Here is a 72,089-nt window from a genome sequence, read left to right as displayed (position 1 = left end):
CTAAAAATATTACCTAAAAAGAGCGCCTCCAATGATGTTTTGTTAAGGACTAGAGGACCTTGGCAAGCATTAAAAAATAAATATGCCCTCAGCAGACCTCATTGATATGATTTTTATCTGAGAGAGGGTTTTCAGCTAAATTTCATGGCATTAATCATTTATGAAAAAAAAAAGGCTTTTTTTTTTTATTTTTCAGAGACTAGTGCGAACAAGGAAACGAATGAAGTAGCACCTATGTTCACACAACGTTTTTTTTTTTGCTTTTTTTTGTTTTTTTTTTGCAGAAACTCTGCAGCGTGGCAATGTCGCTGAGCAGCCCCTTGCTGCGGGCATTACAGATACCATCCCGAGGGAATAATTAACGATTCATTTGTTGCTATAAAAAGGCCATTCTTAAAAATTACCTTCTCCACTGAAGGTGCATGACACCTAGAAGAAAGAACACACTGTCTCTCGTGTCAAGCGCGGCACTAGGGAATACATTTTTTCCCTTGGCTTCTGACATTTCTGGTCTCCTTTGCTATGAATCACTCTCAAATTCTCGAAATCGCAGCCTTCATTACATTGTTACGACACAAGGAGCCGCAGACGCGCGAGTAAGCATAGGATCGTGCAGACGTACAGTGACGTGCAGGCCGGCCCAAAAAGAAGCCTTCTTTTTAATCTTGGAACACTGTCCAGCCCGCGGGCGCTCCTCACGCGCCAACAACTCATTTGTCGTCGTTTGGCCCAGCGCGGAAGCCGCAGTGTGGCAAAAGCAAGCACCGTCTTGATGCGAAAAGAGTTGTGCATAAATGAAAAGAGAAACAAAAAACAATAACTACATTGTCACGACACAAAGAAGCCCTACACAGTCTTGGCTACGTATGAAACGGAGAAATAGGTGTCAAACATCGCATCGGTGACGCTCAGTCAGGCGAAAAGTAAGGCTTCAACTATACTGAGTGCACCATTTCGCGCTGCTGTCACCGATGACCTACCGTCACAGTTCTGTCAGGAGCCATTCCGTAGTCGACGTTGTCAATTTGACAGATGACATTTTACTGCCCGAAATAGCAACGTATGAGTTTCTCACACCGGCCATTGCGGCGCACGGAGGTCCACAACTACACCTGGTAGCCCGATTTTTAGTGCACATCGCTGTGCCCAAGGTTGTAACATCGGGCACCGGCAGCCTATTGATATTTTATGCACAAGCGAGCTAGCTGACGTGCTTGCTCCGCTTGCTCCTAGAATTTCCAAGTGTCTAATGTGATCTCCTCATCCCGTATGGAAGCATGACGTATAATATTGTTACGGGGTAGTTCAGCTTGTAGCAGAGGGCGGACACGAAGACAAGGCTTTCAAACAGACCTTTTCTGCAGGCACCAGCCGACGCTGTTGAACGTCGTTGTTGTTGTTGTTGTTGTTCTCCTCTAATGTGATGGCACATACCCACATAGGGGGATCGGCCAAGAATTGGGGTGCAGAGATATTAGATTTTGAGATGTATAACTACATCGGAAAAAAAAAAAATAATAATAATAAATGCTAGGGAATAGAAAAGGAAATGTAGATATGATAAACCAAAATATATAATAGTAAATACTAACGCACGCAGTAAGAGAATAGTAAGATTTATATGTACAGAATAAAACTTCAAAGCATATTAGTCAGGTAGACGTTTTGTTTCTATTAAGAAGTTTTGAATGGCGTTGAAAACATACCTGTGGCTGTACCCAAGCATGGTGGCACCGAACGATAATAAAATTTGGCTGCTCAAATTAAGACCCAGCTGTTGTAACGGCTTCTCTAAGTACCGTTTTCTCATCATGGTAAAACGGCGGCAAAATATCAAGAAATGGTCTATTGTTTCCGGTTCCCCGCAGAATGCGCAGACAGGAGAAAGCGCCAAACCAGACCTGTGCATATAGAAATTTAGGGGCGGAATACGACAGCGTAGCCTTGTTAGAGAGACCTCAGTCTGCCTTGATTGACATGATTTCCTATTCCACGAATACTTGAGGTGCAGGTAGTCATCCGAGGATAAAATAGATCCAGACTGCGTGCTTAATAAGGCACGCCGCCGAAATCTTGCTGCTGTTATGTACGCTGTTGCCGGGAGGATGGGCAATACAGGGCCGTTCAGAGAATCTTTGGCTAGTCTGTCTGCAATCTCATTGGCTGTCACATTGCTGTGTCCTGGTACCCACACTATATGTATGAGCCTCAAATGTGAGGGGAGCAATGAAAGAAAGGTTTTTAAAATTTGCGAATCCATATTCGAAGAAAGCGACAAGCACAAAGAATAAGAGTCTGTAATTACAGCCACTGTTGAGTATGTTGTGTCTAGTTTGCGCAGAGCAAGCACCACCGCCAGCAACTCCGCCTGGAAAATTGGAGTAAAATCCGGAAGACGGACTGAAAAAGCCCAGTCTAAAAGCGGACAGTATATTCCAACGCCGGCTTTTTCATTAAATTGAGAAGCATCCGTTGCTATTGTTATGCTAACTGGAAGACTTTGTAAATGATCTTCTAATAATCCATTTAAAATGTGAGGTGCTAAGTGTTTCGCATTATTTGGGAAAATGTCATCAAAGATAATTTGAACCGACGATGCACTTACTTTTGTTGGAGAGATGTTAGAAAGGACTACGTGCAAAGGTTGTAACAGATTTTGCACTAGAATTACCTGCGGGGTATGAAACCGAGGCCATACGACTCCAAAAAAGGAGTCTGGCTCGCAACAAAAAATTGATATGGAGCGGTGGAATTGTGATTCATATATTTTCAGATACGTCTGGACAGTCAAGAATTGTAATCTAGTTATTAACGGTGGTATTCGGGCTTCAAGGTATAGTACATTATTAGCCACGAATTTGGGGAGCCCAAGGCATAATCTAAGCGCTTCCCGCTCTAAAAGAACAAGCGGACGAATTTTGTAAGCAGGTGAACCAGAAAATAACACAGATCCAAATTCTATAATTGGGCGGACATACATAACATAAATCATTAATAGTGCGTCTCGCCGCATCCCAGACCTTGGACTGCTTAACCTGCGCAACATACCCACAGCACGTGCCCCCTTCGCTGCAACATGTTCAATGTGATCCCTCCATGCCAGATGGTCATCGTAAATCACCCCTAGATATTTCAAAGACTTAACTTGAGGAATCATTTCCTGCTTAAATGTTAGAGCAAGAGTTACCGGATCCTGAATTTGGAAAACAAGGAACGCGCACTTTTTAACATTTAATTTAAATTTTAAGTCATCTAACCAATTTTGAAGGAAGCTTAGGTACGATTGCAGGCGCCTGTTGAGGGATTGAATGTCAGGTGCAGCCGTAAAGAATGCGATGTCATCCGCATAGACATACGTGCGGATCTCCTGATGAGTGGGAATTGAACTCATTAAAATGTTAAAGAGCACGGGCGAGAGAACTGCCCCTTGAGGGACACCTCTGGTTTGTTGATATTTGCTAGAATGAACTCCATTCAATGAACAGTAAAATTGTCTGTTTTGTAGGAATGTAGATATCCAATCAATTAAGTATTGTGGAAAGCATAGCGATTCTAATCTGTGCAATAAAATTCGGGGCTCTACACTATCATAAGCCTTCTCTATATCTAGAGTCACCAATGCAGCATGCATTTTTTTGCGCCGCGCAAGAAGAATTCGACTCTCAAGGTCGGTATGTGCATTCCATATTGAAAATTTTGCTCGAAATCCGATTTGACAGGGACTAAGAATATGTTTTTGTTCGACAAACTCGGTAACACGTTTGAGTACGACCCTTTCAATTAATTTTACCAAGTTTGATGTTAAAGATATTGGTCTGATATTTTCCAAAGTATAGCCACCGCCATTGTGTTTCCGTAAAGGAATCACTTTGGCTAGTTTCCAGTCACCAGGTATCCAAGAATGAATAATTGAATAATTTACCAATTCTAACAAGGAATTTGGAGACACTTCAAAGAGGATTTTTAACATTTTTGACGTTACTCCGTCAGGGCCAGGCGCAGCAGTTGGCAACGTCATTATAATCGAAGAAAGCTGAGAAAAAGTAATTTTAGGAACATCCTTAACCGTATATACTGGGCCTACTAACGTAGGGTATTTGGGAAGTGTTGACAAAAAACGCTTTTCTAAACCTTTAGCGATGTTTTCTACTGTTCTAAGAGCTTCTTGAGGAGTCGAAACACATGAGGGTAAATTTTCTGAGACAGGAATCTTTTTCCGCGATTTTAAAAACCTGAAAAGTGCACGTCTGTTATTAGATTGTGAAAGGTAATTGAAATACTCATTATCATAATTATCTTTCGCTTGTGCGACTGTGCGTTTAAATGCAGCTGCAAAAAATTTATAATCATGCCAATTTTTGGGGCACTGGTTGTGAAGGAGCTTCTTCCATGCAGCCTTTCTTCTTCTATAATCGCGCGAACAATCTGCATTCCACCATTTTGGTGATGCATTGCCTTTAGATGTACGTACTAAAAATTCACACTTCTTACGACAGGATGCAATAGCCTGGCATAATGTTTGCGATTTTAACTCTTCCGTAGACTCAACCACAGACTCAAGAGACGAAATCAAAAATGAGTGAAACTGGTTATAATTTACGTATGATCTCAACTGAGATGTCGGCAGAGTTAAGCGGCAGTTAACCTCAAAAACAATAGGTATATGGTCGCTAGAGGTGCCACCATCAATTGTCGACCAATTTAGTATAGAAACACTAGTGTTTGAAAAAGTTAAATCTATCACAGATTGACTGTGAGCACGTACAAAAGTTGGTAAGCCAGAATTCATGCAGTGAAGGTTATTGTCTGAAAGCCAATCCCACAGACGCTTGCCGCAGGGATCCGTCTTGTAACCCCACGATACATGGTGCGAATTAAAATCTCCAGCCAAAATAACCGAATTTTGACAATTAACTAGTAGGTGGTCTAGAGATCTGGTGTCGTGAACACCATGAGGGAAATAAATATTCGCTAATGTAAACGGACTGAACCCTGGAATTTCAAAATCTAGAGCCAATAATTCTGAATCTAAACTAGAATATTGAAAGGAAATCTTAGCCCTATGACAAAATTTTGAAGAAACTAGAATTAGCAACCCACCACCTCTTGACTGGCGATCTTGTCGAAATGATAGATAATTTTGTAAGTGAAAATGTTTTTCAGTTGTAAGCCAAGTTTCTTGTAAAACAATTATTTCTGGATTATGTTTTAAAGAAAGATAAACTAAATCTGTAGTAGCTGAAAGAAGAGATCTACAATTCCACTGAAGAACTTTTAACTTTCCTATGTTTATGTAATCCGGGCAGCAGCAACAGCCTGCCCCAAAATGTTTTCCTTTGGTTTAGATCCTAGCTGTTGCTTTTTTGATTTTGCTTGTGGGCGAGGTGATGACGGGTTTGACAACGGGGATCCACTGCGTTTTAGAATTCGCGTATCTGTCTCATCCATATCTGCATCGTGAGCCTCGTCCGACTTGTTGGAATTAAGCATAGGTAATGCGGAAAGAGACTCATTTTGCGAACAAGACATTGCAGCTAATGAGTGCTGCACTGATAGTGAATGTCCAGGTGCCGTAGAAGAAACCATAGCAGGTTGCACAGTCTGAGTATTATTAGCTGCTAGAACATTGGATATGCATTCTGTGACTATTGTCACAATCCTATCCACCATTTTGGTCATGGTTGCTTCCATAGCAGTTATTATGGTTTTAGACATCGTGGAATCTAATGGAGCTCCTGAACGGGCCGACACACCTGCATACCCATGAGCTCTGTCTTTAATTTCCTGAATTGCCTCACGCCTCGAGCAACGTTTACGGTCAATAATCTCCAGAATTTTCATTTCATGCGCTCTAGAGGGACATTCCAAAGAATTTGCTGAGTGAAGTTCGCCGCAAAGACAACATTTGAGAATTTGATCTGAGCATAAGTGTGTTTTATGTGCTTCACCGCATTTGCAACACCGCAAAGTGGATTTGCAACCGCCTGCAGTATGGCCATAACGCCAACAGTTGTTGCACTGCAGAGGCTTTGATGGTAGGTGATCAACTCTGAATATTAAAGGCCACGCTTTAATCTCCGATGGACAGACTGTGCCTGCAAATGTAGCAATAACCGATTCTGTCGGCACACGAACATTATTTAGCTCCCGGCTACAGCGATAGACCGCAACAACGCCTGCCGCGGAAAGAAGGTCAAGGGTTTCTTGTGGACTTAATGAGGAATCTACACCTCGGACTAAACCTCTTGTGCAAGCCAGGTGTGAAGGGATAAAACTGCTTACCTGATGAGAGGCGAAAGAGGAGCATTTTAGCAGGTCCTTTATGCATGATAGTTCTTGCGAACGGCAAAGAATCCCGCCGCGACCAAATTGGCGCACCTCGGCTATTCCTTCGTAGAAGGAAGTGATTTCCTGCAGGGCAGCTCGAACAGCTCCTGGGTTGTTCATTTTAATGGTGCCCCCATCCTTAGGTACGAGTGCCACAGGGATGTTACGGACACCGGAGCTCTGAAAAGCTTCCAAGGGCAGATCATCGGTCAGGAGGGAAGCCGACCAAGGGGAGCGCCCTTGGCCGGGGGACTGCGTCGACATTACCTTAAATTGACAATGTCACCGCGTGCGGTAGTCAACAGAGAACAAAAGAAGCACAGGAGAAAGACAAAACCGGGACTAGCAACCCAATACTTAGCCGATCGTCAAGGAGCAAAGGGCGTCCGACGCTGGCAGGTGTACCAGCTTCGCGAGCTGTTGTTCTGCCGTTTTCTCCCTCAGTTTTTCTCTCTCAAACTCACGAGAGTCTTCTTCTTCTTTCCTTATGCGTATGCACCGCATAATGTGACACTACCCGACACTACCTCCCTCATCGTAGAAGCTCTTCGGCCTCGCAATGGATAATGCACTGTCTCTGGTGGTGCAGTGGAATTGTCGAGGCTTTGCGAATAAGGCCTCTGAAGTGAACATCCATCTTCGCGACAAAAAGCTAAAGGCGTGGGCCTTCTTACTTCAAGAGCATAACTCACTTCCTCGCCTTTCAGGATTCTGCGCTTACCATTCACCTTCCATTCCTGATCGCCGTTGCACCACCTGTTCCCACAGCCCAAGTAAATCTGCAATTTATATTCACACTTCAGTTCCCCACACACCGATCGACCTTTCACGCTGGTGTAACACACGCCAAGAGGTGGTAGCACTCCTAGTTAAGCCTGTACGCACGCCACTTATACTAGTTTCCTTTTATGGCCGTCCTGTTTCCGCATCTCCTAATCTTGGATGGGTTCGTTTTCTGCGTTCTACCTACTCGGGTATCTCTATTCTAGTCGGTGGGGACTTCAATGGCGCACACACCTCGTGGGGTTACCCATCGGATTCTCCCAGGGGTGCACACATTCAGGGAAGCTTTTCATATAATTCTTTTCACCTTTTAAACCACCCGCATACATCTACCCGTCCACGAGGTGGGCCTTATTCACCTGATTTGACTTGGTGGTTAGGCCCTGGTAGCCCTCGTTGGGCTGTTGAACCAGATACCTGGGGTAGTGATCACAGTCCTATCTTTATCTCTCTCACTCCTTCGCGGATACGTAAAATACGCCGTAGCGTACGAATAACATCTTGGGACTCTGTACGCGCAGACAATCGCTTATCTGATTTCACCCCATCATCAGCATTGTCTACTCTCTCTGCTGTTCTTGCGTCCCACACGATTACCACCACTGTAAATGAAGACGAGCCAAACCCGGACATCCACCTCCTGAATCTTTGGGCTCTGCGTCGCCAGGCAGATCATTATGCTGCTCGTAACCCCGATGACCCATCGGCTATCCCCGCTCTTCACCGGGCTACCGCGCGTGCGAGGCGGTATGAAAAGCGTCTAGGAAGGCAACGTTGGGCTTCATGGTGTGAGCGCCTGTCCTCCAAGCAGAGTAATCGACAACTTTGGAGAGTGTTTCACGCCATGGAGCGCTCTTCTCAAGTTTCTGATTACACAGAGAACATTCGCCTTGCTATGAATGTAGATGAGGACACATTTGCAAAACAGGCGGCCATGCAGACAGTTTTTTCCCCACTATGATTCCACCTCAACTTCTCCACCTTGCTTACCGGTTACCGAACCCCCCGATGCGATTACTTCTGACCTAACCATGGCAGAGCTGCTGGCCTCCATTGAACACTTCAAATCTAACTCTGCTCCCGGCCACGACGGCATACCTAACTCCTTATTCCGCAACTTGGAAGGGACTGCTTTGCAGGCCCTGCTTGATGCATTCAATGACGTGTGGCATTCTGGTGTCATGCCGGACGAGTGGAAGCATTCTATTGTTGTTCCAATACCGAAGTCAGGTCATCCTCCAGTATCTCTCTCGGCCCTTCGTCCAATTTCCCTGACGCCAACAATCTGCAAGCTTTACGAAAACATTCTCGCCACTCGCTTATCGTGGTGGTTGGAATCCCATGATTGTTATCCAGAATCCCAAATTGGCTTCCGCCCGCAAATAGGAACGGAGGACGGTCTTGCTACTTTGGCTGCTGACGTGCTTCACCACTCTCCGCACAGTCATCTTGTTAGAACTGTGATCGCTACAGATATAACAAAGGCATATGATAACATCCTTCACTCAGCCATTCTTGCCTCCCTGCAAACTCTTGGTCTTCCTCACAGGTTTCTCCTCGCCATTCACGCCTTTCTAACAAATAGAACATTCAGTGTGCGTGTCCATGGAAAGCCCTTTGGTCACTTCCCCTCAAACAGAGGAGTGCCCCAGGGCTCCGTTCTCGCCCCTACTTTATTTAATGTGGCCTTCATTCCACTTATTCGAGCCCTAGAGGCCATACCTTCTATACGGGTGATTGCGTATGCCGATGATATAACCTTATGGTGCTGTCACCCAGATACGTCTGTCCATCAGGCGGCCCTCCAGCATGCGCTGGATGTATTGACATTTCGCCTCCCTCCTTTGGGCCTAACTCTTTCGCATACAAAATCCTGTTTCATTCGAATTGGAAATAAAGCTGGCTTACGGAAAGCTCCCAATATAAATTTTATGATAGATAATACCCCAATTCCTCAGGTACAAACCGTTCGCACTCTTGGTCTTCTTCTACATTCCTCTGGGACTGGCACACCGTGGCTGACAGCCATCCGTAAGACCGCTCACGCTACTTTAGGTCTCATTCGTCGCATAGCTATGCGCTCTGGCGGCGCGCGTGCTCACACGGCCCGCCAGCTTGTTCGCTCTGTCCTCCAGCCACGTATAATATACCAGGCACAGTTTCAACGTCTCACCCGCAGACAGTGGGACTCCCTTGAGGCCATCAATCGTGAGGCTATGCGTGCAATAACGTACCTCCCCCGCCTAACACCCATACCAGTACTTCAGGAGTATGCCCAGCTAAATACGCTCACTGAACTCGTTGATCAGCGGATGGCAAACAGAGCTCGCAAACAGTCTTTACAACTACATCATTTAAAGACACTACCTCCATGGTCGTACTGCCAGCTCACGGACAATCGCCCCACTGCTTCCCCGTCGGTATCATCCGCACATCTGCCTGAAGGGTGCATCTTATATACCGATGCACCACATACTGCAGAGCGAGCAGTTACTGCCGTGTATAGTCCCTCTCATCCGCATCTCAACACTCACGTGACATATACCGCGGATACGTGCACCCCTCTGGCACTGGAACTCCAAGCAATTTACAATGCTATACATTCCCTCCCACCAGTTCCTACATTCAATGCCGTTCATCTTTACACAGACTCTCTCACTGCCCTTAAACAGCTTAAGGCCGTTCGATGCACATTCCAAATAACACAGTCCATACATTCGCTATGTTCAAAGTACCCATGTCCTATTCGCATACACTGGATGCGCGGCCATGCTCGCGATCCACATAACATACAAGCAGATGCTATGACGCATATAAACACATCAGACGATCCACCACCTTCCCCTCTTCCCCCAGATCCGTTCCTGTCCCACGTTTCCGATTCGCAAGTTCTGCGCCAGCGAACACGCGCTCTCATTCCTCCGTGTTCGCACCCTCTCCCCCGTAGTCTTACTCGGCAGGAGGAGGTGACAGTGCGCCGGATCCGGGCAGGGGCGGCTCTGACCCCATCTGTTCGACATCGATGGCGGGAAAAAGACCTACCAGTGACTGGCAAGTGCCCTCACTGTGACACTCCACCTGACGTCTGCGATGTGCGCCACTTGTTGTGGACGTGTCCATCAACAACGCACATCAGGCAACGGATAATCATGAAGGTGGGCCTGCGGTGGAATCGCGATAGTGATTATGAGAAATGGACAATGGACAATCGCTATACTGCTAACCTTCTCGAATTCATAAGCACAACTGGACTGCACTCCTTCTTTTAACTTTCTATCTCCTGCATCCCATTCCCCCTTTCTCAACTTATGCCTTGTGGCAAACTCTTCGAAAAAAAAAGAAAAGCACCGTCCCGGTGCGTACCAGCCAGGGTCCATGTAGTACGGCTTTAGGCATGCAACATGGACCGTCTCTGTGCATGGTGTAGAGGCATGGCGGTCGGGATGCAAGAGCGCAATTTCGTATGTCACTGGTGTCACTTGTAAAATACGGTAGGGTCCTGTATAACGGGGCAAACGTTTTTCCGAGAGGCCAACGCGGCGAGCTGGAGTCCAAAGCAGACGAGAGAGCCGCAAGAATACTCGGTGTTGCGATGACAGGAATCATAGCGACGTTTCTGGGAGTGCTGGGAGGCTGCGAGTCGGTTGCCAGCAACAACGAGGGCCTCATCAGCTCGGTCTATGGCGTCTCGAGCATATGAGCTGGCAGTGGTGACAGACGGGAGCAAGCTGTCAAAAGGAAGCACAGGTTCACGGCCGTATAGAAGATAGAAGGGGGAGCAGCAGGTAGTGTCGTGACGCGACGAATTGTAAGCGAATGTCACAAATGGCAGCGTTATGTCCCAGTCACGGTGGTCATCAGAAACGTACATAGACAACATGTCAGTCAGTGTCCGGTTAAGGCGTTCGGTAAGCCCGTTCGTCTGTGGATGGTAGGCAGTCGTGAAAGAATGACGAACGTTGCACAGCCGTAGGATCTCGTCGATTATACGAGCCAGAAAGCAACGGCCACGGTCGGTGAGCAGTTGGCGGGGATCTCCATGGACGAGTATAACGTCGTTGAGGAGGAAAGCAGTGACATCAGTTGCACAACTGGTTGGTATTGCTCGTGTGATCGCGTAGCGTATGGTGTAATCAGCGGTCACCGCAATCCATTTGTTCCCCGATGCGGACAGTGGAAAAGGTCCTAGAAGATCCAGACCCACTCGAGAAAATGGGTCTATGGGGATTCGATTGGCTGCAGAAGTCCAGCTGGTAAAACTGATGGCTTTTTCCGGCGTTGACAGCGGTCACAAGCAGCTACGTAGCGACGGACTGCGCGATATAGGCCTGGCCAAAAGAACCGACGGCGCACACTGTCGTATGTGCGAGAGACGCCTAGATGACCCGCTGTAGGAACGTCGTGAAGCTGTTCAAGGACGGCTGAGCGTAGGTGCTAAGGGACTACTAGTAGAAGGTCGGGGCCATCAGGTCGCATATTGTGCCGGTATAAGGTGCCGTCGTGGAGCACAAACAAACGAAGGGAAGGGTCATGGCGATCGGCGCTGAGGCGATTGATAATTTCGCGAAGCTGAGGGTCCTGGCGTTGCTCACGGCGAATGTTGGAAAAATCAGAAATAGAGAGCACGCAAGCGTCATTGTCACATTCAGGTTGACTTGGCGGGTCGACTGGATGGCGGGACAGGCAATCGGCGTCTCGATGCAACTGGCCAGACTTATAAACTACTGAAAAATTGTACTCCTGAAGGCGCAAGGCCCAACGTCCAAGGCGGCCAGTAGGGTCTTTGAGTGTAGAAAGTCAACACAGTGCGCGGTGGTCAGTGACTACTGTGAATGGCCGCCCATACAAGTAACTTTGTAACTTTGTAATGGCCCAAACTAGGGCTAAGCACTCACGTTCAGTGATGGAATAATTTTGTTCGGCCGCAGAGAGGAGTCGGCTGGCATAGGCGATGACACGAGGTAAACCGAGCTGACGTTATGCGAGAACGGCACCAATTCCATGACCACTTGCGTCGATGCGTACTTCTGTGGGCGCTGACGGATTGAAGTGAGCCAACACTGGCGGACCGGTGAGGTGGGCAATAAGAGCGGCGAAGGCGGCCGATTGTTCGTAGCCCCAGGTAAAGGAGACCTCTTTTTTCAGAAGCTGCGTGAGCGGACGGGCTATTTCTGCGAAGTTTGGTACAAATCACCAGAAATATGAGCAAAGTCCGAGGAAGCTACGCACGTCGCTGCTAGATTTCGGTATAGGGAAATCCCTTACAGCGCGAATTTTGTCGGGGTCCGGCTGGATACCATGGGTGTTGACTAAATGTCCTAGGACCTTGAGTTCCCGGCGACCAAAGGTACACTTTTTGGAGTTCAACTGAAGGCCAGCTCGTCGGAAGACGCCAAGAATAGCCGAAACACGATGGAGGTGGCCTTCAAAGGTTGATGAAAATACGATGACGTCATCGAGGTAGCACAGACATGTGGTCCATTTGAGCCCACGTAATAGGGAGTCCATCATACGCTCGAATGTCGCCCGGGCATTACATAAGCCGAAAGGCATCACCTTAAATTGGTAGAGGCCATCCGGGGTGACAAAAGCCGTCTTTTCACGACCTCTTTCGTCAATAGAGATCTGCCAATATCCAGAACGGAGATCGATGGAGGAGAAGTAGTTGGCACCATGCAGGCAGTCGAGAGCGTCATCGATCATTGGAAGTCTTTCTTTGTTATCTTGTTTAGGTGTCGATAATCAACGCAATACCTCCAGCTGTTGTCTTTCTTTTTGACAAGTACTATCGGAGACGCCCAGGGGCTGCTCGACGGCTCAAAAATGTTGCTTGCCAACATTTTCTCTACTCTACTACCCCGCTCCTCCACCAAGGTGTTACGGGGTAGTTGAGCTTGTAGCAGAGGTACTCGGGTACTCCGGCACAGTAGTCCGGCGTCTTACCACTGCACCACCTCGGCGGGGCCCTTATAGAGGAATCCCCACATAAGAGAGGAAGCAGAGAAGAAGGAAAAAGAAGAGAAAAAGACGCGCGCCGCAACAGCCGTCGGTCCCGCTTCTACTCTCCTTCGGTGCGAGTGCAAAAGGATGTGCGTTGCCTCAAATTTATCAGTACTTACATAACTACATCAGAGCTACTGACAGTTTCCCTTGCTAATTGTACTCCAAATTTACAAAATTCCAAATTTTTGCTTCATATATTTTCTTTCAATAACTTTTGTGATCTTAAATCTTATGTTTTAGTTTAGTTGTCAATTACTTTATTACACTAATTCAGTTTGAGTAGGACATTTGGCAGTCCACACTGAACCCTGACCAATCCCCCTTCGTGGGTATGTGCCATATATCAAGGAAGAAGAAGAACAGCCGTCATTCACCACCTAAGCGGTGGCGGGTGCAATGACGGCCCACCGCAGATACAAATTCGGTGGCTGGCTAGCCCCCGCCGCAAGCGGCGTTGACCTACCGTCCCAGCCTCGTAGCGCCAGGAACTGCCACACCCCGAGTGAATTGGCTAAGCTTTCATGATAAGAATCATAAACAGGCATTGCGTGGTCCAATTTTAGCCGAATTCGTTTTGTACAACGTTGTAGTTTCGGCATGGATGGGGCGTTCCAAAATTAACCGCGTATATGGTGCAATATACGGTAAGCATTATTTATAATGTTTTGAATATGAGGCGATCATATTAGATTGACAATTATATGAGTCTCTTGATGCTTGCGACTTTGGCGATTTTAATGAGTGGTTATTTAAGTAGTTGGAAGTCTGAGCTTTAGATATCCTTGTGAATCGCAAATTGCACACTTCGTGATGTTAAGCTTCATTATCCAAGTTGCAATGAACTAGAATAGACATTGTAGCAGGCGGGAGTCCCTACATGTTCCTAGAAATGACGCCTGCTTCGGTTCGCCGCGGCAGCGGTTTTTGACACGTGACTAATGACCAGTAACCAGGTACGCACCCGACCGCCGGTGTCTGCTTTTCGGTGGAGGCTAAACGGGAACGTTCGCACACTGTGCGATGTGCGTGCGCTCTCATGACCTCGAGGTGGTCTAAATTACTGCGCAGCCCTTTACTACAGCACCTCTACATCTTTCCGCTTTCACTCCTACCTTCATGTCATTCCTTAAAACGCGGGTCAGGTGCCCATAGAAACAAGTCTGACAGATATACTGCGCCTTTCATTACCTATAAGCCTATTGTTCTTCTTTTAGTATGTTCCACAGGAGTTCCCTGTTTACGTCGTTCGTCCCGTTTATGTCAAAAAAAGGCTAAATACAAAGCTCTGTTTTCCGCTCTAGCTATTTCGATGCATTAAGTAAGCAAGAACGAGCTATCATCTAAGCGCCTATCATTTCCAAACCCGTTCTGAAGTTCTCCGAGTATCTTTTTACTTTCTACCCATGACTGCATTTTTAATTTCATCGCCGGCATGACTAACCTGTACATAACAGATGCTATCGAAATCGGCCTGTAGGATTCTACGTGCATCATATCTCTTTTCTATTTATAAATCAAATTCATTTTACTCTGCCGCCAGCTATTCGGAATTTGCTTATTCGTTATGACTGTACCCAAAGATTTTAGCTTTTCCTTACTTCTGGGACCATGTTAATTTATCAGCTTGATCGAAATTTCATCTATTCCCGTAGATGTGCTTTTAGGAATATTTGTTTCCGTCGTTTACAGTTTAGTTCTAAGCTGCTTTGTATTCGGCTACCTTGCGCTGCTCCCTTATTTGCGGAGATATCACCCTGTCATCGGTTTTAAATGACTCGGCTATAATTGATGTAATGTAGTTCGTAGCGTTGTCTCCCTTTAAGCTATTTCCCTCGTCAACTTGAATCCGTTCCTGCTTTCTTTGTTTTTGCTTAACCAGTGCCTCGATGGTAGGTGCCTCGATGACAGTGTCAATGGCCGAACTGGCTGTGGCACGTGCTCACCTTCCGTTTCAAGCCATAGTCGCAGAAGCCTTCGGTCTTCGTCATTGATGCATGTAGGCCTTATTTCGCCTGTATGAGCACGCAGTGGTGGCTCAGTGGTTGCGCCACTCATATCTAGAGTCCACACGTTTAGAGGCGCCTCCTGTGCGAACGACCCTTCCCCACCGAGCCAAAAATGGTTCGGTCCATAGTTGGGCCTCCGAACGGTAGGGCGTAACTGAAGGACGAATTGACGCTAGCGCTGTAATTCGTAGCCGCTTGGAGATTTCCGCCCGTGGCCGAAGTTGCTTTGAGACATTGAACCCCACAAACCATCCATTTGTGGGGCATAGCCTCCTAAGGCATGGTGCACCGCAGAATTTGTTCCAGCAGTTGTTTGACGGGACGCTGTGTGAATTTCAGTTTGACATGGTTGTACTTAACTCTGAAATCACGCTATAATTTCATAGCTTTTCATGTGGCTTTTTTAAAGAGGCGTTCAAGCGATAGATTTATATTTGCTGTCTTTTGTGCGTCAAGCGTCAATTTTGCTCTGTCACAGACACTAGATTCAATGGCGCAGTATTTAACACACATACAAGGACGGAATAGACTTGAGGGTAATTTGTAGGCCTTTAATTCGGATTTTATTATTGAGAAAGCGCCCAGCACCACTATGCGTTCCTTCTGTCAGCATAGCGAGATAACTGAATAACGCCGTCGCATGCAGCATGACACTCGCCGCGGATGACAGTTTCGATGAAATCAGCAGCTTTCACTTCCAGTGCGCACTAAAATTTCTCCGAAATTGTAATGGTTACCATTTAAATTTCCTTACATGAGTTAATTTATTTCAACCTTTTCGCTTTTCATTTCTCTTTTATGCACGTACATTTCACGAAGCCCCGCCGCGGTGGTGCAGTGGTAAGACGCCCGACTACTGTGCCGGAGTTCCCGGGTTCGAACCCGACTACGGCGGCAGCGTTTCGATGGAGGCGAAACGAAGTGGCGTCCGTGTGCTGTGCGATGTCAGCGCACGTTAAAGATCCCCAGGTGGTCGAAATTACTCCGCAACCCTCCACTACGGCTCCTCTTTCTCTCTTTCCACTTTCACTCCCACCTTCCCCCTTTCCCTTACGGTGCGGTTGAGGTGTCCACAGAAAACAAGCGAGACAGTTACCTTTCCCTTCCTATAAATAAATCGGTGTCCGTCAAGGAACGCCATTTATATTCCTAAATAAATGTTTGATTTTCAACGATAATGAAAACGCAATAAACCGGTGATTCACTTTTCAGAGAAAAAAAGGAGTTAAAACGTTTTGCAATGCATAAAATGAAGCATCACTGGTGTGTTTTGGAATTATCCTTTTAAAAAGCGGAGGACATCTTTACGAAGCAATTTCAAGCTACTTATAGATACCTAATGCGCACCTTTCGTTAACCTGATAACCGTTTCAGTTCATAGTCGGTTCAGAATACTTGATCGTGCGCCCGTTTCTTCGTCGTTCGGGACGGCAGGCTTGTTAGGCCAGCTTTGCCATACTAACCCCTCCCCCTTTGTTACGTACCTCGAATCATGAGGAAGTGTATTGCCATATAAAATTTAATCATCTGTCATTAAGTTTCTCATTGTAACTCCTTTTGAGCTTGTGTTCTGTGGGTATTGATGAACACGGAGTGACTTAATATGTGATTGTTGCTAGTTAGGGAGATTATCGCACCTTTCGTTGTCCTCCCATGTATGTACTACAGTGCGTGTGTGTGTATATACAAGTACCTATGTGTGTGGAAGACAATAAATTCCCTCTACAATTTGTCCTATATTTGTCAAATTATTGTAACTGTGTAAAATTCTTTAAATTGTAATTCAAAATTGTATATTGACACGTGCATTACAGGGCGAAGAAGGAAGAGCGCAATCGGTAGTAGAGGACGTTGAAGTGTGGGCCCCGTTCCTGGTGCCCTCGTTCGCTGACTCAACTGTCTCAGTGCTCTCGATCGGCGGCCACAGGAGTTGTTTCTGGTTGGTTGGTTGGTTTGTGGGGTTTAACGTTCCAAAGCGACTAAGGCTATGAGAGACGCCGTAGTGGAGGACTCCGGAAATTTCTGTGCAACAACTGTTACAATATATCATCATTAAGAGCAGCCAGTTATTCTCTTTTTTGGAATGTAATAGTGAATTTTGATTCATTTACTCGACATAAGAAGGTATGTTACGTGCAGTGTCTCCTGTTCTTAACCATGTACGTTTTCAGTTTTGGTTATTTGTCATCATACATGTCAATGTACAGTGTCGAATAACTGTTTCTAAACACACTGCTCGCGCGGCTACAGGTATCATAGTTACCTTGACCATGGAGAAAGCCTGCGACTGGTTGGAGCACCAATACCTGATGACGCTTCAGCAGTGTTACAACTTCCCACGCACCTTCACGTTAATTCTCAATCGTCTATATAGATACACCACAGCCGATATCCTCAACGAGCTGAGAACGCCATGCTTCGCAGTGACCAGGGGTGTGCAGCCGAGCTGCCCACTCTTGCCAGTACTCTTCGCGCTGGCCCTTGATCCGTTGCTGCGATGCGTGGAAGGCGCGAGTTCGGTGTGCGATCTTCCGATGCCAGGCTCGGCGCAGGCCAAGCTCATAACTTACACAAAAATCATCACGTTTTACTACGCGATGCAGAAAGCTTGGTGGGCTTTGGCTAGTATTCCTTACTCTCTGGGAACCACCTCAATGGGACGAACAGTCAGCAGTGATGTGTAGTGAACGCCCAGGCTAGATGCCGGACCAACCACACTGCGATGACCATGTTAACATATTAGACGTCACGTTTTCAACATGCGGTGTTTCGCCACGCACGTGGCAATACACTTCAACCACTATAGAACAGCAGGTAGCCGCGGTCAGAACGAGGCCCCTTCCACAGCAGGAGTGGGCTTAAAAACGTTCTTTGCATTAAGTTATGGTTCGTGGCACGTATCGCTGTGCTGCCCTCTTCGATAGTCCGAACTTTTATCTCGCTTACATGTTTTTTTTTTTTTGTTTTTTTTTGTTTTTGTTTTTTGTTTTTTTTTTTGGGGGGGGGGAGCAGAAGACTGAGCTTGTATCTCGTGTCCGTCTCCGCCTTTCGCGAGACCAGAGTGGTTCAGCATGCCCTGCCTCATAACATTTTGCCGTCTGCTATGCACAAAATGGGTGGTGGTGGTGGTGGTGGTGGTAGTGGTGGTGGTAAAACGTTTATTGTGGGAACCAGGGTACATTACAAGGATTGAGGTGGTTCCTGATCCCGGCTAGTGTCTGTCAGGCCGTGCCGGGCAGCGACCGCTTCAGCCCAGTCAACCATCATCTTTTGCGCTGCTGGGCTCGAGCTGGAGACCGCGATCTCCCAACCCTCTTGGTGCGTGAGGCCCCATTGGGGCGGTGGCTTAAAATATTCGCATAAAAACATTATGTGATTGAAGGTGGCTCTATGTGCGCCACATAGAGAGCATGTGGAGTCGTACCGGCCCGGGTGTGCCAAGGCCAACCAAGCTGGGGAGGGAATGGTTTTGGCTTGTAGCTGTCGCCAGATTATTTGATGGGGTTTTGAGAGAAAGGTATGTGGTGGAGCATATAAGAGTCGTTGTTCTCGGTAGTTAAGTGTTATGTTATGATAGGTGAGAAGTCTGTCCCGCGTGCTTCCCCAGTCTTTGGTATGCCCGCTCGGTTGACGAGCGCTCGAGCAGTTGAGTGGGCTGCCTCGTTACCGGGGTTGCCTGCATGTCCTGGTACTCAAGCGATGTAATGGGTCGGGGAGCTGTAGAGCCAGAGGTTAAGATTTGATGGGCGGCTGGGTGTCTTTTCCCTCTTGCGAAATTTTGAATGGCGGGTTTAGAATTGCTGAAAATGATTGTGGGAAAAGATGACTAGTGCTATGGCTGCCTCTTCGGCTTCTGCCGACGTTTTTGCTTTGACAAAGGCAGAAAATATGTGATTGAAGTTATAATAAATCACACTGATGACATATGCTGTGGGGTGACTGTATTCTGCCGTGTCTACGTAGGCCGCTTCGGTGTCAGTCGCGTGGGTTTTGTGTAACGCCTTGGCTCGAGCTTCTCGTCGTGCCTTGTTGTGAGCAGGGTGCATATATTTAGGTAGGGGTTGTACGGTAAGGTTGTCCCGGATGTGTTAGGGGACTAGGTTGCTGTTTTCAGTGAGTGGACCAATTGGTTGGAGCTTTAGCACGGCGAGAATGAACCTGGCCGTCTCTGTCGAGGAAAGTCTGTTGATCTGGGCAGTACGGTGAGCTTCCACTAGTTTTTGGATTGCGTTGTGCACTCCCATGTTTAAGAGGCGTGTGGTAGAAGTATGTTTCGGAAGGTGAAGTGCTGTTTTGTATGCCTGACGAATGAGTGCGTCCACTTTTTCCGTTTCTGCCTTTGTAAGATAGAGATACGGGAGTGAATAGACCATTCGGCTGATGACGAATGCCTGTGCAAGGCGCCGGAGATCGTGCCCTCGCATGCCTCTGTGCCTGCTCGCTATTCGTTTGATTAGTCTGATAGTTTGATGGGTGGTGATAGTCAGTTTCAAGATTGTTTCTGTGTTGAGTCCATTATTTTGCAGGAACATTCCCAGAACTCGAAGTGTGCTGACCTCGGGTACTTGGAGCCCATCTATGGTGATGTGTATGGAGGCGTGTTTTTGCTTGGTAAGGCGGCGATTGGGGAGGAACAATAGGAATTCGGATTTGGTGGGGGAGCACGCTAGGCCGGTGGATGCTGTGTGCGTTGCCACTACGTCCATTTATACTTGAAGAGTGTCCCCTATGTTTCTTACATTTTCCGAGGTGGTCCACAGGGTAATGCCATCCGCATAGAGGGTGTGGGAGAGCTTTGGGATTTGTGCTAGTTTGTGGGCCATCGGGATGAGGGTGATGTTAAATAGTAGGGGGGAAAGGACTGATCCCTGGGGCGTTTCGAGATTGCCTAGAGAGAAGGTGGGGGATTCTATAGGACCAAGTTTGAGTTCCGCGGTTTAGTCGCGGAGAAAGGCTGTGATATACGAGTGGGTACGTTCTCCTACCCCTAGGCTGGAGAGGGCGTCAAGGATTGAGTCATGTTGTATATTATCAAATTCTTTGGTGAGGTACGGAGCCAGTAAGGCTCTCATGCGGTTTCGTTGCAGCGAATGTAAAATTTCTTTGGAAATTTGAAGCATGATGTCTTGTGTGGATACGTGGCTTCTGAATCCCAGCATCATGTGTGGGAAGAGATTGCGAGTGTACACGTGGTTGTGTGATCTGTTAAGAATTACATACTCGAAAAGTTTGCCCATGCATGATGTGAGAGAGATTGGTCGGAGGTTGGTTATGTCTAATGGTTCGCCTGGTTTGGGAATGAAGGTGACTCTTGCGTGTGTCCATTCCAGGGGAAGAGTAGCTGCCTTCCAGTGCTTGTTGAAGAAGTCTTTCACGGCTTGGAAAAAGTTGTCATCGAAGTTGCGCAGAGCTTTGTTTGTTATCCAATCTACTCCCGGAGCAGACATAGTGCGGAGTTTATGCATCGCTGCTCGATCCTCCCATGTCGCTATGTCTGCATCGAGGTCAGGATTGGGCTTGCCCTTGTATGAAGGGAGGATAGTTTGAGGCGTGAGGTAATTGGCTTTTAGGGTTTGTATTAAAATGTCATCATCCATCTTTAAGCTGTGGATGAGACGAGTTACGTTGCGTTGTTCAGAGCTTTTTGTGTGATTAGGTTTCAGAAGGCACCTCAAAAGCTTCCACATGTCTCGCAGTCCGAGGTTGCCTTCCATGCGGTCGCACACCCGTCTTCATTGTTGTCGGGTTAGTTGGGCTGCATGTGACTCTATGTCCTTATTCAAAGCAGAAAGCCTTCTTTTCAGGGATCTGTTAAGCTTGTTTTTGGGCCATCGCTTCTGCAAGCTGTTGTGTACCTTCCACATATGTAGAAGGCAGCTATCGGTGACGTCCGACTCTTTGGTGTTCGGGACCTCCGACATGGCCGTGGCAGCTATGTCGCGGGTTAGGTCATTGACCCAATTTACGATTTACGGGTAATCTATTTGAGTGGGGGCATCATTTCGGAGGTTTAAGAACTTGTCCCAGTTTGTTATTTTGAGGCGCTTTTTGACATATGGGGTAATGGAGCTTAGAGAGAAGGAAGGTTGGATAAAGTAGTGGTGGTCGCTACCTAATGATGTCTGCGTGTTCGACCACTGGCATTGTGTGAGATTTTTTGTAGGTGTCTCTTCCTCGATTGCTCATTATGGCACTACCCCACTGAGGGTGGTGAGCATTAAAGTCCCCCACAATAATACGAGGAGCTGTACAGCACTGGGTTGTTGAAAATAGATATGACTTGTCCAAGCCATCTCTCGGTGGAATATAGGCGCCAATTACAGAACATACTCGTCCTTTCAGGGTTAATGTCAAACAAATGTAGTGGTTCGTGCTGTGGGGCTGCAGAGCATGGCGGACGTGCGCAATGTCTTGGCGTACACACACCAGCACTTTGCTTGTTTCGTCTGCTTCTCGAGACCACAGCAGAACATATCCAGAAAGGCGGAAAGCAGCCGGCATGTTGGGCTCACAGATCACAATCACGGGAAAGCGGTACTTCTGTACCCGCTGTCGGAAGTCACTCAGCCGACCACGCAGGCCTTGGGCATTCCATTGCATCACTACACTGCGGCGCAAGTGCATCGTCACAGAGGTAGCGTTAGTTTGTTGCGCCATTGTGAATTATTGCAATGCCAAGAGCGGCTCAAATGCGCCCAAAAACTGAACAGCAAACTTTGCTGTTTGCGTGTTGATGCTGGAGAGCAGCACCCGCATTGAACGAACCAGCTGTTTCAGCATTTCTTTCACCTGCTGGCTGTCGAGGTTGTCGGAATTTTCAGCACGTGTGGCAACCAAACTGGGATGAGGCCTGGCGATGGCCTTTGATGGTAGAGCAGGCCACTCAACATCAGAGGCGGCAGGTAATACAACAGCTTCTGTCTGATCCTTGGCCTGTGACATTGCCTGTGACATTACAGCAAGAGTATATATAACGAGATTAGACTCAATCTGTTGTGGCACCTGAGCTGACGTTAACTCTGAAGTTGACTTATCCAGGCTAGGCTTGCCTTCCGATTCCTTGTGTCGGCATCAGGAACGGTGTTTGCTACGACGAATAGATGCAGCCGCTTCTTGATGAGCCGAGTTGTCTCGCACCATCTTCTTTAATATATATATTTCGTTCCTAATTTTAGGACAGTCCTTAGCCGTTGCTTCATGGGCACCCGAGCAGTTCGCACACTTGATAGTCTCCGTCTGGCATATGTCATGAGGATGCGTACCGCCGCATCGACGGCAAGATACCTCGTTTCGACAAACAGCACTCACATGTCCGATCTTGTGGCATTTGTGGCACTGAACAGATCTTGGAACGTACATCCGAACTGGGTGTCTCACATAGCCCACTTTAACGTGGGACGGGAGGGATTCAGTTTCAAATACTAATTTAACGCACTTTGAGCGGCCGAAACGATGAACATCCACAATGCGCGCCGTAGATTTGATCAGCGTGCAGAGATCGCTTTCATTTATCTCGGGGTCAACGTCGGTGATTACACCCGCAGTAGTCTTTTTCCCATGTGCAAGAAAGGAACGGACCGGCATGTTGCCAAGCGCTCCAATTCCTTTCAGCTTGTCCACTGTAGCCTGGGATTTGACATCCACGGTCAGGACATTCTTCCAGGGATTAATTCTGACTTCGTCAACTTCACCGGGAACCAGCTGATCGAAACACTGGGTCAGGTGTTGTCTGTTTATAACATTCAGATTCGCCGTTGCCGTTGTTGGTACGAAGGCCACGGAAAAGATCCCTTGCTTTTCAGCATTCTTCTTTGGTGTCTCACTCATTATTGATGTTCGGCGCAGCTTCCTTTTCAGGCGGCGCGACTGTACAGGCGTGTAGCTGCTGTCAGAATCCATCTCAGTCACTGTGGAGTCATCTGCCGAGTCTGGAAGCTCCACGTCCGCGACGTTGAGGTGACCCGTCGAGTACGCCGCAGCATGTTCGATGGTGGCGGGTGGGCGCAGGGGTCGTGCGCCCGCCATCCCGAAGGATGACGAGATCACAAATAGCTCACAGCGATAGAAAATTCAGAAAAATGGAAGAGCGCTAGCTTCAGGCGTTCGAAAACCTCCACTTCTTCCTTCATCGCGGCGGGGGCTAGCCTGCCACCGAAGTATATCTGTTGTAGGCTGTCATTGCACCCGCCACCGCTTCGGTGGGTGATGACAGCTGTTGTAGCGCGTCTTTCTACAGCTCTTCTTTTCCTTTCTTCTCTATTTTCTCTTCTGTCTGCACGAGGCAGCGGAGGTGGCTCAGCTACAGAGCCAGTAGCAGGCTCGTGCATTTTCTTTTCCTTCTTCCTACAGCCACGCAACAACAATAACAACAACGTAAATTTCTGGTTTGTTTCATTGACCAGACGCTGGAATGCATACGCCTGTATTTGAAACCTATGGTTTACCGCATGCTGATGCAACCTCGTTGTCGGTCATAAATTGGTATGGTAGCGCAGAGTGTTTATGTTCATTTTCGTGTTTATGCTCAAATACATTTTCTTCGGAGCTCGACGTACTTGAGCAACTTGTTGCATAAATTAAAATTTTCCGAGATAACTGCAGAATCTGCACTGGAGAAATACGTAAGCCTACGCGTTGCTGTGCTGTCCGTAACATATGTGTCAGCGGGATTCCGCGAGTGACAGATATACTGCACCTTTCCTTTCCTATAACCCACTTAATTGTCTCTAATTAATTACCTATTTAACCCGTACACCACTCATTTTGTCAGCTGCACACCTTTTCTTGATTCTCTATACAACGGTACCATTCTTTTTTCGATGTACCAACTAGTTCCTCTTCCGCGAATGACTGATACCGGGCCTTCCTTAACTGTAAACTATTTAAGTGGCATTATAAATAAGCAGCGCTAAAGACGACAACGAAGAGCAAACAAGCAAACAGGGTAAACGCTGTTGTTGTTGTGGCTGTGGGAAGAAGGAAAATAAAATTCACGGGCCTGCTACTGGCTCTGTAGCTGAGCTACCTCCGCTGCCTCGTGCAGACAGAAGAGAAAAATAGAGAAAAAGAAGAGGGAGAGAAAGATGCGCGCCGCAACAGCCGTCGTCCACCACCTAAGCGATGGCGGGTGCAATGACGGCCTAAACAGATAAAAATTGGTGGCTGGCTAGCCCCCGCCGCAAGCGGCGTTGACCTACCGTCCTAGTCCCGTAGGGCCAGAAACAGCCACCCTTCACCCCAGGATAAGCGCTTACTCGCAACTAGAGTTTATTGAAGAAAACACATAATAAAAACCCAGGCCAAGTCATACCTAACCGCACACTAATCAATTGCGAAAAACCATATGGTGAGTACCCAGAAATAAAAATTAAAGAGCACTGCGGAATCTGCATTGGAGTAATGCGAAAGCACGGATGCTTTTTTGTTTTTTTTTTTGTTGAAGGATTCTGTGCATCTGTAACAGTGGTAATGAGCATATTTATCTTTAGAGAAATGCTCGAACGTTTGAGAAACAAATATTCGCAGCACTTTATACAGCACCTGTTAGATTAAATATTACATATAATACGCATAGATCAATGTACACTGGTAGTCAAGCCATTAGAATCATTACAACTCCTTTTCGTCTCTGCTCTCTTTCGAGCAAACTATGTAGTTGTTTCTGACAAGGGGAGTAAAATAGGTTCATACGGGCTTAACCATCGATGTTTAGTTTGAGAGTATAAATACATATTTATAGTCATATGATAAGATGAACTCCGTTTCTTTCAGGATAGTTTTATATCTGGCACCATGTTTTGGAAGCTTAAACGACCGAACCACCTCAGTCACTGCTTCTTGCCAGAACATGACAGCGACCAAGCGCAGTTTTTACGATGTATTCGCAGCTACTGCATGATTCGTAGCTTGCACTTTAACGTTACTGAAAATTAATTGCTGATAGTCCAAAATTTTGTCAAGTGTGTAAAAGTTCTGTAACATGGTGAAATTCATTGTCATTGAAAAAAAAACATTTATTGCAGGCTTTAATTATTGCTTTAATTGATTATTTATAGGAAGGGAAAGGCGCGGTAACTGCCTCTCTTGTTTTCTGGGGACACCTCAACCACGCCGTAAGCGAAGGGAGGAAGGTGGGAGTGAAAGTAGAAAAAGGGAAAGAGGAGCCGTAGTGGAGGGCTGCGGAGTAATTCGACAACCTGGTGATCTTTAACGTGCGCTGACATCGCACAGCACACGGACGCCTCTTCGTTTCGCCTCTATCGAAACAATTGTTGCTTGGTTATGGCTGTAGGAAGAAGGAAAAGAAAATGCACGGGCCTGCTACTGGCTCTGTAGCTGAGCCACCTCCGCTGCCTCGCGCATACAGGAGAAAAAATAGAGAAGAAAGAAAAGGAAGAGGGAGAGAAAGACTCGCCCCGCCACAACAGCTCGTCCACCACACGGTGGCGGGTGCAATGACGGCCTACAACCGATAAAAATTGTTAGCCCCGCCGCAAGCGGTTGTGACCTGCCTGCCCCAGCCCTATCAGGGGAGTACCCCTGGCTCGATACAATTGTTGCTTTGAGGTTGATGGATTTATAGGAAGGGAAAGGCGTGGTAACTGTCTCACTCGTTTTCTGTGGACACCTCAACCGCGCCGTAAGGGAAGGGAGGAGGGTGGGAGTGAAAGTGGAAAGAGAGAAGAGGAGCTGTAGTGGAGGGCTACGGAGTAATTTCGACCACCTGGGGATCTTTAACGCGCGCTGACATCGCACAGCACACGACGCCTCTTCGTTTCGCCTCCATCGAAACGCAGCAGCCGAGGTCGGGTTCGAACCAATTGTTGCTTTTTTTATTGATTTATAGGAAGGGAAAGGCGTGGTAACTGTCTCACTTGTTTTCTGTGGACACCGCAACCACGCCGTAAGGGAATGGGAGGAAGGTGGCAGTGAAAGTGGAAAAAGAGAAAGAGGAGCCGTAGTGGAGGGCGACGGAGTAATTTCGACCACCTGGGGATCTTTAACGTGCGCTGACATCGCACAGCACACGGACGCCTCAATTGTCCGTGCTCGCCACATATAGAAGAGGAGGAGGGCACGTGCCGTTTCGGTGAAGACGAGGTGGTTCTCGCACTGACCGAGTGGAGCGGGAAAGCGTTTGCCGGGATTGCGTGCGTAGGGCATAAAAGTTGGTCCTGCGTAGAACGCCGGTGCACTTTGATGCATGAAGGAAAAATGCTTTGATGGGCTCAAGAGAACGCTGGGTGTTCGATGTTACTCTCGGCCGCCCACAACCAAAGCTTTCTCTCGATATTCGGTTCAGAAGCTTTGAACCCTCCCAATTTTTTGTTTGACATTTTTTGCAGGATTTAGATCTTCCTCCAGGACAGCGTCATATAATTCGTACATATCTTGCTTTGTCGTCACCTGCCATGGTCGTCACACCATGGTCGATGGCCTCTAAGATCACCCTCGCGCGCGTGTTTCTCTCCGGCCGTTCCAATCGGCGCGCGCCCCAGCCAAACGTTGTAAGTTTGTCAATTCCTCCAGGCGCCGCCAGGCGGCAGTGCGCGCCTATGCATCGTAAAGCCCCTCTATCTCTGGAAAGTAGCGAAATTGTAAGATCTTTGCCGCCGTTTCCCTCTCCCGGCGCTTTCCTCCTCGCTCCTCTACTCTCCCCTCTCCAAAGAGAGAATGAGGCCGGGTTTTCTGGTTTGTCGTTGGCTGCCGGGCCCCCTGACGTGACAAACACGTCACCATAAGTCATCAGCGTGCGCAAAATCTTGTTTTGCTTGTTTTTTATTTTCTCGCTGCCGCCATTAAACTGCCTCGTCGTACCGTTCCTGTGGCATGCGCGCGTGCAGTTTCGTGCACGCGATGCCGTGCTGCTGCGCGTTTCAGTGTTCAAGTAGAACAGAAACAGAACATAGGAGGAGGAAGAGGAAACAACTTTATTTAACGCATTGCATTAAGCGTTAAGAATGTCCTGGGCCAGGGTTACCAAGGCCAACTGATCTTGCAGCTGGTCAGAGGCTAACCAAGCCCGCCACGTTGGGGGAGGAGGGTGTGGAAAGTGAGGAGATTGGAGGGCGACAGGGCATGAAAAGATGCAATGCTCCAAGTTTGCATAGTGTTCTGGGCAATTTGGGCATGCAGGGGAATGTATGATTCTGTATAGAAAAGATCGGGCAGGAGTAAGCAGTGTATTTAGTTGTATGCGTCTAAGAATGCGGATTTGCGTGGTAGTGAGAGATTTATCAGGAAGAGGAAGTGTACGGAGTGTTTCTCTAATGTTGTCGTAGTGAACGTTGATTTCTTTTTTGTAGTGAAGAGTAGTGTCCCACGTTGGTGGATAAGGCCAGGGAATCCCAGGCGCCCGGTGTTGAAGTTCGCGGGCGAGGCGATGCACTACCTCATTGCCTGGGATTCCAGCGTGACCAGGAATCCACCTCAGTGTTACAGTGTGGGGACGTAGTTTGGTAAGAGCTCTGTGTAGATCATCGTGTAGTTCTTCAGGAATGCGACCCGTGTGAATGGCGCGTATAGCTTGTATTGAATCAGTGTATATGGTATATTCTGAAGGGTTAGGGGGTGCTTGTGCGAGGTCTTGAATACTGGTAACTATTGGTAGGGTCTCGAGAGTCGCTGTAGGAGGAGGATCTATGTATGGACCGAGGGTATGCGTCACTACATCGCTACAGCTCTGAATTGAGTAAGCAGCCGCTCCGATATTAGTTCGTGATGCATCTGTGTAGATGATCGTGGAATCTGTCGGGTGAACATGGTTGGAAACGCGAGCGGAACGTCTGCCTGTGTTAGTGTCGGGTGCAACGTTTTTTGGAATGGGGATTATTCTGAGGTTATCCGGGAGCGAAGAAGGAAGGGTAATTATAGGGAGGTCTATAGGTTTGAGTGCAACCTGCTGTAGTATCCAATGTCCTTGTTTGGTGCTAGAAAGACGTGCCATTTGCCGGTCGCGATGTTGTTGTATGAGGTCTCCCAGGGGCAAGAACAGCCCCGTAGAGTATAGGCGCTCCGTGGACGTATGTAGAACATAGAATAGTAGAACAGAACGACTGCCGCGCTTCGCTGATTACCAACACGGCACCGGCAAGGTTAATTGAGTTGAAGAACTTTTCACAGTCTCACATTTCACTGACGAACCCATCGCCAGCCGTAATCGAAACTGTAAAAATTGCTGAGAACTTTTTCCGCAGTAACAGAGAGGGTCTCCTCAAAAAATCAATCAGCACTGCACAACTGCAGGCCCGGATAAAAGATAGCATTTCATTGGTATCTTGCTTCCCAGCCTGCCAAGATGTTGTAAAAGAGATTGTGAGTGTTTTCGTGAAAGTATAGATACAGATTTTTGTCCGAGATGAAGCCTCCAAAATATCTCCAGTGACTAGTAGTAAATGCGGTAGCAAAAGCGTAGGCATGCGGGTCGCTGCAGCTCAGATTCGGTGACAGTATGCATTCGTAATTTCATGTTTTATTAATTTGAAACATTTGTGAAAGTTGTGGTTTGAAAATCTGCATACAATTAATATTTTGCCTGTTGCCTGAATGAATCTGTAAATTGTTCAAAATTTCTGGTAACTGCTTGCATTTTTTAAATATATTCTCGTGCACATCTGAAGCTTATAATCATCGAAATTAAAATTGGATTGTAGCGTGTGTGAAAAATGTTTCTACGAAAATTATTTGCTTGCACTTCGTTTTCGTATCTTTTCATTTCGTTAAGGTTTCTCAGCATCTTCTAATTGTCTAACAGTGTTTTTCTGTGCATTTATTTTTATTTGAAAATGTGTGTTTTCAATTAATGTGCCTGCGCCAGTCTTAGGACCCTTGTAAAGCGACCAGTGGTGTGTCCGTAAAATCAAAGATGCTACTTGGTTCCAATGTGCAACAATGTTTATCGCTACATTTCTTCTGTATCTTACGACCTTTAAAGCAAACCAGTATTGTGCCAATAAAATAAGACCCTATTTTGCCTGAGTCACTTTGCTGATCAATTGATTTTGCGAAGAAATAAAAGCCACTTTTTTCACCTACACTGCCTCTGATTAGCAGCTGTAGGAACACTGCTTCATCGTTTTCTTACAGATGTGATTTGAAAATGAAAGCATACAACAATCGACGCTTTTGCTTATAGGTTAGCCAGAAGCGATCGATGTTAGAATTCGCCGGTTTGCCGCTCACACGCAAAGATGCAGAAGATTCCTGAATGCGCCATTGGCTCTCATTCAGGGTCATCTATCTGTCACCCAACACAGATGACACCATAATTGCCTGCTCAGTTTATTTCCCGTTCTTGATGCTTCAGAGTACCCGAGCGTGATGCTGAGTGCAAACATTTCTTGCCGTTTTGAGCGTGTCTTCTCCTTCCTTCTTTGTTATTGCGAACAATATGTGCCGCTAAAACCAAACATAACATTTTCAAATCGATTAGTAGTTAGCTGTGCAAAGCAGATTTAAAAGAACGCTTTAAAAGGCAGCGCAAAAAGCCCCCGCCATTCACTATCATTGACCCTTCCGCGGCGCTCCTCGAGCGCAGGCAGGTTCAGCGTGCGTGGGACTTTATCAGCGTGCCGTGCGCAGCGCTCCCGCCGGTGGGAGAGTGAAATCAGAGGAGAATTGAGGAGGAAAGCAGCCGAAGGGAGGAGAGTTTCGCTACTTTCCAGATAGAGGGGTTTTAATGCATCGATTCATGGTCCAGCCCGCTCGCTGCGTATCTCCGCTGGCGGTTAATTCTCGCGTTTTTTGCGCGTATACATTGACGAAAAATTTGTTACGAGCGTGTCACGTAGCTTTTCATTTTTAGCTGGTTTTCCAGCAAAGACTGACCGCAAGGTCTGTCCGAAATGTTTTACTACCGAAGCGGAGTGTTGATGTTCTTGCTGCGTTCACATAATGCGTTCTGTTCTACTTAGAATTTACGCATTGTGCTCGTGTAGACAGCTTTCTTTGCTTTTGAAACAGTTACTCGTCAAGACTACCTCGTGTAGGTGGTAGTCTTTGAGTGCCTAACGGTCACTCGTGAAACCGGTAGTCAATCAACGTTACGAGCGTATGCTCGAGTGGTCAAAGGCATGCATGTTTCTCAGCTGCAAGGTCTTGTAGCAGTTTGGTGAACTGATGAAACATGTTTTCCTCCCCATTTTTAATCCTATGGCTTCTGCGCTTGCTTGCAAATATAACAAATTCCAGTGGAGCGTACATCGCTACATTCTATGTGTAGCGTACATGTCGCTAGCTTATGTTGCTTATTTCGAGAGGTGCTCTCTTCTAGCTTAGCAAGAAGAGAGCACCTTTAGCTTAGCAAGAAAGGACCACGCTACTGAAACAACGAAGATAATCATAGAAAGATTGCTTAGGCCACAGCTTATCAACGCAGGAAAAATAGTAATTGATCAAGCAGCTTACCGGAAAAACAAACTGCTGAGCAAGATAGGAGCTGCGTGTTTAGTCTGGCGAGTTTTATTTTTGCGAATAGAAAACTACGCAAATATAGTCATCATGTGGTGATTGAACTTTGTAAATAACGAAATGTTTGTGTGTACTTTTTTATTGTGCTTGCCCATATTGTTTTTCTCTTTGTCCACCTCATGAGTTTTGTAAATGAAGAAACATGTTTTTTTTTTTTTTTTTTTTTTTTTTTTTTAAATTGCTCACAGTGTTTGCCTCGTAATTTGGTTCAGAAAGTGGCTAGTATCATTAACCGGCGGATGTTTAGTGCCAAAAATGTTGATAAGTTTCGCATATCATTTAAAGTTAATGAAAAATTGCTAACTAGTGTGGTATAGGCGTGTATGATAGTGCCATTCTATAGTCTATAATCATAATTCGTTTGCATTAACCCATTTGCTCGGCTTGGCCCTCTGCGTGTATAGGCATAGGAGTAAAAATTAAAAATGAAAGCACTGCACCCAGTCTGTAGCATATGCAAACAAGTGAAAACAAGAAATAAGCTGAAACTCGCGTGATAATTGCGCACATTATTGTCGACCATAAACCCTGACTGCTCATTGGAGGGTCAAATTCTGAAGTTAAAGCTCAGCTACTTTGGTCATCTGATGAGAAGAGAGGAGTCGCTGCAGAAAGATTTGATGTTGGGGAAGGTTGAGGGTCGCCGGAGAAGGGGTAGGCAGCGAACGCGATGGTTAGATGGCATTCTCGAGGCATTGCAGATGAAGCTATGTGATGTTAAGAAGATAGTGAGAGACCGGAAAGCGTGGCGTGACATGGTCCATAGGGTCACGAAGAGTCGGACACGACTGAACGCCTGAACTGAGATGTTATGGCGGGCCGCGTAGTTTAAAAACGAGGTAATAGCTTCTCCTCATTTTCGATCGTATAAGCTGATCCGTTTTTAACGGATCACTTCCGAAAACCTCGTGTATACTCATATGACGGCAGAGGTGCCTGAACATGCCCCGATTACCCTTCACCTTTATCGAACTTTTTTTTATTACGCAAGCTTGCCATAAGGCATATTATAAAAACCCATGTAAATTGTTTTCCGTAGGACTCTATCGAACTTGCGTGCTTACGATCTTCCAAGGCTGCTTAAAAACCGTGCGAAAAAAAAAATAGCTATCGTGACCTGCATCTAAGTAAGCAATAATCATGTGGCTGTGGCGGAACCCTACTGAAAAAACTGTAAGGGGCAATAACCTCACGTTTTCTCACACAATCGCACTCAATTCACATAAGAAATCACGTACAAGTCGCATATAATTGCATAAGTTCTCATAGTTTCTTGTACATTATCATAAATTATGTACGATATTTTATGATAATGATGTGCACCGTATGAGACTCTGCGATTAAATGAGATTTTATGAGGTTATTGCCCCGTAGAACTTTTGGTTTTTCAGTAGGGAACCATTTAGAGAATTGCATTCGTGCGATGGATGTTTATGTAAGTCGCCGCACTCGTAAATACTGTATTTAGCGAGTTAATGAACTCGCAAATCTACGGCGTGTATACACACACTGACAAAAAAAAAAAAAAAAAAAAAAAAAGACGCGGAACCGCAGCAGAGAGCGCCAGAGCACGCGTGCATGGTTCGGGCAGGCATGCAGTTTCGGGTAGTCGCTGCCTGACTTTGCGCATGTGGGCCTTATATTATTAGTACTTTAACGATAGCGAAATTGTTGGCTACCGTCTTGCCCGTGGCATCTTAAAGCTGGCAGCTCGACTGTGGTACGAGCGCAAGCTGAGGAAACTCGTGTTTTATAGTTGGCGCCAAGTTGCTGCATAAGTGGCGAGCGCCGCTGATCTCGGAGGCCATGCATGGTCACACTGCAGGCTGGTTTTCAGCACATAAGGCGCCACTTGAAACGAAAATAGCCCGCACGCTAGCGCATCGCTATGGACACCCTGTTTGTTTACATCGCCATCTTTAAATGTACTGCGGCCATGTGCTGGTACCTTGCTGCTACATGAGCCGGCGTGAGCAGCCCTACCGGTTGCAGTCACGGGGATTTGCATCCTAACCACCTCTTTAGATTATGCTGTCGTGCCAGATTAGGCGCAGTGCGTGCAAACAGCATGGTGATCAAGAAATTAGGGAGAGTTGTGTGTGGCATGTCCGGTGGCGTGGACAGCAGCGTTGCTGCTTACCTTCTGAAAAAGAAAGGTACCGACTTCGTACTTGGTTTCACGATGTGGTTTTTGTCAGCTAGGAAGAGAGATGTATTGCCAGGGGTGGAAGAAATGCAGTTGAAAACGAATGCAAGTTGAGAGGCAGCCTTTCAATTATTTTACATATCCCCGTTCGCGATTCGGCGGCAATAATTTTACACAAAATATTGTCAAAAAACGACGCTTGGGAAGTTGAAATGACTGAAACCCAACTGGTTTCCTCACTCATTTCTTCTTCGTCTTTCCGCTCGCGGACTGCTCTTTCCAAGCATGCTGCATTGCCCTGTTGGCAGCCAAACTTTTTGCACGCCGGGCCTTGCAGGCATGTATGTGTGCGGCGTTTTCGTCAAAACAACGCATCATATCAGCTAGTCAGTGCTGTGCGGTGGCACCTCCGGAACATTATGCGCGGCTTATTTCTCCCAGCCATGAGCATTTGTACAGTCTGCATGCAGTGACTTGATGTGTATTATGGTACAAGACTTGGAACTTTGCATTGTCTGGCGTGTGGTCGTGGTGTGTGAGTTTCAATACCCACTTGCAGGGCCCTTGACGTTTCAAATTAAGGACCTGTCAATTTTTGCAATTTTTTTTATTTTACTGCCGCAACTGATGACGCAGTTTAGGAATAAGCCCACTTGTTTTGTATTGTCTTTTCCACTAAAGCAGTAACGTTTGCAATAGTACACCAATATGGGCTGTTGGAGTAAACATTCATGCAGCTATTCTGCTGCAGTCAAGCAGACGAGTGAACGAAAAGATTGATGGCTGACATGTTCGAGGCATCCTAAAGCTCTGCCATTATTTGCACTAATATTAAATGTAGCAGGTGCATTTTTGCTTTTTATAATAAGTAGGGTATTACTCTGAAAGTGTGTCCATGATTGCTGCTCAATGTTAGCAAAAGACTTGCATAGTAATTTGTCACGAGCAGTGCTTGAGACAAGATAGAAGAAAATAAGAAGTGCACAATGAAAGGCATGCATCTTTGCTTAGTGACAATATCCTTCATATTAAGTCACGAAAAAGCTCGTGTCATAGCTGTTACATTTTGTGCCATGAGCAAGACGTCATCTGTACGCAGGTTACGATGTCACTGGCGTCTTCATGCGCAACTGGGACAGCCGAGACGCAGGCGAACAATGTGTTCTTGATGCTGAAGAGAGTGACGCAAGGTTTGTTTGCGATCACCTGGGGATACCATTAAAGACGGTGGACTTTGTCAAGCCATATTGGCACAACGTGTTCAGGTAAGGACTGTGCTCTCGGAAGTCAGGCAGACATGCGACACTGCGGAGGAATATCTCTGGTCCTAAGTCAAGTGGCATCTGTGCACTCTTCCTGGTTGACCGAAATTATTTCTTGCAGCCTCAGGCTGGCCGTTGTTATCAGTTATGCTGACGAAAAAGGTTTCATTGAATGTGCCACCTTTGTTGCAAAATCGAAGAGTAGCCTTTGCAATATGCCATTGCCAGTGTCTATCAGGAGATTACCACTTGACTAATGATGACTGTTGTGTTTATTGTTGAGTAAGTATATTTTATTTAGCTTGTTGAAGGGTTTTGAAATCATGCATGTCTTTTGGGACACAAGTTTTGCTTTGCAGAAGAGTTATCACTCTGAATTGTTAGCGACATGTAGTGAAAAAGCGCTAATATATTCACTCACTGTTGACATGGACGTGCTTGGGTCTGTATTTTTTTCCAAAGGTGAATGCAGGTAATGTGTAGTGCGGGTCCTTACTAAAGCCAGTTTGTAGTGGGAAAAAAAAGAAATCTCGTGGTAAGTGGTAGTACACTTTATACAGTGCTTTATCAGTGAAAAATCTTTGCTCGCATAAAGGGAGATCACCCACTGTTTTCACTTTCACTATGATGCAGCTGATTCGCTAATAGTAAAGTTCACTACTTTGCTTTGGACTGACAGGAGCGCAGGTTTAAAATAGGTGATGTGTATGAACTAAGGTTAAACAGTGAGCTTATGATTATTTTTATTGTCTTGGGAGTCCACTCACATTTGGTGATTTCCGATAAACAAGTGGGATACAGATCGTCAGGCTCAGCTTGGTGGTTAAGAGTTCCTTGCAGGGCTCTTTGCAGCCTAACAGGACAACAGAGAGACAGTACATGGGACAATGCTACTTTTTAATGCTCTGTTGTGTAGAAATGCGCAGAACATGCACCAAGTTGTGATGCATCATTGTCTTCATGCTACAATTTCCATACCTATCTAGAAACGTGCTTTCATTCTTGTGCAGTGTCAGTTAAGAAGTGCTCCTGCCCAGTTTTCTTGATATGGTAAGGCTCAAACAGCTCTTAGGAGATCATATCTTTACGCTTCTTCAAAATGGCCATATCATGTAGCCACACCTGGCAAAATAAAGCTGTCCTGCATATGTTATCTGTCTGTCATCCAGTTTGCGCTGCAGGACATGCTGAAAATGTGAAATGCATATGTGAGAAGCATTCATCGGGCATTTGTTAGAATGTTTTAGCACTTCCTGTGGTAACCACCTTGACTGACGTAACTGCAGCTATGACAAATGTGGGGCAAGCCTGGCAATAGTAGCAATGGCATCAAGTTACCGTATTTACCTTATGGCTGCCTGGCTGTGCTAAAGCTACGTTACTACCTGTGCAGAGAATATCAGAGTCAAGCGTCCTGTAGAACGGGATGAAAATTGAACTGAAACTTCATCTGTGCTTTCTGTTAACGAAGCCAATAGGGTTGCCTGACATTACGTTTGGCCGGAGCTGCCAACTCGGGCCTCTCATTTCTTCTTGCCGGGTGATATCAAAGTCAGCTTGCCAGAATCCTTGTGTTCATGTTATCCCTAGGCCACGCAGGCACGTCTATTTGGCTTGGTTAAAGCGGGGATAGTGGCTGGTAGCCTCATACCTTTAAAGGCAGAGCTCAAGTGTCCCCTATAATTTTTTTGAGCAATTATTGAAAGAAATACTACAGAATGGCTTATCCGGACCTTGTGTCAAATGCTAAAAAAGTTCAATTCAAATAATTTCCAAAATGCACGATTGGATTTGCTTGAATAATTTAGTATAGGCTTGGAGTGCCCAGAGCCGGGCCCTCCACCGCACGTGGGTATCCATTTGCTGTGCCAAATTTTTTAATATTTGCATACCCCTACCAGTCTTCATTTTGTGTGACTGCTGTATCGTTTCTGTTTGCATGCCTCTGTCCTGTCTGTCGTCATTCTTTTAATGGGATGGTGTTAAAAGTCCCATTACAAAGAAAATCCGCTGTCATCCTTGTGAGCGAGAAACCACTGGCATTGCTCTGGCAGGTGCTAGCTGGTGGCTGCATCTGATCATATTTGATGGTTCTTGCAACTTAATGAGACCACTTGATATCGGAAAGTTGGGAGGAGCTCCCAACTCGAGTCGCTCAATAAAGGTGGGAAACGGGAATATGAATCAACCTTCCAGTGTTCTTGAATGCCGAGTCAGGCCCACTACTCTTAGGTTACGAAGGCACATTCATATGACTCGGTTAAAGCAGGGCTTTATATGTACGCTGGTAGCCCATGCTGTTGCATCATACCCTTAAAGGCGGAACTTAAGTGTCCCCATAATTTAGTTTTTGCTTGCCTTTCAATTGTGCCATTGATTTCCATTTAAATGAAGTCAGCTAACTAACCTAGTAATTTGTTTTGTTGAATCGGTTTGCTGTTGCGAAAGGGATCCTGAGGCTCTCCCACGTCTTAGGTATTCTTTATTCTGTGTCCCTGTTATCATAAAAAATTTAATGCCAAATGGCAGTTATCCTTATAACAGTTACTATCATTCTATATGGTCGTAAGCACTTTTTTGGGTGGCTGTGACAGTAGTGTCTGTCCCAGCACAGATGGAGACTCGAGTCAAATTACGCTGCGATCGCATCACAAAAATTGCCACAAAACCTGTCGATCAGCTCTTACTCCTGTTGGTCGACAGGTCTACTGGTCAGAATCGACCAACAGGAGCGCGGCAAGCCAATTGGTTTGTGACAGTTTTTGTGATGTGATTAGATTGCAACTGGTGAATGCATAGTATTTGGAATCAACTGGAATCCAATTGATTTCCATTTGCTTTCAAGTGTGTTTTGACATATTATATTATTACAGCAAATCTTTTTCAGCTGGGAAGGGGCATTGCTGGTTGACGTCCATTCTTGCTTGTGGCATCAATTTTACTCAAATTAGACATGGCCGTCTCTCACTCTCCTGTGCAGCACCATGCTGGAGGAGTACCAGAAGGGATGGACACCAAACCCGGATGTGCTGTGCAACCGGACCATCAAGTTTGGCGTTTTCCACCGGCATGCCACTGAGAAGCTCGGTGCCGACCTGGTCGCCACGGGGCACTATGCGCGCCTGCGACCGTATACCGGTGGTCGTGAGTGCTCCTCTCCCTCTGTTCATCTTGGCCTCTTAACACACCCTGTAATGAAAACGGTGAAGGTGGTAACCAAATCTGCCACTGTGGTGGGGGATGGTGCTGATCGCCACTCTTAAAAAAGAGAGCCTACACATGACATGGATAAACACAGAAGTAGAAATATTACTTGTTTGGCACAGCACGCCAAACAACAGGCAACAAACATTGCTTTGGATCTTATTGTGCATTGTGCAGTTGTCTTTTCTTGTAGTTTCTGAGAAATTAACTTCTATGTAAAATAATTGCACGACCGACTTCCCTCTCTGAAGGACAAAGTCATTAAAAAACACATGAATGGCTACTAGCTTGTTTCGTACAGCTTAAGGTTGTACTTTTATTCAAGGACACCAAAAGAAAACAACAAGCTAAGCAAATTGGATAGATTATTGAACACTAGCAATGTTCTTTCTCTGTGGAAATGTGGCTCTGCTGCTAAGAAAATCTCAAGCACAAGTCTTGAAATCTTTTCACATGAAGTGTGCCCACAAAATACAGAGTACAGTGATGTCATTCTGTAACATCTTTGAAATGGAGCTCTTGACCCATCAGAGGCACCACTTCTGAAGACCAGAAGTGAGGAGGCCAGAAATAGAAACTGGCACGCTGGTCAAGTCAGCTGTCAAAATGTTATAGTCCACTGTGATGATTCCCATTAATTTGATTGTACACTGCCCCTGAAGACAGTGAGACCATCACTAAAAGTTAACAACATGCTGGTGTCAGGCGTTGTTGCATTCACTCTTGCTTTGCTACATGGGACAGCAACAGAACCATTCCACATGTGTAAGGTTGTTGTCAACGTGATCTACACATGCCACTTTGGAATTGAATTCACTGCTACTACACTGTTGTCAACTCGGGAGTTTAGTTTTTAGTCTGTTGACATGCAAGGGAGTGACCAACGAGCTTCCTTTGTCATCTCGCACCACGAGTGCTCCAGCAATGTCTTCTCCAATGGTTTGCTGCTTTTGTGCACTGTAGCAAGACAGGTCCACTTCTTTGGCTTATTGCATGTTTGATTGAAGGCCGGACATTTTCATGTTCATGGTTGCATTCCCAACATCCATGGCTCTATACTTTGCTTCAGCTTCTTACTCCTCAGTTCTGAAATGCAGGGGACACGTTTTGGGGAGGATGAAGGTCAGGACAGTCTGTGTTGTTACATTTAACTTTTAAGCAACCCTGTGCAATACAGCAGTCTTCGTTACACAGGGTGAGGTCCTTCGAAAAAACTATCCGATGGGCTCGGTTAGTAATTTCATTGTGAACCATGGTGGTAACTTGTGACAAGACAGGGCGTCGCATTGTGTTTGCCGCGCTTTCTCCTTGCTCCACATGGAGGCCAATGCTGTCATTTTGTACGAGGCTGGGCATCCACTTCTTTCAGCTGGTTCATTACACTGGCAAATACAAAGGCAAATGGACGCTTACTTCTAAGAACAAGTGGACATGCTTTGTGTTGGGTTGAGCAAGAGGGCTAAACATCATGTGTTTACCATGTGTACGGCAGCAATTGAACGGCAGCTTAAATGTCGCGACAGCCAGAACATATCTTAAACGGCAGCTGAAGAGACTTAAAAATTCGACGAGCTTGAAGAGAACAAATGTATAAAACTTACAGGCGAAGAATGCGGAGTCTTTTTGTGCTATCATTTGAGTTGCCAATGTAATCGGCGAATAAAGGGATGTAGGCATTCAGACTTTTCCACAGGGCACAGCAGCGGGTTGGTGCTGCAACGATGATGTAATGTACAGCGGCGCCATATTTCAAGCGGAGAATCGGTTGCTTGAAGGTACAAAACCAATGCTACCAATCACGTAGCTCATGAAGAGTTTGGTAGCATTGAACGACCCATGACGTCATGTGCATAAAGTGAACGGAAATCTTAAAATTTGGCAACGATGGATTCATTGCGAGTTTCTCTGAACCGCTTCGGCACATTGAGAAGAAGACCTTTCTCTTAAACTCTGATGACACCATTATTCTAAATGCCAGCGCAAAACCAGTTCACACGCTTTTACTTCGTACATTCTAATCATTGTATATCGTCTAAATGTCAAAAACCACTTTTGCTTCCCCTTAATGAAGCCCATGCAGGGCTTTATCTCCTACATGCAATAAGTGGACCTTCTTATCTGACCAACTGCTATTAGTGATCGATGATGCAGTTATTAAGAAGAAGCACCGTAAAATTCCGAGCAAGCCCCCCCCCCTCTCACAGGTCAAAATTACCAGAAAAGTGGAAGGGGCAGTTTCCCGGAACGGGACCGAAATTCAAGATGGCGGCGACATTTGGCTACCAGAAAAATAAAAAATAATAAAAACTCGGCGCTCATTATTTATTTTAGCAACACCAACTTTATTGAGCGAAAGATTTATGACTGCTATGTCAATCACTCTCAAAACCATCGCAAGACTCCTCCGAGTCAGTTGCAAAAAAAAGTTCACAGCATTCTGCCTGAAGTCCCCCCTGTATGCTCCAATATCTACCAGTTCGCCATGTAGATCGCCTTCCTCGGAGCCATCGTGTGCGTTAGTAATGCCGCAACCCTTGAAGGAGCGTGCCACTGTCTCGGGTACAGCAGCCCACGCCTCGGAAACAAAGTCAAGGAAATGCTGCCGCGATGGCTTCTTCAGGTTCCCTTTGGGTGTCCTGTCTTCTTCATGCATATATTGCTCCCACAAGCGCTGTAGGGAGGACTTAAAAGGCTTATTCCATAACACATCGGCCGGCTGCAGGATGCTCGTACACCCCGCATTCACTCAACTTTCTTGGAAGTTTTCCTTTTCCGTAGTTTTGCTTCAGCAACTTCTCAAAATTCCTGTCCCATTCCCGTATCCATTTCCGGTCAAACTTGAAGTGGCGAGACGTTTGACACACATTTTTTCCATTTTCACAGTCCTTTTGTACAACCTCAATTTTCTTTTCCACTGTGTAGGAATGCATTACCAACCAGGCAACGTCAAAACAAGACAAAAAAGGCTATTAGCGTACTGGCATGCGAACGACTTGGAAAGCAGGATTTGATTGGATTGGATTCTTGGACTGGATGGGGCCTGGGCGCGGTGCGTGCTAAGGAGGGGGGGGGGGGGGGGGCTTTTTCGAAACGGCGCAGAAATGTGAAATTAACAGTGAATTTAGGGGAGGGCCTTTGCACGGGTGGGAGTGCTTGTTCAGAATTTTACGGTAGGCATGGGCAGGACATGTAGTGCGAAGAGAGGATAACCGGTGGTCGCTTAGGGTAACAAACTAGATTCCAAGGGAAGGAAAGCGTAGCAGGGGGCGGCAGAAAATTAGGTGGGCGAATGAGGTTAAGTCTGCAGGGGTCAAGTGGATGCAGCTAGCACAGGACCAGGTTTATTGAAGGGACAAGATGTCTTTGCCCTGCAGTGGGTATAGCCAGGCAGCTGCTGATGATGATGGTGAGGATTTAGGTGGCTGGTTTTATGAGGTTTGAGCTACAAGCATAAACGTTTTCTTATTATGCCAAATCGGCACACACATGTTATAAACTGTGTTTGAGGCACTGCGTGCGAATATGTGAATGATCAATCATAGAGCTGAGCAATTCAGCTGTTCTAGTACGTCTTGCCAGCTGTAGATCGGCCATGCACTGGCCCTCACAGTGGCATAGCCCAAGACAGTTGCGGCTCGGTGGAGATCTGTTGGGCTGAAAATGCACCTCTTTTCTGTGTGGCGCAGGTGTGCAGCTACTGCATGCGGTGGACAATGCCAAGGACCAGAGCTTTTTCCTGGCCCAGGTGGAACAGGCGCCGCTGCAGCATAGCCTGTTTCCCCTTGGCGACTTGGAGAAGGCAGCTGTGAAGCAGATCGCAGTCAACATAGGGCTGCACAAGATTGCTGCCAAGAAGGAGGTTTGTACTAAGCTGCCTTGGACTCACTCCTCTAAGCTACATTTGAACAGGTTTGCCTTTCGTCTAGCTTGTCAGTTGGCTTGTAACTCCCAAGCTGTGTGAAGTTATCATTAGGAAGCATGGGCAGGGTCTTCTCAACAGTGGCAATTGCTGTGCCGTGGAAATTTTCTAACTCAGATCCCACACCATCCCAAAGGTGGCTCAGAGGTCAGGGCGCTTCACTACTGAGTTGGAGATCCTAGGTTCAGACACAGCTATGGCAGCCACGTTTTGATGGAGATGAAACGCTAAGCGGCTAAGCGCCTGTGTATTGTGCGATGTCTGTGCACGTCAAGGAACACTCGGTGGTTGAAAATACCCACAGCCCTCTAATATAGCACCCCTCACAGCCTGAGTCACTTTGGCATGTCAAACACTCATAAACCAAACCACCAGCATAAACCCCAATAGCCCTGCCGAGGTGGCGCAGTGGTTAGGGCGAGCTGTGGGGTCGAATCCCGGCGTCGGTGGCCGCTTTTCGATGGAGGCAAAAGGCAAGGTGCCCGTGTGCTGTGCGATGTCAATGCACGTTAAAGAACCCCAGGTGGTCAAAATTCCTGGAGTCCAACAATACGGTGTCTCTCATAGCCTGAGCCGCTTTTGGATGTTAAACCCCACAAACCAAAACTAGATCCCAATAATTTGGCAGTGTGTCTACCAACCTTGAAAAGCAGGATTTGTCCGAGAATCTGGTGCACCTAGAAAAGTTATTGGCGAACTAGTCTCTCACAAATGTAAACTAGGTTCGTTCGAGTTCTACATCACACAAATCTGACTGTGTAGTCCCATTCATGAGTACTTTTATCCTTGGCCAGTCTGTCACTGCTAGCTGCATGCGCTCCAAATATGACAAGCGACAGACCTTGCCATACCTTCATCCTGTCCTGAAATAAATGGTTTCTGGGACCTTGGCTCTCACAGTGGGCATTTTTGAAAGCCATGCAGCACGTGGTGCGACTTCCAATTTATCTCTTTTTTGAGTAGTTATTCTCGCATGCCAAACACACCATGGTAGTCAAATCACTTGATTATTTCAGGGCCATAGTGTCACGATTCAAGAGGGGATTGTCTCACTAGTTCAAAGCCGTGTTGTGGTGCAGAGATGGGCACCAGCAGCTTCCAGCTCTATGTTGTGGGCTCACATATTTATGAGGAGACAGTTATGTTCGTGGAGTAGAGATGCCAAAGTTTTGGATGTGCATATTCTTCTTTTTCTTCTTTAGGAAAGCGTGCGAGACAATAGGGCAGATGTATTGACTGATTATTTGTAAACTTTTTGATTCTGAAGTGTGACAGGAAGTTCACTTATGCCGGCTGGTTAATTTATAGTACTTGAATTTTCTTCTCATGAAATTTTGGTCTTGATCTCAGCTGCTGAATGACAGCTATGATGTCAAAGGCGAGTTTGGTCATGTGAACCATAAAAAGCAATAAAGGAACTTGTCTATAGGGGGTATTCACGTGACGTCACAGTTGACGTCAGTATGCAGCCGACGCCAACTTTGCGTCCTGTTCTGACTGGTACTAGTACGGGGCGGCGGTTAGCTTAGCTGCTCGTGCGCATCCGTTTGCTCTGTCACTCTGCCTCATGCCAGCACCGTTGTTATGAAAACTCAATCGGTATCATGAATGACAGTCCGATTTATCGGCAAAGTGTGCGCGATGCGGACGGAGACCTGTACGAAACAAAACTTTGGTACCGACCCATGTGCAGTCGATATGCGCAACTGCCCGAAGAGATGTGGACTGATGTTCGTGATATAATACAAGAAGTTGCTACTAAGGTAGTTCCAAAGCAAAAGAAATGCAAAAAAGCAAACTGGTTATCTGAAGAGGCTTTGCAAATAGCTGAGGAAAGGAGGATGGCAAAAGGTATGGGGGAAAGAGAAAGATACAAGGTTCTCAATGCGGATTTTCAGAAAATAGCAAGGAGAGATAAGAATGCCTTCCTGAACATACAGTGTCAAGCAGTTGAGGACAACAGCCAATTAAGAAACACAAGAGCTCTGTATAAGACAATCAAAGATATCAAAGGAAGCTTCTGTGCTAAGCTGGGCGTGATAAAGGACAAACGAGGCAAGGACCTCACTGAAGCCTCAGAGATAAAGAAGAGGTGGCAGGAATACACAGAAGAACTGTACAAGAAGGACCCGGATGTGCAATCCCAACATAGGACGGTTGTGATTACTGATCTCGAGCCGGGCATCCTGAAGAGTGAAGTTGAATGGGCCTTAGCCAGCCTTGCTAAGAACAAAGCAAGCGGAATTGATGGTATTCCAGCTGAGTTGCTTCAAAACCTCAACCACGACGCTGTTAACACACTGCATACATTATGTCAAAAGATTTGGACAACCCTGCAGTGGCCACAGGATTGGAGGAGGTCAGTTTACATCCCCATTCCAAAGAAAGGCAGTGCCAAAGATTGTTCCAACTACCGCACGATCGCGCTTATTTCGCATGCTAGCAAGGTGATGTTAAAAATCCTGCAAGGTAGGCTGCAGCAGTATGTGGATCGGGAGCTTCCGGACGTGCAAGCTGGGTTTCGCAAGGGCAGAGGAACTAGAGACCAAATTGCCAACCTTCGCTGGATCATGGAAAAAGCAAGAGAGTTCCAGAAACCCATTTACTTCTGCTTTATTGATTATGCGAAAGCGTTTGACTGCGTAGATCACAGCAGATTGTGGCAAGCTCTCCGAGAGATGGGAGTTCCAATTCACCTCATCTGTCTCCTCAGGAACCTGTATGAAGGGCAAGAGGCCACAGTCAGAACTGGGCATGGTCTTACTGATTGGTTTCCGATTGAGAAAGGGGTGAGGCAAGGCTGCATACTGTCGCCCTGCCTATTTAACCTATATGCAGAGTGCATCATGAGGAAGGCCGGTCTGGACGAGTCTTCAGCTGGAGTGAAGATTGCTGGAAAACGTATCAACAACCTTAGATATGCGGATGATACCACTTTAATGGCAGAAAGTGAAGTGGAACTCAAGAGACTTCTGATGCGCGTACAAGAAGAGAGTGAGAAGTTTGGGCTTAAACTGAACATTAAAAAGACGAAGATCATGGCGTCTTGCCCTATCAAGTCCTGGAGCATCAATGGACAAGAAGTGGAAGCTGTGACAGATTTTCTGTTCTTGGGCGCCAAGATTACCTCGGAAGGAGACTGCAGCCATGAAATTAGGAGACGCCTGCTTCTGGGAAAGAGAGCAATGGTTAGCCTTGACCGCCTAGTAAAGAGCAGAGACATTAGTCTGCCAACCAAGATCCGTATAACCCGTGCTATGGTCTTTCCAGTTGTGATGTATGGATGCGAGAGTTGGACTGTGAAAAAGGCTGACCGCCGAAGAATTGACGCGTTTGAATTGTGGTGCTGGCGAAGACTCTTAAGAGTTCCTTGGACTGCCAGAAGATCAAATCAGTCGATATTGTCGACCATAAACCCTGACTGCTCATTGGAGGGTCAAATTCTAAAGTTAAAGCTCAGCTACTTTGGTCATCTGATGAGAAGAGAGGAGTCGCTGGAGAAAGATTTGATGTTGGGAAAGGTTGAGGGTCGCCGGAGAAGGGGTAGGCAGCGAACGCGATGGTTAGATGGCATTCTCGAGGCATTGCAGATGAAGCTATGTGATGTTAAGAAGATAGTGAGAGACCGGAAAGCGTGGCGTGACATGGTCCATAGGGTCACGAAGAGTCGGACACGACTGAACGCCTGAACTGAACTGACAGTAAGCATCGGCCTGTGCCCACGCATAAATATGTGCGACATTCATGAATTCCTTGTCCTACGGACGAGCTTCGTCACAAGAAACCAATCGCAAGCCTCCTGACCACTCGAAGAATGCAACTATGTTACAAGCGGCTGGGTTAAGAGCCGCCGTTGAAGCAGACGAACTCGCTCTTTGTGACAGACTCAAGTTTCTTTTCCAGATCGCTAACCACTACTTGAAAATCGATCAAACAAAATACTTTGAAATTAAAACAGGGGAAACATCACGCCATCGTCACAGTTTGTACATCCCAATGCCGCCTGTCAGAAATGATTGCTTTAAATTTAGTTTTTTCCCGAGAGCCATTAAGGAATGGAATATGTTACCAAACTCCGTTGTCACGTCACAATCACTTAGCGAATTTTTAGATAAACTGCATAATGTTTTATGTACTGCTTGATTTCTATGACAATGTTTTTGTTCTGTTCAAGTGGCAAACACAATTATGTATAAAATTTAGTGTTGATCTCAGTGTTTGTTTGATGTGTTCTTGTTCTATTTCAAGTTTGATATCCACTCCTGTAATAGCCCGCCCAGGGCTGACAGTATGAATAAATGAAATGAATGAATTACGTGCCGTGCAACGTTTATACCATAACTGCTGAGATTTTATAGCTGATATTCTGCATAGAAATGGCGTTTGGTAGTCGGTATCTTTTATACGAAATTTGTTTGGTGTACTTGCCTCAATCGATCAGAAGAAGTCGGATGTTTGCATCGTCTGTGGCGGTAAGGAAGCAAAAGAAACCACAGGCCACAGCGATGACACCGGTGGCGCCACTTCGTTGCTTTGCGGGCTCGAAATAACTTTGCCAATAACTTTTTGCGACAAAATTCTTGAAATACAGCGCAGTTTTGGCCAAGCTAAACTTGATTTGTTGTTGGAGATAAATAAGTTTATAAAGTTTTTCAAACCTTCTGCAAAACAACTCTGCCCGCCTGCGTTCCTTCGCTAAATCTGCATGCGGTCTGCTATGATTAGCAGCCCACACAGACGATGCGAACATCCGACTTCTTCTGATCGAATGAGGCAAGTACGACAAACACAAAGTTTAGCGAGCCCTCCTTAAAGGATTTCATTGCAGCAAAACACGATGAGGAGGTGTTGGCGGTGCGGTGCATGCATGCGCATGGCTGGAAGCGATACATTGCCGCGCTGCTCTTTTACCGGGAGTGCGTGAAGAAGAGTCATGCACGGATAGTGACAAGAGCTGGCTGCTAGGGCACATCTGGAAGATTCCTGTCCAGCCCATTTCGACATACATTTCTCATATTCCATGATACTTGTGCGGTTGAGCCGTGCCAGCCATACGTGACGTCGCATCTCGGTGAGGTGTCTCGTTCGAGTGGAGTCGTTCGTGTGTACTTCCTGGACCTTAAAATGCCGAGGTCGTTCGCCTAGCTCTTCAGCTTCCGTTGTTTACGCTGTGCACGCGTCTATTACAGTCTACGATAGCTCAGTAAACAACATATAGCTGCGGATGCTACTGCTTGTAGAACTGCACGGCACTTGATACGTATGTTCGCCCTGTTCTTCCCGTGGACACAAAAATGGCCGACTGCACCTCAGTTACCCACAATACACCGCGCACAGCGCATCAGTGAATACCCCCTATGTATAGTCACTGCTTACTAGTTTTTTCAATCGAAATTCTTGAGTGGGATTGTAAAAGAGCTATTTCCAATTGAAAAGAACAATGAAGCGACCGCACTGCAGTTTTCATGCTGCTCACATGACCACAACACATCTGTGACATTACAGCCACTGTGTAACATTCGGAGCTGAGACCAAAACTGTCCGAGAGATTAAATTTGGTTACAAATTATTTATCATTTTGTTTGCAGAGTCCACGTAAAGGTTCATGTATCGTATTTACTCGCTTAATGCTCGCACCCCAACATTGGGCGTCAAAAATCGGAATTTTTTTTTCCTCGCATAATCATTGCACCACTAATATTACCACCGCGAGAGTCGTCTTCTAGTAGTAACAAGTGCCATCTTTGGAGCGCTACTGAGCCTAGCTGGCCTCATTGTGTGTATGTGCTACCAGGCGGCGATAGCGTGCTCGGGTAGATCATCATTGGTTATGCTTGTTTTTTTTTCTTATGATGCTCGTAGTCGTCGCTATTTTGCGAGGTGTCTCCGTGTCTCGTCATTGTTCCTTCGTTCCTTCCGTGTTACTTGCTTTGTTCCACCGTCTGTCATGTTCTTGGCGCTGCATCGCGGTGGGGCGGTACGCAAGTTATACAGCTGCTTTTAAGCTGGAAGCTTTCGAGTACGGGCTACAGCATAGCAACCACGCTGCCAGCAGGCACATCAGCGTTGATGAGCTCTGCGTAGTGCGCTACTGGAGACTGCGATTACGGTGCCGACACGGACTCGGATCAAGTCTTTGATCAAGAGTAGAGCTGTATGGACTGATGTGAGCATTATACCACGGAGCACAGGGAGTGATAATGAGGCTGCGCGCGGTAAATAAAGGGCTTTATTCATTTGTGCTTTTGGCAAACCTGTACTTTTATAAAAAGGTCAAGTTCCGCTTGAAAGTAATGTTTTGGTTATATTTACAATAGTTGACCTAAGAATCCTGATTTGCATCTATTTAAATTGGCTTTTAGCGCTGCAAAACATTTGCTTGAAAATTTTCCCCGCATAATTATCGCATCCGCCAACTGAGCTCCAATTTTCGGCGAAAAAAAGTGCGAGTATTATGCGAGTAAATGCGGTATTGTAATAGTACTACCCTGTGCATCATTCCAAATACAGAACACACAACAAAAATTTCATGTCTCGACTCCTCTCAGAACCTGGTGGCACGGACTCATATCTTAGTCACTGCTGCATGTAACTGCTGGGACAACAGTGGCAGTTTGGACAAACAAGACACTGCAGCTAAACGGGGATGATTCTTGTGGTTCAGCTTTTGGGCATGCTGCTCTACTATCTGGCACATTTAGGTCAGCAGTCACTTGGATGCCGCTTGCAACTCTTGTTGCATCCACTGTGACAAGGGGGGAATGATACTGCAAGCCTCTGTCCCCTGGAACTTGTTTAGAGTGGTAGAAAGATCTGAGGCAAATGTGTTGTTTCTGAAAAAGCTAAGGAACAGAAACTTTTATCAAGGATTTGGGAACGGGCAAGTTGAATTGGATTCACATCCGCACAGTCCAGCACTCCGCCATGGTGGCTCAGTGGTTATGGGGCTTGACTGTTGATCTCGAGGGCGCCGGTTGTATCCCAGCCATGGCAGCCGCATTTTAATAGAGGTGAAACAAAGGCGCCTGTGTGCTGTGCAATGTCAGCGCACATTGAAGAGCCCTCCACTATGATGTCTCTCATCAGCTGCATTTTAATAGGGGTGAAACATAAAGGCCTGTGTGATGTCAGTGCACAGTAAAGAGCCCCTAGTAGTCAACACTTCCTGAGCCCTCCACTATGATGTCTTTCATAGGCTGAGCTGCTTCGGGACTTGCTCTATGAACGAAACCAAACATTCGCCTGGCGCAGAAAGACAGGGAAGTTGAATCTCATGTTTCTTCTGCGGTGGCCTCTTGAAATGCTCTGGCTTAGTCAACGCTTGCTGCCGAGGAAGCGCAAGTTGGATGAAATCTCATCTGGGTCGGGGTGAATCATAAAATATTACATTGCATATGCTTACCAAAAAAAAAAAAAACAAAAAAGGAAAAAAAACGCTACAGACGTTTCAATTCTTATATAATAGCCTTGTGCACAGTAAAAACAAGAAACAGAGGCATGGGATTATGTATGCTTGAAAAGGGGACGCTGGAAGCGTATGCAAGCAGTTGTTATATTTTTGCTTGCGCACACTCCCAGCATCCCCTTTTTAAGCATACATAAGCCCATGCCGTTTTATGCATTGTCACGTTTTATGTTTTTTGCCACCGTTCAGTTGCATTACATGTTCCATACACTTGGATTTCGCATAACTGACTATCGTAGTAATCATCAACTACATTTTTTTCATCCCATTTCTCACGGTTCTATTTAATACTTATGTAGCCTTTCTTTTTTATTATCTTTCTCTGCTACACAGACGCGAAACATTTTGTAGTGTAATAAGGAATATATCGAGGAGTAAAAATCGTATGAGCATCAAAGCTAAGGAAAGAATATGTGAAAAATACTCTACTTAGGTTGTTGTTTAGGGCAGGAAATCACATGAGTGGTCATTTTGTGGCAATCTATTTCATAGCAGCTTTCTTATGTTGTTGCCTTTGCTGTCAGCCTGGAACCCTGACTTCTTTCTCATCGTAAATCTTCGTTGTGTATAGAGGTGAAGTAAAGGTTGCAAAAGAATAGGCCGCGATTCTTAGGAGAATGAGAAGAATGTAGGCCTGCAGATTTTTGGAGCACCTATAATGACAGTATGTTCTTCAACAAAATAATGCACTAAAAGCAGTGGGGGTGAACAACCAAACTTCCACACAAGGGGGGGGGGGGGGGCTGCACATAGAGCCAAATAGAAAATATAGAAGCAAATGAGCATCGATGAACGCTACAAGTCCTTCTTGCTGTAGGAGACTACTTCATTCCATATGCTTCACTCTTATTGTTCTCTTTTTTTTTTTCTTTTCTTTTAGGGAGTAGTAGTTTTATAGAGAAATGCCAACTGACTGATTTGTGCATGGCTCCCCAGTGTTTGACTGTTATTTCGGTGCATTTCACATGTGGTTTCTGTGCCCCAGCCTTTGTTCATCTCTTTGTGGTGCAGAGCATGGGGCTGTGCTTCATTGGGAAGCGGCACTTCGGGGCGTTTGTGGATCAGTACGTGGAGCCCCAGCAGGGCAGCATTGTCGACTTGGAGACTGGCAAGGTGCTTGGTACACACTCTGGTGAGCGGCCGGTGCCACCTCGGTCCTTGATTCGCACTTGATTCCTTGCCAGGGCCTTTTTTTAGTCGTATTTTAGTTTGGTTTTATTTGCCAGAAACATTTTTGAAGGTCCTGGGCAACTGGAAATTGGTAGCATGACCAGGCCCAAGAGACAGCTTACAGAGCACAGCAATGCATTAACAGATTAGAGTAGGTCGCTACGCACTCAGTAACAAACAGTATAACTCAGATGAATGCATTTGATATGCCTATATGCAGTGGTGGTTGTAAAACTAATACTTATAGAAATATACCCCATTAAGATAAGATTGATTACGATAAATTCTCGAATAAGATGAACAGTATGAAATTCTTGATGGTTTCCCATAGAAATTGTAAAGAAAATCAAGATGAACTGTTTCATGTGTACATTGGTTAAGGTGAATTTCCACAGCAACCATGAAATGTGGTGACCATACACAATGGCGCTCACAGGGCGTGTGCATGGCACTGTGAACGAAAAATAAAATTTCAGGTAACATGCTTCTGCACAAGGAACAGGGCACCCGCAAGATGGCTTCTGTGCTCAACCGAATAGAACTGCAGGAAAGCTATCCTGTGGGAGTACGCCTCGTTGTGGGGAAATTTTCTTGCCGGTGTGGAAAGGACAAGCCACTATCGTGCCTGCGCAGGTGGAGGCTCGACGTAGTCAAATGTCAGCATCGCGCAGGCACCACATACCATGAAAAATTGTGAAAAAAAAACAACAACAACAAAACAATAAAGTGGCAGCCATATTGGGAACACTGAGAAAAATGAGGCAGTGAAAAAGAACCGAACAAGTGTCAATTAAAACTGATTGCTGGGCTAGTTGGTGCATAGTCACATAAACGAAAGGTTAATAGGAAAGGAAGTTGCACTATTAACCTTTTCTTTATGGAACAAATGTCATTTTTGTGTGGAATAACATGAACCGGTTTCTTGCCCTCAGTCTCTAGTTTTCCTCATGCATCTGCAGTAAATGCTCTCTTTACAATTTCTCTTACTGGCACCCTATTTTATCAATTGCTTTAGCGTAACTTATGTCCTAAAGGGAGCCTAACATATTGAATTATACAAAGGAAGGTATATGCAGCGCCTTATACAAACAGTTGATATGAACAAAGCAGTTTATATGCACTACTTTTGCAGTGAGATCCTCGGAACTTCTGCAGGCAGTGCCACTCCTGACTAGTCTATGCATGGGTGGTGAGAAGCCAAGTTGTAGCATGGAGAATACATATGCACTATATGTGGTCATTTGCACAACAAAGTATATGCAAAGAACTTGAATCGAAATGCAAGGTCTGTTGTCAGTTCCATCAAACCTCTGCATTCCTTACCAGAAGGTTTCAAGAACTTGTGTCGAAGTGCATCTGAGTGGGACAAAGGTGCATCCGCGTGCTTCAGGGCACTGCCTCAGCCTACTCAGGTGTGGATTTTGATATTTTGAACTCGTTTAAAACAATCTGCTATTTTCATAGACAAGCACGGCCTTGCAAGCACAGTTATGCACACGCTGGTAAACCATCTAATTTATTGAGAAAGCTGTTTTTTTTGCGAAATGGAACATGCACAACTGGGGAAAATTTTTCACAGTGTCACGCACCTGTCGTACCTTGGAAGAGATTACGCGGTGTGATACGGCAGCTTTAGAAGAAAACAAGTTCCTGGCATGTACTGTAGCTCAGTGATACTCCTACTATTAGTAGGTTGCTGCTGATAAAGGCTGTCTTGGTGGCAATTTTCTAGAAAGTGGGTCCCGTCGTGCCCCTGCAGGAATCTGATAGCGTTTGGATATCACCATGTGGGCTCTAGGCACCAAAATATGCATAGCAGACAGAAATAATGCAAAAGCCTTACTTCACTCATGGTGAAAATTACATGGGGCGGGATCTGTTCATGAGATTCCTCGAGATATTGGTGGGGTTCTGGTATATATAGGGATTGATAGTTCTAGTCAGTGATAGATAATGACGGTCAGTAATGAGAAAGGGAAAAAAAGAAGATTGTCTCTACTCTTTCACTTTGTCTCTCTCTCTCTCTCTCTCTCTCTCTCGAGGAATCGGGCATTGCACTGATCACAGCAGGGCGGCCAAAAAACTTTCACTCTGCTGCACACAAGGTGACTTAAGTGCTCCTCCGAAACTTTCCTCCCTGAGTGTTGCATTTGTGATAGCCTTGGTAGTGTCGGAAGAAATGCTAACGACGGTGTGTGTGGTGGTCACTTGCAGGCATCCACTCGTGGACGGTAGGCCAGCGGTTGCCCATTGGCGGCATGGCTTCTTCCCAATACGTGGCACGCCTCTGCCCCCGCACACAGCGCATCACAGTGGTGAGCCCGTCTTTGCACGCCGCTATGCGTAGCAGAGGCACCAGACACCCGCTTCACATTCTTTGGCGTGCGAGCAGCAGTGGATAAGATTAGCTGCACAATGTTTGCTCATGCTTCTCAAAGTGCAGTTGCATGTCTCTGAACTGCAATCGGGTGAAAGAACTCTGGTCAGAACTGGCAAAAACTTTCTTCTTTCACTCCCACTTTCCTCCCTTCCCTCACAGCGTGGTTCAGGTGTCCACAGAACAAGTGTGACAGATACTGCACGTTTCCTTTCCTGTGAACCAATTATTATTATTATTATTATTATTATTATTATTATTATTATTGAAACAAGCTTACATTACCCCTATACCTAGTAGTTGCGGTTAAAATGTAATTGCGAGGATTCCCCTGCTTAGCCATCATTGAAACCCACTGCTGACTGCTTAAGACATAGTGGCTCACGAAGTGCCTACCTCTTAATGCGTACCTGCCGTCGCAGTTTTGCTGACTATGCTGTGATTTGAAACGTTTTCCGCCTTTCTGGGAAACATTATTACGTGTGGACTGCTGGCGATACGATATTGTGGCCATTTTGGCCATCTGACAAATGCGGCGATGCCCATGTCAATAGGGAGCCCAGGAAGCGTCGGCTACGCTGACATGAACGCATCACTGAGTAGTATTGGTGCCAGTCCTGTCACAGTAACCATCACCATCATACTGCTCGCGCACGGTCGTGCTGCTCGCTCGTGCCAACCTCTCACTGTGGGCCTGCGGGTGCTGTTGCGTTATGGATGTGTTGCGGGCAGGTAGTGCACATTTTGTGGGGTTGTCTTTTGTTTGGAGCTGGTGCTGTGTGAAGCACAAAGCAGTTACGTTAATGTGCGCGGAAACGTTGATCATTATACATTCTACTGAAACCAGAACTACAAAGAGTGCACTGGTGCGTGTATGAAACTTGCTTACCCTCAGTCTCGCCGTTTTTGAGACTGCTGTTGTCACCGCACGACTACCACGGCAGCAACTGAAAATGACGGTTTTCTGGTCGGTGGCACACCAATAAAATGCCCGCATGTACGTGTATTCATGGAAAATTTATTGTGCCTGAATTATTCCTATTTCAGAGTGCAAATAATGGCAAATATGTAGTGGTCAGTTAAGGTGTACTACCGGATAGTGCATACTTTTCCCGCGTCTCCGCCAACTACGTATTAGCGAAGTTTTACTGTATTGCAATGCGTAGTGATTCAAATTAAGGTGTATGTGATTAGGAAATTACTGGAAGGCTATGATGAACATTTGCAAACAGGTGGAGCAAAGGTAGTGTTTGGGTTTACAGTAAAGATATGCTTTTGGCAATCAGGCAGATTAGATGTTCTCATAATTGGGCAAACTGGCATTGCTTCTTAATTGGAGAAGGAGACAGTCGATAGTAGCAACTGGCTTGCGGACCGAGACACTGTGTATGCTAAGCCTCTTCAGAGTGCACTCCCCGTCACTGTGAAGTCCTCTCTTTCTTGGCACTGTTGGAAAGGGTTGGTTTAAAACAACAGTAAAACTGCTGATAGAAGGATGGTTTGTCGACTCTGATAAGTTAAGACCTCCAAAGGTTGTGTCTTGCTGCGGGGCGAAGCCGACATGCAGGCTCCTGAGGCTCCGAGAGGAGTGTAAGTTATGGCAGCTTAGTAGTATGCCGTGCAATGAAGGTGCTTAGAAGATGGATGGCGAGGAAAAAAAACTTTCCCGTGGCAGTGAGCTTGGTCTCGGCTACGTGCTGTTTACCATAGGTAATTGCTGTTGTTTTTGTATGGTTTGTGTTGTAACTGTGCGTAAACAGCTTCGCTGAAACCACGCAAGTGCTTCACGAGCAAATGACCCTGTGGGTGCTGACATAATTTTGCAGGGTGTCACGAGAGAGGTGTCACAAAGCAGAGGTGTTACAAAGCAGAGGTGTCACTCAAAGTCTTTGGAGGTAGTTTGTGATAGAAAGGCGCAGTGATTGGACAGGCAGTACGCAGTCGAGGCATTCTGATTGGTTGCGACCCCGTCTTGGCGGCTCTTCTCTGCAGCTTTTTCTGTTGTGTACTGTGTAGCTGCATTATCCTGCCCAGTTGCCACTGTTGTTCATTGAAAACAATTGGGCCAAATTGGTAGGGATTCGTAGCTTGCAAGAGCATAGAGCATCGCGGACAGACAGTTAGAAGAGAGATAACGGGTGCTCACTTCAACTTCCTAACTCCAAGAATTAACATTCACATAGCAAAACAAAATGCGTAAGAAAATTAAACGCAGAAAACACAAATATAGAAGCACACACCCGCAAAAGTACTATCATAAAAACCATAACAACCTAAAACCGAAAACTGGCATACACAGCAGGAACTAGCAGTCACGTATCCAGCACAGCAACACGCGTGTCCAGCACCACGCAACACACACTGCACAATGGACAAATGTTGAGTCCACATCTTCAGGCTATCAGCCTAGGTAAGCAGACTAAAAATTGATTCTTTGTCACCTCCACAAACAGATGACTGACGCAAGTATCAACAGAATTCTCTATGTGAAATGCCAAAACCAGTCCTGGCTAAGGAATTGTGAGCGAAAGGTCACAAGCATGGCGTGATTAGCCTGCAGCTGGCAGCTGACACGGCCGAGCACTAACTGGACGTATGGCTTCTGTTTGGCAACTCGGGTCTCTCGTTTCACACAAGAGGGTGATGTCAGAATCAGCCTGCCAAGACCATTGCATTCCTAGTTGACACAGTCGCATTCATATGGCTTGGTTTGAGTGGGTCTTTATATGTCGAATGGTAGCCTTAGCTTCTCACGTCGTACCCATAAAGGCAGAGCTTAAGGGTCTACCACCATTTTTGTCCAGCCAGCACAAGAGCAGACGCGTGCACGTTGACACTGACATCCATGTGGCGGGTGCATTGGCAGGTGCCTGGCCAGCACCACCCGGCCCTTTACTGGCGTACTCTGTACACGGACAAACCGCACTGGATCTGCCGGGAGCCGCCCTGGTGCAGTGCGTCCGGTGCAGCACCTTCCCTGCGCTGCCTGTTTCGAACACAGCACCGGAACAACCTGGCCTGGTGCACTGTGCACCTGGAGGAAGGGGAGGTGGGCCACAGCCTCCAGGTACGCCTGGACGACTACCACAGGGCCATTGCAATCGGACAGGTGAGTGTGGTGAAGGTTGACGGGAACAAGGAAGGGTCTGGATTGAATTAACATAGCGGAGAAAGCATGGATGACCCTCGGAGAGACTTTTGCATGCCATGAGCACTGAATATGCACTGAAATTTTGTTCAGTAAATAGCATCGCATATATGGTTTCAAACATGTATATATCTTCTTGTTCTGTAACTAAGATAAAATGAATGGATTGCTTTAGGGTGCACATCTTAAGCAGTCATTCCTGGCTTGAGTGGCTTTGCCATAACCGGTGGGCATCTGTAGAATGATCGAAGGGGACACCCTGTGACTTACTGTAGAACAACATAGACGGAGAACACATAGAGATCATGAGCTTTAATGCTGCAGCCTGAATTGCAGTTACCGATGTCTCCCCAAATTGCAATGAACACATGAAGAAAATCAGTCCACGTGTATGTGACACCAGTGCTAGCTTTAGAACGGAGCAGAAAAATAGTGGGGAAGAAGGGAAGTGTTCGAAGCAGTGTCAATGACAAATAGAAAATGTCTGCCGAGGTATCTGGTCCCTGTGGCTTGTTTGCAGTAAATAAGTAATCAGTGGTGTGATCACCACTGATACAAATTTTGTGATGATGTAAATTTGTACAATATTTTGGCTGAAGTGTCTTGCATTCTAGGAGCCACATTTCAGATGTTCCGGGTGGCTGTGTATGCTGATACTGGTGGCACTGCTGATATGAATGAGCAAACCGTGACCTCTGACAGTCAGATGACGAAGAGGATGCAGTTTGGCTGAACCCAACTGCATCATTGACATCAAGTGACATTTGTGCAGCTATCAAAAAAAAGGAGAGAGAGAGTAAGAGAGGATGTGAAATTACAATGTATGGTGTTGCTGTTCAGATTATTTTGAAGCTTGAAGAGTGTGGCAGGCAGCTGACAAAAGGCAGCGGTTCGAGTCACATACTTAACAATGAGGGCCATTCAAGGAGAAGTTGGAGATTTTAAGAAAAATTGATGTACACCCGAAAAGAAAATGGACTGGTGGCATTAAAAATCTAGGCCTAATGCCATCAACTCGACCTACCATTTTCAGTCAGCGTGGTCAGGTCATTTGCAGTGTGCGTCGCTTCAGCACAGATGTGGAGGAGGCAAAGACTGCACTCTATATTAAGCTAGAGGATGCCCTGATGCCGGGGTGAACACTGAGGGCCGGCTTTTTCGCGAAAAGGTTTTTAACATGGCATTGGCCCTCGGTGTGGATGGTTTGCAGGTCCCCGAGGGCTGGATACACGGTTTTAAAGCAAGGCATCGCCTTACTTGCAAAGCTGTCAGTGGTTAGGAGAAAAACTTAGCTGTGGTTTAGCTTGCGGTTGAACCTGGAGATACGCGAGAGCTATCTGCATGGCTACGCATAGGTTCGGCTGGAATGTAAAGACATGGCTTTTGCACATAGTAGTTTACTCTATGGTTTCAACTTTATGTCATAGGGGGCATTTTTGACCACTAAAGAGCGATGTGGCAAAGGCGGTGGTCTCAAGCCCTCCACTACGGCACCTCTTTCTCTTTGTGTTCACTCCTACCTTCGCGATGATGCGATAGCGTAAGCTACCAGCCAAAATATAAAGCCCCGCTTTAACCAAGCCGTTACCCCTGCGTGGCCTAGGGATAACATGAGTGCAAGAGTTTTGGCAGGCTGATTTTGATATCACCCTCCCATAAGAAAGGAGAGACCCGAGTTGGCATCTCCTGCCAAGTGTAATGTCAGGAAGCCCTACGTCCAGTTAGTGCTCCGCCATTTCAGCTGCCAGCTACCGCCTCTCACGACTTATTTCTTCTTTTTTCTTCATTCTTCGGACAGGCACAGCGAAATGGCCAGACTGTGGCCAATGTAGCTCTCGCTACAGAATGTTAATGAGGCAGCCGTTAGTGATTGGGTGACAAGTATGCTACCATTACTCATTGCAGGCTAGGAGGCTCGCATTGTTTTCAGTGCTGACAAAGTCGCTCTTTTGTTTAATTTGCAGCCCGAAAAACCCAATAAAAGCGTCTGCTTCACGAACAAAGGTTGCCTAGGTGGTCAGAAAGGCAAGCAGATGTGACAGTTCTGTTCTGCTGCAGTGCAGACGGCTCAGAAAAAAAAATGAACCCAGCTGTGATCGGCTGGTAGTGGAATCTTCGCCATTTAAAACTGAGTGGCAGTATGCGTTGTGCCTACAAGGCTAAATGTTTTGTCACGTTTTTAGTTTACTTGACTGAAGATAAAGTGCGTAGGAAGACAGACACAAGAGAAGAAGACACAAGGCACGCGCTAGCGCGTGTCCTGTGTCTTCTTCTCTTGTGTGTGTCTTCCTGTGCGCTTTATCTTCAGTCAAGTTGCAATGCACCATCTAGCCCAACTTGAAGTTTTGTTAAACTACCTTTCAAGCAACGAGGGCTATTTTATATGTGGTTCATCTAATTCTCCGATAGCGCATGTCCTGTGTCTTCTTCTCTTGTGTGTGTCTTCCTCTGCGCTTTATCTTCAGTCAAGTTGCAATGCACCATCTAGCCCAACTTCAAGTTTTGTTAAACTACCTTTTTAGTTTACTTTGACCTCAAGATGTCATATCTCTGCCATAACATGTCCATCAACATTTGCGGGTGCTATAGAGACCTGCATTTTTAAAACCCATCCTTTACGTAACGCCCTCAAGGGGGTCTTTAAGGAAAATGAAGCGATGTGATGACGATAATGTGATGTCAGAACCGGAAGGTCCTCTCACTCTTGGATCAATGCTTCATGCACCCAAAGCAAGTGATGCTGCAGAATGTGAAGGTGGTTCTTCCTCCCACAAATACAACAAGCCATTTGGAACCATGAGATACTGGCATCATACGGAATGCCACGCATTACTTTGAAGGGTTTCTTGTGCATCACCTTTTTTGCAAAAGCTGAACACAGGGACGACCACCTCCAGATTAGCCTTTTAGATGCACTGCATTTTGTTGCTATGGCCTGAGATCACGTATTGCCTGCAAACATAAGAAATTGCTTCGGAAAGTAGGGCGTCGCAGCATGACAGACAAAAAGAAGGGGTCACAAGAATAATGTCAGAAACAAGAAGGTTGTTCTTTACGCTCTTGGAAGGAAGCGTCAGTTTTCAGCACACAAAAAAGAACTGGCTGTCACGTAGACTTCTGGACCCCTTGATGATCCAGACAACAGATCAGTTCTAAATCACAATGTTGATTAAGAGAAACAGCCAAGTTCAAATAAAAAAAACTTCATCTCGGTCCACAAGTGCAGGTTAAAGATCCCCAGGTGGTCGAAATTACTCTGGAGTCCATTTCCACTTTCACTCCCACCTTCCTTTCTTTGCTTAGGGTGTCCACAGGTTCAGGTGTCCACAGAAACTAGTGACAAATACTGTGCCTTTTCCTTCCTGTCAACCAATTTAATTATTAATAATAAAGCTTAGTGAATTACGGTCTACAAATACTGTAGGCTTGCCTTCCACATCCACTTAACAAATTTAAACTTGCTTTAAAGAAACTCGGTTCTCAGAGAATGTCCATGGTTCCATCTTTAGTTGGGGAAAAAGTCTTTTTCCTTACTCCTCCTCATCTTGGTTTTCTTTTCTTTGTTCTGCTTTGTTCTTCCTAGCAATGACGTGACTTGAAAATACTATGCAATATTTGTTGATATTGGTGCTTTGCCGTTCTGCTTGCCAACATTTTAAGGGGAGAGGGGTCGGTCAAGCTGCATCGCATGCATTTTTTTTCCCGCTATTCCGACCACATGTTGTATATCAACCTTGTATATGTGTGTGGTGAAAATAAGCTGAAATTGAAGTGTGCTAAGTGCAACTAAATTTTAAGTGAACATGCCTTGTCAGTGTTTTACTGTAATACTAACGTCTACTTCGGCCACTGTGTGTTTGTCATGTTTGCAGTAAACCTGACTGACATCATTTTTGTTTTTGCACAGTCTACAGGCCACGCCGAATTCCTCACCCTTCTCCACTGCTCTATATAAAATGCACTTTTCATGATGCCAGCCAACATGAGGCAGAGAACAAGTTCAGTGATTCAAGGAGTAAAACATACGCTCAGCAAAGAGTGAATAAAGATGACAGATAGAACATTGACATTTGAATGCCCAGGTCCTTACTTAAAATGTTATGAATAATGACGCTTATGCGTTCTGAAACATCCTTGCTTTAAAATGTGGTCTTCCTTCATTTTTTTCCAGTTGCATGTTTATTTCCTCAGTCATTGTGCTTCAACACAGTCATAGGCTGTCTCCCTTTGCTAGCTGTGTTTCCTACAGTGTTGTGTCGCTGCTTGAGGCAACTGTGCATAGTGCTTCGAGTGTAATTAAGAGCAGCGAGTTCCACAACGTCACGTGGGGGCCATGAGGTGTCAGATTTGCCAAAACTATTCAAGCCAATCTGTCTGTGCTGTCAGTTTGTTTGAATACAGCAGAACACCTCTGTAGTAAAGCCACTCGGACCGGCAGAAGTCTTTACTGTACCACGGCCGCTCGTTGGAAGCGCACTGGGTGCGGCCTGCTGCGTCGCGCCGCCGTCAATGGGCAAGCGCGTCCTTGGGGAGTTTACAGTTGCGCCCGCTATTTCTGCTGAGGGCGCCACTGTTCGGGGACACGTCGCCGCCGGGGTCGCCGGCTCTGAGCGCGCGGTTTGCTTCCTTTCTGAGCGCGTTCGCCTCGCGTCTGCGTGGTAAACGCAAACTTTTTTGTGCGCGCGTGTGCAAGCACGTTAACGTTGAGACTGGATGAGTTTGTTTTTTAAGTCGAAAGCCGTTCTATGCCCATGGAACGAAAATATATGCGCAGAAGCTCTGCCTGTTATCTGTGCGTCGCATCTGTGCACTGGTGTGCCAGTCGCAAAAGCGGACGTGCAAGGAGGGAGATTAAGAATGAAAATGATTGATGGTGATAGGTAATCAATAAAAGTTATAGACATTGATAGAGATAGTGACTAATGCTAATAACTAATAATGGTTAATAATGACTAAAATGATTTGTAATAACCAGTATATCAAACTACGACATGTAATGACCGCAATTGATTAGAAATGAGTAAAAGTACTTAGCAGTGTGTGGTAATGACTATAATAGCTAGGCATGACTCATCATTACGGTTAATGACAACGAAATGATCAATATGTGAAACGACATGTAATGACCACTGCTGATTCTAAATGAGTAACCTGCTTAGTTATGAGTGATAAGGGCTACAATGACTACGCAGGCAGACTCATCATGACTGAGAAACGACCAATATATCAAACGACGACTTGAAATGACGAACTGTGGCAAACGATGAGAGGCAAATGATAGGAGAAGGGTAGGCTTTCGCCATCCTGCGCTTAAGAGACTTCTAAGAGACCCTCTAATTTTATCTGCTGAGCTCGCTTCAGGCAGACAGCAGCAAGGAGTGGAAATGCACTCGCTCCCTCTGAAATGAAAGCAGCGTTGCGGTTAAAAAGTCCAGGTGCTGAAGCATAATGTCCTATCAGCTGCCATTGAATTTGCTACGAGGGACAGCAGATTGGACTTGTTGGTGATTAATTATAGGTTAACTGTGCAAACAACACGACGGGAACACAGGAGAGGAAGACGGCATAACCACGCGAGTTGTGTCGTCCTCTTTTTCCTGTGTTCCCGTCACTTTGTTTAACCTATTTAGTTACCAGTGAGCTGGCCAGTGAACTAGGATTTTTAACTATGCGTTGGGAAGCAGATGAACACGATGAGGTAGCACCAGAAGCTTTTCTCGCAGGTTATGTTGCGAGGACATATCAGAAAATGCTCCGAAGGTTTTTTTATATATAAGCATGCAATTTGTTCTGAATTTTGCCGCACTAGTCAGAGTGGCCTTGCAAGTAAGAGAGCCTGTGCATACAACATTTGTTTATACTGTTGAGACTGTTTGAGCCGATGCGATAAAACGAAAAGCCACGTTCCACAGAAAATCCGGCGCCCGCTTTGTCGGCGGACAGTCGGAAAAAAAAAAACCTCTGTGGTAAGAGGCACTTTAGTTGGTGATATGGCCAGATACCTTTGGCGCAATGAGAACACATGACATGTTCAGTGTGGCAGGAGCTGCCAAACCAGAGAGAGTCAATAAGATGTAAGGGTGAAATGGGAATTATTGAAAGCGGAGGGACCCTTAGATCCCAAGTCAGGCACACTATACTCCTATAGGGCACGTTCGTACGGCTTCGGTAAAGAGGGGCTTTATATAGCTATGTGTAGGGTGCTAGTTCACATAATGCGGTGGCTTAAGGCTGCATTCTAATGATATGAGACAGAGGCAGCAATTACGGGACACAGCGAATAAGCAGGTAGCAAAGTGCGGGCACTCTAACGAGGCTCCTCAAGGAGACTTAGGAACCCCAAGATTTGTTTATTACTACCAGGTTGTTGCTTAATTTATGTGATATTTGGTAATGATTTTGAGGCGACATGTCAGTTGAGCAAGAGCCTGTTGCAGGAAATATAGTCAACTGGACCAGTTACAGGTTAATGAAAACCAAGGACAATGGAGGCTTGATATACCCCGCAAAGGAAGTAATCAAGCTTTGTCAGCTTATGCACACCTTCATTAACAGGATGATGAAGTCTGAAGAGGTCCGGCGAAGTTGCAAGCTGTGTAAACTTTTGGTTTCATCATTGTTTTCTCACTGTGTACAGTACCTGCAGCTAATCTATAAAAACAATGATCGTGCCCATGCTAAGGCGCTATGCAAGATATCTTTAAGTTGCTGCCCCCACTGATAGCGAGCTGGGCTGGAAATGTCAACTCAACAGTGGAGCGATATGTATGGCTATGGCATAAACCTCTCTCAAGAAAGGTTTTCCGTCTGCGATTGGTAATTTTCTTCCTTTTTTGCGTGGCCATTAAATAAGCGTACTTGGCTGCTTGCTGAATCTCGGCTGCAGTTGCGCTCTGACGCGTGAACATTCTTGTGATCACAGCTAATAGTTTCACAACAGCAACACTCGATGCGCATTCTTCCATTGAAAATTACGAACCAGAAAAATTTTATGGGTTTGCGAGCAGCCAATAAAAATATTATTAAAAGCTTTCGGCGCATATATGTAGCACCTTGAGGCAGACCGGCTCTATCAAGCGCGCTTACTTTGTCCGGTCATGCAAAATGCGGGAAGCCATGACGGATAGCATTCTGGCGTACAAAGTTTAAGGTCTCCAACTGAGTCGAAGATCCCAGGTCATCATCTAGATTTAACCTAATAAACATCTTCATATTTGCACCGTAAAATTTGTCACAATGAGATAGAAAGGTTGGTTACATGTCGCATTTTCACAGAGGTTGCTCATAGTAGGACATTTTTTTATTGGATAGCGCTGGCGGCTTAGAACAGGTTTACATCAATTTGTGTATAAAAGCTGTATGCAGGAATGAGTAAATGGTATGAAAATGACACACGGAATTCGCGACACAGTTAAGTGGTTATGCATTAGGCTACCATGGCAGCTGAACAGCTTCGAATTGTTCACAACCGGGTCACATTTTAATGTGACGAACAACTGGATCCGATGCAACATCACGGTAGTGCGAGCTCTCCTTTCGGGTGGTCTGCAACCACCGTGACTAAGTTTTTCGGGGTACACTCCAGTGTACATCCTTGCTGAGCAAGCGCTAAGTGCTGACATGGTCACACTAGACATGACAGTATATACTAATTCTTGTTGCCAAATTGTGTGAAGCGGAGCTCTTATATCCTTAAAATAAAGCGCTTCTACCACGCCTACGCCTCCCTCAAAGCGCAGCCAGGCGCAGCTCTCCGCGCGCGGCTGTCCCCGAACGGTGGCGCCGCGGCGGTGGCGACTGGAAGTAGGCGCCTCCCGCCGGTTTCGGGCGATGTAGCAGGCCGCACCTAGTGCACTTCCATCGAGCGGCCGTGACTGTACCATGGCCTTTACTGTGTATCAGTTGTTGGTGACGTTTCCCTGAAGATGCTGTCTGGTAATTAAATGGCTACTCACCAAATACATCTTGTCGGCTGATAAAAGAAACACTCAAAAATACCTTCAGTCTACCTCTTGTCTCTTTATACATTTTTTTTTTGCAGTTATCAGAATTTCATGTTATCAGGTTTGAAGTTTTGTTTACATCTAGTGGAAGTATCGCTTTAGCATCTTTTAGCATGTGTTTTGCATTCTCTCTGAGTCATTTAAGGGGCAGCGGTAGAGAAATCCACGTGACACAGTCAAGCAAGGCAAAACCGCACTCTCTCTGCCCGTGCACTGCCCAGTGTTGTGAACTTTACGCTGCTTCTTCCCTTCTCCAACCTCTAGCTGCACCTTTACTCACCTTATACTTTGTCAGCAAGCAGGACTGCCTTCGTTCCACGTTCATAGTACTAAGTAATAGAGAAGCGACCGCATGGTGACGACTGCAAGCTGGAAATTTCGTTAACTCGGTATGGGCCTTTCACGTCCGATCAGGAGAACATGAAAGGGATCTTTATAAGGCATGTGGGGAGAGGGGTACCCTCGATCGCATTATATGGGAATGCATCGGCTCCCCTGTAGTCAAGGAAGATATCAATAGCAGAGAGAGCTGGGAAGCCCTGCTGCAAAGCGAAGATTCTGCTCGGCAGCAATAAGCCGTCTGCCTGGGGGCCGAGGCCGCGAAGAGACAAAATCTCTTTGTAAACCTTTAGTCATGGAGGCTCCAGCCCCCGTCCCCTAGGCCTGCATGCCGGGAGTGGGGAGTAAGGGGCCTCCATTTACGGTGGACAATAAAAGTTGTTATCCATCCATCCATCCATCCATCCATCCATCCATCCAGCACTACTTTTGCTTCCCCCTTCGTGCGGCATGCTTTACCTCATGGCTCCAAGTTCCTCGCAGAGCAGGCTTCTCCCCACAGCTCATTAGTTTGGTGGCTAAGCTATCTAAAAACAAAAGCACCATTTCAGCGTTACCTTCCTTCGAAAAAATATATCCCCCATCAGAACATCACAATAAGTTTTGACTTCAACGTAATATAATTTTTCAGGTAGTAGGCCTTCATTCTCGAATGTCGAGGAGAGGAGTCCTGAGGTGCCGATGTTAGACTGAAGGAGCAAAGGAGGAGAAGAGAACAAGCTTTCGCCATTAAGCTGTTAAGCGAAGCTAAGTGCAATCTTGTGAAGTTTTCCCTGTTCGTTTCTCACTTTGCAGTACATAGTGATGTATGGAACAGATGGCGAGTGCTACGGGAGTGCCAAGATTCTCGGTGTGGGACCCAGCCTGTATGAGGAACAGAGGCTTCAGGAGGCCCAGTGTCGCTCACATCAAGCCAGCAGTGGTGGAAGCTAGCGTCGACTGACTTCAGCATTTTCTCATGATCAGGGTCAGAACTGGTCCCACCTTCATGGAGTTTAATTCTGTCAAAAAAAGTTCCATTTGTTTTCATGCAGGCTATTTTGCTTCAAATTGCACAGTCTGCTGTCAAGTCACACAGTCATAATTAGTTTGTACACGGTCAGTCACACTTAATCAGAGGGCTCGAACAGTGTGACGTGGAGCAAATTAAGTCAACACTTATAAAATCATTAGGAACAGTGAGTGTTAATGTTAAGAACAGTGAGGTTGCGTCTTCTGTAGTTCACTTGATTTTGTGACTGTGCTAAAGCCCAACTGTTATCATTAAGATTCACTGTATCCGTCATAATTTCAATTGATTTCCTCTGCATAGCACCACTCAAGTGCTCTAGACAAGCATGATCAATGGTGTACATACCTGTTTTAAAGGCTGGGCACAAATATGATGATTGAGTTAAATTTTTTTGCCTGAATTGACTTCCATAAACTTTTGACTGCAGGTGCATCTGTTTACACACTGTGGACATGAACGCAAGTGCAAGAGGTGATTGGTGAAGCTGTGATCTCCAGTGACTACCACTCCATGTGGTTATTGGTGTGCTAGTCTGTAGTGGCTAAGAAATAGTAATAAATGTCTTTATTTCAAGTGCTGAATTGTACATAAGAAATAAACGACAGACATTAATACTTATTTATTAACAATTTTTTTGCTTCAGAAATTTTCTCTTAGGTGACCTAGACCATCTGAGATGTCCATTAGCCATCGAATTTACTTTCAGGTGAAGGTGTTGAACTCAATAAAACCATCGTAGCCTTGTGATCCAAAAGGTAGACTCTAATGTATTGAGCATTTTTGATTGCTGCTTGGTTATAGAACAGGATACCTATGCACATGTTTCACTGGGTTGACATGGGTACTTTGGAAGCTGCCTAACAGAGATTGACATTATCTTAAGCTGGCATCAGGAATGTTGTGTTTTACTGTTGTCTTTTTTTGTAGGAGTCTCCAACCAGTACGACTTAATCTCTGTTTACGCAGGAGGAAATAGCTTGAATTATGACGGCAGCAGCTTGCTCAAAGGTCGCCTCAGGTGGTGTGTATGCCCCCATTACACTAATGCCAGTGGGAGGCAAATGGCACTGACCTCACATAGGTCATGATTTTTTCTATCAACTGCATTTTTTTAGTTTGGTTTGTGGGGTTTAACGTCCCAAAGCGACTCGGACTGTGAGAGACGCCATAATGGAGGGCTCCGGAAATTTGGACCACCTGGGGTTCTTTAATGTGCACTGACATCACACAGCACACGGATGCCTTGCTTTTCATCACCAAGGAAAAGTGGCCGCCGAAGCTGGGATTCGATCCCGCACCCTTGGAAACAGTAGTCCAGCGCTGTAACCACTGCGTCACTCCGGCATGGTCAATAGCATTTGTGTTGCTGTGACCTCTTGTTTGAGGTAGATAGCAACTCTGGCGGTTTTGTTAGTGCTACAATTAGCTTCACAGCAGAGCTTGAAGCCAGGCTCCTGCAGTGGCTCAGTGGTGTGTTTTCAAGCAGAGGTGAACAACCTCATGAGGTCAATCTCAAAGCGACCTCAACCTCACGGAGTGAGGTGAGGTTAAGTTGAGGTTGGCCACAGCTGAAATTTTTTGAGTGACGTCTGCACATTGGACCTCAACCTCATGCATGAGTTTGAGGTTGAGTGAGGTTGTAACTTACTGAGATCGGCTTGTGAGGTCAAAATTATTATTCTTTCCCACAGTGATAAAACAGCAGGCAAAGTGCCTTTCATAATGCTTGTCGTGTACATTCTTTTGGTTAACAATGCACAAATACCAAGCGGCTTGTGTGTGTGCATGCTGCGTTCAACACCAAAAAAAAAAAGGAGTGGTGAAGGGGGGGGGAGGCAAGGTTGGAAAGTGCAGCGTGTCAAATGAATGGGGCCGGACAACGGCTGCAAAAGCCTTCAAAAGAAGGTGAAAAAAGGTCCCGCTGCCATTCCGCGCAGGTTTAGGAAGTAAAGAAAGTGCGCATAGTCTAAGTTTCCAGACCTACGTGGGTGTGTCAAAAAAAGAAAAAAGACGAATAGTAGAAAAAAGGGAAGTGCAAGATCTAGCAAACAAGGCATTGCTCGGGGAGGACTGCACAAGAGAGGTTTCAGAGAGGCATATGGAAAGAACAAGCTAGGAAGCAGAAGAGAAGAATGATGAAGAATGCCTTGATAAGAGGTTACCACACGAAGATAATATATTTTATAATAAAAGTATCTTGTGTTAGTATATGATACGAGTTAATCCAATGGAAAACAATAGGACGGTACATTGTAGTTGTATCAGTGCAATTCACCTTTTTGATTATTACTATAATTAGTTTGCTCTCTGTTGCTAGACATTAAACTATAACCCTTACCTAAAAAGATTAATTTAATGCGCCCTTATTGAAGAATCATTGAGGGACAGACGGGTGACTGACAACTGCCTATGGAAAGACAGCCTCTCTCCATGCATAGAAGGGTGGGAATCATCTCAGGCGATAACTGTAAGACAGTTCTGAAACCCCGCTGTTTTAAATGCTGTCATTCCTTTCTCATACCCTATGTGAGCGAGCGGCTTTTCATTTACATGTTTGTTTCTCTGAGTGCTTCCCCCTCCGTTTTACAGCCTGCAGCCAAAGTGGCGGGCGCGCCTTTTGTTCGTAAGCTGGTCTGTGCTCGTTTGGCTCCGCAACCGGTTTCCGATCTCAACTGACGAACGAAGCGCGAACCCAGGAACCCTTCGGCATTTCTTGGAAAGTAAGCCACTGCAGATACGTGCGCCTCTGTGTTTTGGGGTTCCTTTTGTGAGTTAGTGCGTTTAAGGTATCTTTCAATGCGTTTCTGTCAACGGGGCTGAACGACAGTGGCAGTGTGGGCGAGAGAGTGAGATGCGTGCGCGATGCTTGAGCGTGTTAATGCGGGAGTGAGTCTGCATCAGTTCTTTTCTTAGTTTTTTCAGTCCTCTTTCACAGCCTTATTTTTCCTCTTTTCTTATTTTCGTTTTCATTTACCACTGTCCCTTCTTGCGTTCGTGAGCCCATTTACTTACAATCACTGTGATGGGGCCGCTTTTCTGTGGTGTGACCAACCGTCACGCCCCCCTCTTCCTAAAGCCCCACGTTCTCGTCCAGACCACACATTCCTGGAGCGTCCGCAACCCGAAATCGGCAAAAGACGCAGTATCTAAACAACGCGCAATGTTTTTCGCCATTTGCCAAGGCAATCTTTTTCTCCAGCGTTCGGCCTCTGAGAGGAGAAGTGGGCGCATCTTTTAAATGAAGACACGCAGCCGTGGTCAACAAGTTGCTGTAATTTATGGTGAAAGTTTCCGCCCTTCCCAGTTGAGGTCCACCGTTCTTCGAGGTCTGTTGCATTGTTGCGTTCGACGTCCAGTTAACAGTACGCTGTTAGGTGTGGCTATGGCAGACCAAGCGAAGAAATTTAAATATGCCGATGATTATGTGTGCGCTCAGAGTTATCGAATTGGCAGGCACCTATGATCATTTCCGTGACACAAACGAAAAAAACGAAACGAGAATCGCTGTAAACTTCGAATGCATTCATTGCGACAAGAGGCTGTGTGGACAAAGGAACCAGCAGTTGAGCTTTTCTCAGCATCTCAAGGTAATGTGCAAAGTTTCCCTAATCCAATGTATGATTTTCTTAATTTACATGAATGATAAAAAGAACTGTTCTGGGGCTAGCTGCAATTTCATCATTAATTATTATAAGTAGAAGAGAGTAACTTTTCCAATAATTTTTCACGACGTTTGCTCCATGCTGCACAACCATCGTCAGGATTATGGAAAGTAGCTTAAAGTCGACAGTGCAAGCATGCTTTACCTTTAACAAAGCATCCCTGCATATGGCAATATTTTGTTCCGTCCACGTATTGTCATAAGTCACAAGGGAGTTGTTAATTTCATAAAAAAAATGTTAGGCTATTACAGTTTCTATCTATCCCTATACATAAGTGGTAGAACTGTTTTGTTTTGTAACAGAGATGTAACAAATAAGAAACATTGTGGGCGATTTCTCTACCCGAGGGATGCGCACGACACACAGTGGGCCGTATGACAAACATCTTTTATCTCACAGGGATCGTCGAAGTCGGTGCTAGGTCGTCGTCCGGGTGGCTGCGGGTCGTTTCCGTGGAGAGCGCCAGGAGCGAAGCAGGAACGAGGAGCCAGGGACCAAGAGGAGGGCGAGACGGCGGCGCGTGCCTTCTTTTATAGCCCCCTCGCGCGGGACCAGTTATCCCCGCGCGAGCGGGGAGAGGGAAACAGGCACGCGCGCAGGGAGCATTGGGAAGTGGCGCGGCCTTCGAATGCGCGGCGCGCCACGAGCCTTACATCTCCCCCCCCCCCCTCAGCGTCCGACCCGGGCTCCGTCAACAGCCGGGCCATGTCCATGTCCGAGCCCGGGTCGGCTTAAAATATGAAGGCTTGTCGCTTGGCTCTGGCGGGATGCCATCTCAGCTGGTCCGTGGGACGGGAGAAGCAGCAGGCATGGCGGGACTGTTCCGGCTGGTCCCTCTCTGGCAGCGGCCACATCCTCGGGGTCACAGCGCAGCTGGGCTTGGCCCCGGATACGCCTGGCAGCGGCCCTGAGCTGCTGCTCTACATCGTTGACCCCTTTCCACGTGGCGCCATGCTGGATGCACATTGCAGCAGGCGTTTTCGCCCCGGGCACACCTTGCTTCCTGAGGCCCGTACTCCAGGCCTGGACAGCGGGCTCCACTCCAGACGCGTTCAAGACGGCCAGCATGGCCGCGCTGGTCACAATGATGAGCCACAAACCACTACAAATCAGGGGGGTACCGCCTGTTTAAGTGGCCTCTCCTTGAAACCATGCGCTGGGTGCGGTTTCCCGCCCCAGCGACGGTGTTCATCTGGCTGCTGCAAAATCTTATCAGAATGCATTCTGAAAGAAGCAAAGACGTTAGACAAAGTAGTGCACTACCTTGGCCTTAGGTTATAGCGTCGGTTGCGAATCGGGTTGCTACCTGTACGCCTTACTTTGGGGGAGATCGCTGCATCGCTTTGAGCTTCCCCCGCTTCGCAGTTATCGTCCTTGCGAAGGTGGTAAGCTTTCATGTCTGCGACGTGCACCGGACCAGCGGTTTCACCGCTCGCCAACAACCGCAGCTGGTAGGTGAGTGGCGTAGTCCGTACCGTAACTTCGAACGGTCCAACCCACTTGTGCGCTATAGCGACGCGGCGAAACCACGCGCTGCGTTACTAAGCGGGTGCGTTCTTTTCAGTACCAAGTCGCCCGTGTTGAAAACGACGTGACGACGACCTTTGTTGTACTGATCCGCTTGCTCCATGCGCGCGACATCGAGGTTTTCACGAGCCGCGCGCTGCGCTGCCTCAAGGCGCTCGCGGAGCTTTGCCGCGTACTGCGTAAGCGGAGGGGGCGCGGGCCCCGCCGCGTCAAGTAGGGCGTTCTCTAGCGGAAAAGCGATCTCTTTCCCAAAATTCAAGTAAGCAGGTGTCATACCCACCGACCTGTTCACGGCTGTTCTAGTGGCGAAAGCCAGTTCGGACAGCTGTGCGTCCCAATCTCTGTGCTGCTCGGTCGTCGCGACCAGCATACTCTTAACATTCCGATTCACTCTCTCGGTTATGTTGCTTTGAGCGTGGTAGGGACTCGTTTTCCTGTGGCGGATTTGAAGCGCCCGACAGGAATCAACAAAGACTTTGCTTGTGAAGTACGAGGCATTGTCTGTAATCAGGTCGGAAGGGAAACCGAAACGAGTGAATGTCTCCAACAGTTTCTCCCAAATCCGTTCTGACACAAGCTTCCTAAGGGGGAAAACCTCAACCCACTTGGAATAGTGGTCCGTTATTACCAGGATATATTGGTGTCCGCGCGCGGAGCGAGGGAGGGGTCCCATGATATCGCACGCGACCACTTGCCACGGATAGCTGCTAACTACCGGCTTCATCATGCCAGCGGGTTTCCCCGCCCGAGGCTTGGCTACCTGGCAAACAGGACATGTACGGGCGTAACCCAGCACATCCTTTCTCATACCTGGCCAGGTCGCGACGCGGCATAACTTGTCGTAAGTCTTACTGCCGCTGCCATGGCCTGCCAGCGCTGAGTCATGGAAGTACTGGAGGAATCGCTTCCGCAACTTCCTCGGGACCACGACTCGGAAGGGGGATGCAATCGCCTCTTCCTCTTCAAGTTGGGGGATGTAGCGGAGCAGTAAGCCATCATCGCCCAGCAGATACGCGTCGTACTTGCCCTCAGCGTTCCCGGTGCAAGCTGCACTACTCGCAAGCTCTGTCAGCACCCGCTGGCATAAACCGTCTGCTTTCTGGGCCTCAATTAGCTCTTGCCTACTGACCGCTACTCCCCAAGACAGATTTCTCTCTGCCTCGCTTCTTGGCAGGCGAGTAGTCGCCGCCACCAGCTGCTGCGCCTTCTCTCTCTCGCAGCACAGCGCGGCAACTCTGTCCGCCTCCTTTCTGTCTTTAACTACGCAGGGCGCGACACTCGTGTCCGCCCTCTCCTCCTCTCCACTAGCGGCGACGCCGCTTTCAGCAATGCTGGTCTGCGCCTCTTCTGCGCTTCTGCCAGCCTTCAACGGTGCGCGCGATAGAGCATCGGCCACCTTATTCAGGCTGCCCTGGCGGTACTCAATGGCGTACGCGTAACGTTGCAACGTCAGCGCCCATCTCGCGAGTCTGCCTGCGGGGTTTTTCAGCCTCTTTAACCACGAAAGTGCCTGGTGATCTGTCGGCACGGTGAAAACCGCTCCGTCTAGCGAACATTATCGCCAGGCATTCCTTTTCGGTCACGGAGTAATTCCGCTCCGCCGATGTGAGCTTGCGGCTAGCGAACGCGACAGGGCGCAGCTTGCCCTCGTGTTCCTGCAACAAAACAGCTCCTACACCGGCATCACTAGCATCTGTCTGCAATACAAACGGCTTGTTCAGGTCGGGGAGGCGCAAACTAGCGGTGTTCGCTATCGCGCGAGCCAAGGCAACAAAAGCGTCGTTCTGTTCCTTGCCCCAGACCCACTTCGAGCCTTTTCGCAACAGCTGGTTCAACGGCCTAACGAGCTCTGAACAACTAGGGATGAATTGTCTGTAGAAGGCAACCATTCCCAAAAACCTCTGCAAGCTTTTCACGTCCGTCGGGCAGGGGTAGTTCAGAATTGCCTGCAGTTTGTCATCGTTCGGTCTCAAAGTGACATCATGAACCACAAATCCCAAGAGGTTCACTCTCTTTGATGCCAACTGCACTTTCTTTGGGTTGATCGTTATACCCGCTCGTCTCATTCTTTCAAGAACGGAATTCAAGTGAATGAGATGCTCTTCGAACTACTGTGAGAATATCACGACGTCTTCGAGGTACGCCATCGCGTAGTTGAACCTTACATCGCCCAGCACGATGTCCATCAATCTCATGAACGTGCTCGGTGCATTAGACAAACCAAACGGGAGTCGAGTAAATTCGAAGAGCCCGCAGTGACAGGTGAAT

The 72,089-nt window shown here is 46.5% G+C and overlaps 1 protein-coding gene across 1 annotated transcript; it reads left to right on the top strand.

Annotated features, from left to right (window-relative positions):
• The first annotated feature begins 32,435 nt into the window (after positions 1-32,435).
• Positions 32,436-65,375, top strand: LOC146178646 (mitochondrial tRNA-specific 2-thiouridylase 1). The gene is made up of 9 exons (XM_084578448.1): positions 32,436-32,743; positions 33,833-33,998; positions 36,976-37,139; positions 40,886-41,058; positions 49,595-49,715; positions 51,968-52,068; positions 54,997-55,239; positions 64,416-64,587; positions 65,060-65,375. The coding sequence occupies exons 1-8, from the start codon at positions 32,656-32,658 to the stop codon at positions 64,551-64,553; spliced, it is 1,194 nt and encodes a 397-aa protein (XP_084434574.1). The 5' UTR covers positions 32,436-32,655; the 3' UTR covers positions 64,554-64,587; positions 65,060-65,375.
• Positions 65,376-72,089: the final 6,714 nt, after the last annotated feature.

Source organism: Amblyomma maculatum, chromosome 9, assembly GCF_055883805.1.
Source record: "Amblyomma maculatum isolate TAMU_Amacu chromosome 9, ASM5588380v1, whole genome shotgun sequence".
Lineage (NCBI taxonomy): Eukaryota > Metazoa > Arthropoda > Arachnida > Ixodida > Ixodidae > Amblyomma > Amblyomma maculatum.
This window is presented reverse-complemented; position numbering and strand designations above follow the sequence as displayed.

Bases quoted from the DNA above. Each gene is read 5' to 3' on its own strand.
- LOC146178646 (XM_084578448.1), top strand. From the start codon at position 32,656: ATGGTGATCAAGAAATTAGGGAGAGTTGTGTGTGGCATGTCCGGTGGC. The intron at 37,140-40,885 runs GTGAGTGCTCCT...TGTGTGGCGCAG, and splicing joins GCGACCGTATACCGGTGGTC to GTGTGCAGCTACTGCATGCG. The intron at 55,240-64,415 runs GTGAGTGTGGTG...CTCACTTTGCAG, and splicing joins GGGCCATTGCAATCGGACAG to TACATAGTGATGTATGGAAC.